This window comes from Zingiber officinale, chromosome 6A (assembly GCF_018446385.1).
Source record: "Zingiber officinale cultivar Zhangliang chromosome 6A, Zo_v1.1, whole genome shotgun sequence".
Taxonomy (NCBI): Eukaryota; Viridiplantae; Streptophyta; class Magnoliopsida; order Zingiberales; family Zingiberaceae; genus Zingiber; species Zingiber officinale.
This window is the reverse complement of record NC_055997.1, coordinates 31,425,345-31,497,433: the sequence shown is the minus strand read 5'-3', so window position 1 is coordinate 31,497,433 and position 72,089 is coordinate 31,425,345. Positions and strand designations below refer to the sequence as shown.

At 37.9% G+C, this 72,089-nt stretch overlaps 2 protein-coding genes and 1 non-coding gene across 3 annotated transcripts; 2 read left to right on the top strand and 1 right to left on the bottom strand.

The window, feature by feature from the left end:
• Positions 1 to 26,769: 26,769 nt before the first annotated feature.
• LOC121994732 (leucine-rich repeat extensin-like protein 3) lies at positions 26,770 to 27,694 on the top strand. The gene is made up of 2 exons (XM_042548670.1): positions 26,770 to 27,162; positions 27,632 to 27,694. The coding sequence occupies exons 1-2, from the start codon at positions 26,770 to 26,772 to the stop codon at positions 27,692 to 27,694; spliced, it is 456 nt and encodes a 151-aa protein (XP_042404604.1).
• An 11,126-nt stretch (positions 27,695 to 38,820) lies between these two features.
• On the top strand, positions 38,821 to 38,926 carry LOC121998830. The gene has a single exon (XR_006116622.1). It is a non-coding gene; the product is annotated as a small nucleolar RNA R71 (small nucleolar RNA).
• A 23,869-nt stretch (positions 38,927 to 62,795) lies between these two features.
• On the bottom strand, positions 62,796 to 65,774 carry LOC121993850 (beta-eudesmol synthase-like). The gene is made up of 7 exons (XM_042548140.1): positions 65,646 to 65,774; positions 65,221 to 65,479; positions 64,379 to 64,751; positions 63,834 to 64,052; positions 63,496 to 63,631; positions 63,167 to 63,415; positions 62,796 to 63,089 (listed from the first exon to the last, which is right to left on the bottom strand). The coding sequence occupies exons 1-7, from the start codon at positions 65,772 to 65,774 to the stop codon at positions 62,796 to 62,798; spliced, it is 1,659 nt and encodes a 552-aa protein (XP_042404074.1).
• Positions 65,775 to 72,089: the final 6,315 nt, after the last annotated feature.

Genomic DNA, 72,089 nt, shown 5'->3' with positions numbered 1-72,089 from the left:
TCCTAAATTTTTTGGAGAGGTCTATTTTGCTCATGTCTATTTGATAAAAATACATTACAAAATGTATCTATTACCAATCCCAAGATTGACACAAAATTCAAAACTAGCTAAATGGTTCAATTGAACCTTGACCTAAAGTCCTAGATTTGACTTCCTCTTGATGTATTTGCCCATACTTACCTACAATGCATCCCTAGCATTAGTTTATATGGAATCTATACATCCAAAACCAATTATAATGCTATATGACCCTAATGTCATATTTTTTGCATGAAACACAAACTAATTGTGCCAAATCCCTAGGTTTGAGACTCAAGTCCATCTCCAAATCACTTGGCACATTCCATGGCTCATACATACTTCCAACTAAAACTCACTTGAGATCCATTTGCCATGGGTCTCAAATTGACTCATTGATCTCCCCCTAGAGATCTTAATATTAGTCACCTCCCTAGGTGACTCATCCACAATTGCTAGGCCACATCGGTGCACCTTCAGTGACACTTGGTCTACAAACCTAACCTTTTAAACCTTGGACACCTTGTCGTTGGTTAATTTCTTCTTACCATTAAATGACTTTCTCTTGCCATTTATTGGCTTCTCCTTACTATAGTCATATGCAACCCTAACATAAAACTTTCCCTTAGTCTTGAAGACATTAGATCGATATCCCAAACCCGATCTATCATTGTTGAGTCTTTGGCTACCCAACACCATACTTAACCCTCTAGATCCAACATTGAATCTATCTAGGGTTTTCTCTAATTGATCAAGCTTTGCCTTCAAAGCTTGATTTTCCCTTTCTAGGTCCCTAACCCTAGAGTTGATTTATCCACATTGGATATTCCTAGACCTACCCTTTCTAGGCATGTGTCCCCCCTTCTTGGGATTAATGCCTTGGTTCTCCTTAGATCTATCGTGTCTAGATTTATCATGAATTTGTCTCCTAGGGTTATGATCCACATTGACCCTACTCCTATCATGATATTTAAATCTAAAATTTTGCATGGACATACATTGATAATCAAAATCATTTCTCCTAGCATGTATGAGAACATAAGAATTTGAATTTGAATTAAGATTCAAATTAAGGTATACCTCCCTTACCCTTAAAGTTCCCCCTTGATTTGAGCTCCTCTTCTTCTTCTCCCATTTCATTAAATGTGCAAGTTTTTTGATTTCCCTCTTCTTGGGGCATTTGGTGTGGTAGTGTCCCTTCTCCCCACACATGAAGCATCTAATGCACATTCTCCTCCTTTGGGCTTATTCTTTCCTACAACTCAAATTAGATTCTAAAGGAATTGAATTGAGTTTAGGAGTTACCTCTTCCTTATCCAATGGACACCTACTCTTGTAGTGTCCCTTCTCATTGCACCCGAAGCAAATGATGTGGTCTTTTGACTTGACTTCGGTGGAGATGCTCACTAAGTTTGACCTCCAAGACCTTTTCTTCATCCATCTTGGATTCTTCTTTAACCCTTGCGGATGTTGATGGTGCTTCCTCATCCTCCTTCTCCTCCTTGGTTGTTGAGCATGACTCAACTTCCTATTGCACCACCTCCTCTCCTTGAGCAATTGAACCCATTTCCTTGGACTCTTCTTCTTCTTGTGTAGGCATAGGTTCTTCCCAAGGAACCTTTTTTATCTTGCTCCACAAATCATGGGTGTTCTCGAATTTACCTACACAACTCATTACGTCTTTAGGCAAAATATCAATTAAAGTAGATATTACCTTATCATTTGCCTTTGATCGTGAGGTTTGTTCCTCCATCTAATGACGTGGTAGGAGTCTCTTTCCTTTCTTGTCTCTTGGGACTTCGAATGGCTCCTTGACCACCATCATGGTGTCTCAATCCATATTGAAGAAGACCTCCATCTTCATCACCCAATACGTGATGTCCCATAAGCCTCCTCCTTCAAACTTTGGAGGTGCTATCAAGTCGGCCATCTTCTTGCTTCCTCGGCGATTAGTCTGAAGGAGAGCGTCCTCGCTGTGATACCAATTGTTAGAAGATCTTGCAGCTGGCTAAAAGGGGGGTTGAATAGATGTTGACCCCAAATTATGGATTCCTACGTACTTGTTAGTGTGCAAGCAGAAATACAATAATATAAATACAAATACGAAAGCTAAAGACAAAGAAGAAATGCAAACCAATACACGTTGATGTAACGTGGTTCAGAGGTTAGAGCTCCTACTCCATGGCTGTCCTTGAGGTCGACGATCTCAATCCTTCGGTGGATTAGCCCCCGACAAACTCCAGCTATCTCAAGTTGCTCCTTGTGGGTGGAGAAACCTCACTAAAAAACTCATCAAGACCTCTTGGATTACACAAGCACTTGAGAACTCTTATGACTACTAATTAGACTTTAACCAAGTTTAATTTTGTCACCTTGGCCAGCCATCCCAAGCTCCTTCTTATAGAGCTTGGAAGAAAACAACCTTGCTATTTTATCGTTACCAGTCGATTGGTGCTAGCCCAATGACTCTCTCAATGGCTCTCTACCAATCGGCTGGTGCCATGTACCAATCGACTGATCCCAGCCATTTCAGGCACAGAAGCTCTCTGTGCCCTCTCCCAGTCGACTAATCCCAGTACTAGTTGACTGGTACAACTCTAAACCTAGGGTTCCCTTTCCCAAGTACATTTCTCTCGCACTCAGACCCTCACGACTCACTTGACTCTTTTTCTTCGCAGCTTTGACCTCTTGCCTTCAAGCTTACTTCCTTTAGCTCTTGTCTCTCGGATGCATCCAAGCCCATGGCTCATCCCAATGCCATCCTTTGCGTATACCTTGAAGTGCGCTTCCCTTAGCTCTTGTCCTTACCGCCTTATCCATGGTCCCTCGGATGCTCCATCCTTCACCGGATCCGAAGCCATTAAGCTGAGTCATATGTGTATCCTGCAAACCTGCACATTTACATACACATATCAAATAACGAGAGTAATCTTAACTTAAACCCTTTGTCCAAACACCAAAACACAAGGTCGTACGGACCATTGGGATTGCTCCAATAAATAATTCTTGAGTATATCCCTACACAAGCTATGTTTGCAGATCCTTTTACTAAGTCATTGACTAAGGAGTTATTTCAAGGACATATCTTTGGGACTTCTAAGAATGTAATATATTGTCAAGACAATAAGATATATGAAATGACATGATCTATTCTGTGTATATGTTGAGGCTCCTCCTCTCTAGAACACATGATCAATTTCCCACCTGACGAGATCCAAGCACCCTGAGATATACATGAATTAGAACTTGGGTTGGCTTGTTGGCATGACCCCTCTGATGCTTAAGTCATCCATCGATCAAAGAAGAAGGATACTTAAGAAGAAGATGAAGAAGAAAGCTAATGGAAAGGAGTCGTCTTGGCTTGCGAGAAGAAGAGAACCAGCTTGCATGTACTTTACCTCTCCTAGTGCTTATATAGCTATCATAAAGGCATCTCCACTTAAGATCCTTCATGTCATTCCCACTTTTGTTGGAATATCCCTGATGCGGTGCGTGCTTAACATGTTTCACAAAACATGCAGCAGAAGTAAAAGTAGGCTAATAAAACTATTTTATTACAATATGCACCACACGCATGTAGGATGCAACTCACGCAAACATAATCTTAAAATAGAAATTTAAGAATAACAATTATTTTCGGCGTACCTTATGGATGATGAGTAGGGAAATGGACATCAACTTTAGTGGCGTCCATGAACCTTGCCTTTATTTGTATCCACGCTGAGATCTTCAAGACAACTCTGGTGAGCAATAAGGTTCACCTCCGATAAGTACTAGCCAAGCATGGAGGTGATGCGATCTAAGAGAAGAAATAAGAATTTCTTCCTCTTGGCTTGAGGTGGGTGACGATAAAGAGAGGAGAGGAGGGAGAGAGGGAGGCTAGGTTTTTCAAAAACCTAAACCAATGAATAATGAATTGGTTAATTATTCTCTCCACCCTATATCATAAATATATATATATATATATATATATATATATATATATATATATATGAGTTAGATTAGAAAGTTCAAATCCAGTCGAAAATTCCTTAATCAAAATTTGTCTCATTAACCTTTTGGTTTGGTTCACAACCAAACCAACTTGGTTTTAAACCAAACTAATTTAGTTCATGATAACCAAATAGGGTCTAACGCTTCCATAAGAGATGTGACCCATCCGCGCTTATGTTTCGACAAAATATCTTCTATATTTGCCCTTTGATTAATCCAACCAGACATCTTATCTCTTGATCTAAAAATTGAATTCTCAAACTTATTTTACGTCTTTTAAATTCTCATAGTGCGTGTGATCCAATAGGTTCTCAGCTTATCTTGGCTATCCATAATTAACTATTTAATTATGGATCGATCATGAGTGACACCTAATAGTACATCATGATCCCCAATTAATTTAAAAATTATAATTGATTCTAGAACTAGTTCTGAACCCTTCAATAGGTACAATGAGTTGTGCCTTATTCCTTTCACTTATTTTATATCCACTTGGTTCAGGACATGATTTATGTGTCTGTCCCCACTGGAATGAGTATGTCACATGTAGCCCATGTAATACTTCCTCGTTCTATGGATTCAAATTACTCCTACACGTGTCTAAGAATCTCACACTCTTAACATGTGATATTTTACATAGACTTTAAGTAATAATCCTGACAAGTGACCTTAGGATATACGTCTTCTCGCAAGGAGTGGTGAATTCTTTGTGGGCTATCCAAATACCTTCAGGCACTTCGACTTATACCCAATCATCTCAGGTTCACATCTCCAAGGAGATGCTTTGCTTAAGATATCAAAGTATAAGCCTCCTTGACCAAGGTAACTTGAATACCTCAACTCGAAGGAAATTTACACTCGAGCTGTAGTAAGTATTGCACAGACATATCTATATATGTAGAGAACCATATGAAATCTTATAGCAGGTCACTCCAATGAACTAGTTATTATAATCAGCATTCACGTTTAACTCTCGATATCTCAATGTCTCTAGCTAGTGAGTAACAGCTGCTTGGTTAGACTAAGGAGTATAACCCGTGCTAGTCTCACAGAATCAATGATGTCTGAATACATCAATTCATTGACTAGGGAATATTTCAATACTTTCATAATTACACATGTAGAGACTCTCACTAGTTGTGATCCAATCACAAGTTCTCTCATACTATGAGTCGTATTGTGGATATTTAGTAAATGAGTTTAAGATCCAATCATACACATAAGTAAAGTGCACTCAAATAATGAATCTATGTTTATCAAAATAAATAATACAAACCATAAAGTGATTGCCTTAGGACACTTCTTAAACATAACATACTCCCACTTGGCATAATGCCAATAGCCACAATGTCTTCAACTGTAAGCTTGGACATGACTCTCAAACTTACTTTGTCGTAAAGCCTTTGTTAGAGGATCTGCTAGGTTTCTTTCAGTAGGAATTTTTTCAAATTATATTTCTTTCCTACTGATGATCTCCATGATTAGATGATAGCGGCGAAGTACATGTTTGGATCGCTAGTGAGACCTAGGTTCCTTTGCTTGTGCAATGGCTCTAGTGTTGTCACAGTAAACTGGTAATGCTTCAACAATTGTCAGAACCACTCCTAGTTAAGTGATAAACTTCTTGATCCAAACCGCTTCCTTTCTTGCTTCCGAAGCTTCAATGTATTCCACCTCATAATTAGAATCTACTACGGTGTCTTGCTTAGAACTCTTCCAGCTAACTGTGCCTCCGTTCAATGTGAATATGTATCTAGACTAGGACTTGGAGTCATCCTTATCTATTTGAAAGCTGACATCCATATACTCGCATATAACTATATCTCCATCTCCATATACTAAGAACATATCCTTAGTTTTTCTTAAGTACTTAAGGATTATCTTGATAGATGCCTAATGATCCATTCCTAGATCTTATTGGTATATGCTTGTGACACTCAAAGCGTATGATATATCGGCCTTGTACATAACATAACATACATGATAGATCCTATCGCAGATGCATAGGGAATCTTATTCATGAAAATTGTCTCATCTTCTATACATGGGCACATAGATTTTGAAAGGTAAATTCCATACCTCATGAGTATGAAATCTTTCTTGGATTTAGACATGCTAAACCGTTTTAGCATTCTGTCTACATATGTAGACTGTGAAAGACCAAGCAACCTTTTTGATCTATCTCTATAGATCTTTATCTCGAGGATATAAGTTGCTTCTCCCATATCTTTTATAACAAATATCTTGGAAAACTAAACTTTAACTGACTATAGAATTGACTCATTATTTTCTATGAGTAATATGTCATCAACATATAATATTATGAATATGACTACACTCCCACTAACTTTTTAGTATACACAAGTTTCGTCAGGATTTTATGAGAAATCAAACTATTTGATTACCTCATCAAAATAGATATTCTAACTCTTGGATGCTTTCTTCAATCCATAAATGAACAATTGAAGCTTGCATATTTTATTTTTATCAACAGATGTGAAATCCTCGGGTTGTATCATATATATGTCCTCGAGTAGGTTTCCATTAAGGAAAGATAATTTCATATTCATTTGTCATATCTCATAATCATAATTAGTTGATATAGTTAGGAGTATCCGAATAGATTTAAGCATAGCTACTGGTGAGAAGGTTTCATCATAGTCAATTCCTTGCCTTTGACGATATCCCTTTGCCACCAATCTTACTTTGTAGGTAATTACATTACCATCCATGTTCATTTTCTTCTTGAAAATCCACTTGCATCGAATAGGATTAATGCCTTCAGGTGCCACCAAGTTCCATACTTGATTTTCATACATGGAATTTATTTTTGACTTTATGGCTGTAAGCCACTTATCCCTTTCTGAACTTTTTAGAACTTCTTCATAATCAATATGTTCCTCATCCTCAATGAGTAAACGTCATTTGATTCACTTATTAGAGATCTATATCTTTTAGGAATATTGCATGTCCTATGAGATCTACGAGAAAGTTGTGTAACCATAGGTTAAACCAAAGGTTCATCATTATGAGTAATCGGTTATGGTTCTTGACTAGATATCCCTTCAGTGTCTATTGGAGTCTCTTGAACTTCATCAAGTTCAACCATTTCTAGTAAGAGAAACTCTTTCTCTAGAAAATCCGCATGCCTTGAAACAAACACTTTTTGTTCCAAGGGATTATAGAATTGATAACCCTTTGTTTCCTTAGGATAACTAACAAATAGATACTTATCAGACTTAGCATCCAACTTATCCAACATAATCCTCTTCACATAAGAGCACGACCTCATATCTTCAAATAAGATAGATGAGGTTTCTTACTAGCCCATATTTCATATGGAGTAGTAGAGATTTCCTTAGTCGGGACTCTGTTTAGCAAGTAAATAATTGTCTCGAGTGCATAACCCCAAAAGGATTTGGGAATACTTGTATGATTCATTATTGACCTAACCATGTCTAACAAAGTTTGGTTTCACCTTTTAGATACACCATTATATTATGGAGTATAAGATGGAGTTCATTGAGACAATATTCCATTGCCCCTTAGATAATCTTGAAACTCTTAGCTTAAGTATTCACCACCTAGATCAGATCGAAGTATCTTAATAATTTTACCAAGTTATTTCTTTACTTTATTTCTGAATTCTTTAAAATTTTCAAAAGCTTCAGATTTGTGTTTCATAAGATATACATAACCAAATCGTGAGTGATCATCGATAAAGGTGATAAAGTAGTTATAACGTTTTAGTGCAGGAGTTAATATTGATCCACATACATCGGTATGTATGAGACCAAGTAACTCTTTGACTAGACCCTTTCTAGTAAAAGGTAACTTTGTCATATTACCTTTTAAACATGAATCACATGTATCAAATGAATCTATATCAAATAATTCTAGAATTACAAGTCTTTGCAATTTAGACATGCGTTTCTTGTTTATATGGCCAAGTTGAAAATGCCATGAGTAGGAGGTTATTTGATCATCTTTTTTAGCACGTTTGTTGCTCGTCTTGATATTGAATATGTCGCCAGATATATCTAATGTGAAAAATCCATTGCATAAAGTTCCCATATAAAGAACATCATTCAAAGTTATATAATAATAATTGTTACTAAAAGTTAAATGGAAATCTTTTTTATTTAAACAAGAAATAGAAATAATGTTCTTTATTAATGCATGAATGAAATAACAATTATCTAATTCTAAAATAAGTCCACTAGGAAGCTTTAACAAATATATTCTATTGGCAATAGTTGCATCCTTTGCTCCATTACCAACTCATAGATTTGTTTCTCCCTTGACGAGTCTTCTGCTATTTCTTAGTCCTATATGTTATTACATATATGTGAGCCACACTCGGTATCTAATATCCAAGTGTCAGAGGAAATAACATGATAATTAATAACGAAAATACTTGAAGCAGATGGGGCATCAGATGCCTTCTTCTTCTCCATGGACTCAAGATAAATTGTACAATTTCTTCACCAGTGTGCCATCTTACCATAATGATGGCATGGGCCCTTTGTTGTCAATTCTACTATCTTAGTCTTTTTCTTCTTCCTAGTAGCCTGATGCTTTGGCTTCCTCTTTGAACCTTTCTTTGAGGAGTCAACTAACATCAATATCTTCTATTCTTTCTTTATAGAAGGGTTTACATCTTTAAGTATGTTGATCAGCTCTAGAATTATGGATTCAAGGTAGTTCATCCGATAGTTCATCATAAACTTGTTGGGATATGCTCGATACAGTGTGCTAAAAAGACATTTCATAAACATACATAGCGGAAGACTTATTGATAAATAAACTAATTTATTACATCACATACGCCACACATATGCAAGATACAATCACGCAGACAATATCATAAAATAAAATGAAATCGAATAATAATTATTCTAGGTATACCTTACGGATGACTTGTAACAAGAAGAACATCAACCTTTTGAGATGTTATCGAACCTCACATCTATTCATATCCACGCCGAACTCTTCAAGACAACTCCAAGATAACAAGCTTCACCTTGGGAAAGTACTAGCCACGAGCGAAGAAAAAGGATCTAGAAGAGGAAGAAGAAGCAAAAGGAATATCTTCTTCCTATGGGTGTCTCACAGCAACAAGAGGAGACCCTCTTGTTGTGGTCGGCGGTGAAAAAATAAAAAAATAGGGTTTAGGTTTCCAAAACCTAACCAAGCCAATAATGAATTATATGTTAATTCTCTCTTAACCATATCAATATATAATTCTCTTTAATGAGTTAGATTAGAAAGTCCAAATCTAACCCATTATGTCTTGACCAAGAATTAGCCTATTAACACCTTAGTTTGGTTCACAACTAAATTAAGTTGGTTCATGGCCAAACCAAATTGGTTCATGACTAAACCAAATAGGGTCCAACTCTTTCATAAGAGATGTGGTTCATCTACACTTCCGTTCCGATAAATATTTCTATATTTATCTTATGTATGATCCAACCAAATATTTATTTCTTGATCTGAGAATCCTATTCTCTAACTTGTTTTACATATTTTAGAGACTCGTAGTGCGTGTGACCCAATAGGTTCCTAATTTATCTTGACCATCCATAATTACTACTTAATTATAGAACGATCATGAGTGGTACTTAGTAGTATATCATGATCCCCAATTAATAAAAAATTCACAGTTGATCTTAAAACTAATTTTGAACCCTTTAGTAGCTATAGTGAGTCATGCCTCATTCCTTTCACTCATCTTATACTCACTTGGTTCAGAACATGGTCTATGTATCTACCCCCACTAGGCTGACTACGTCACACCTAACCCAAGTAATATTTCCTCGTTCTACAAATTTAAATTACTGGTACGTGTACAAGAGTCCCATACTCTTAACATGTGATGCTTTGACAACAAACTTTGAGTAATAATCCTAACGAGTGACCATAGGTACATCACCTCATAAAGAGAAGTGAATTCTCTGTGGGTTATCAAAACACCTTTGGACACTTTGACTTATACCCAATTATCTCGGATCCACACCTCCAAGAAATGTTTGCTTAAGATGTCAAAGTATAAGTCTCCATGACAAAGATGACTTATATACCTCAAGTTGAAAGAAACTTGCACTCGAGCTATAGTAAGAACTTCACAAACATATCCATATATGTAGAGAACCATATGAAGTCTTACAGCAAGTTACTCCAAAGAACTAGCTGCCATAACTAGCATCCATGTTTAACTCTCAACATCCCAATATCTCCAGCTAGTGAGAAATACCTGCTTGGCCGAACTAAGGAGTATAACCCGTGCTAGTTTTATAGAATTGATGAAGTCCGAATGCGCCAATTCGACGACTAGGGAAATTCTAATACATTCATAATAACATATGTAGAGATAATCATAAGTTGTGATCTAATCACAAATTCTCTCATGCTATGAATTGTATTACGAACATTCAGTAAATGAGTGTAAGATAATTTAAATATATAATATGCACTCAAATAGTGAATATATATTTATCAAATAAATAGTAAAACTATAAGGTGATTTCCTTAGGACATACCTCAAAATCTAACAAAACTATGAATAACTAGTTAGTAAACTATGCAGAATTAAATCACTTCTTAATTCATGATCCAATGCAAAACCAAATGATCCAAATGATCCAAATGCTCAATGTAGCCATTCATCTTCAGCACAAATTATACTATAGATAAACCCTCCTGCAACTTGGACCAAAATAGTAGCTTGGTTAGCTTGAACCGTTCAGACTTAGCTTTCTCATCAAATATCTCATACAGATAAAAACAATCGTATAAGCATCCATATGCTCATGTTATTTTTATAGTTCAAGAGATATTGAGGCTAGCATGATGCAACTCGCAAGCTCAGAATCAACTATTTACTTTTTAAAGGCCAATATCTAGTTAGCATTGCATCATCTGCTATATTTGTGGGAAGTACCTTTTCAAGGACATATACTAGTTGTTGGAACCCCAAGGTTGTTTTGGTGTGATCAACAAGTTAAGTTAGGTCCTGTGTGTTTCTAATGGTCCTACACTAGTTTCTCGGCCTTGATAACAATTCTCAAGTTTTGAAACCAGTCCAAGAATTTCTGCCCAATCAATTCTCATGTTTCGCAAGTTCAAAGACGTCATAATTAAATGATTAACCTAAAAATACAAACACGAGAATATATGAGAGAGCCGATTTTAATCATGTAAACTGTTTACATATAAATTTAAAAATTCCCGCTTATTTATCAAATTCAAGAGCCCTTATGAATTTGGGAGATGGTAGACTTTCTTGAAGTGGATTAATATTCACTTTAGATAAGAACAACCTTGGCTTTGGCACAACAAGCCATTCTTAGCTGTAGTGGTAGTATCAAATATACTGATTACATATCATGCAACTATCACATTATACTAACAACTAATTGATATTTGCATAAACATTAGGTTGTTAACACATTATCAAGTATATATCAAATGCATATCATCCAACTTCACCTCTATCCACGTTGACCTTGGTTTTAGCACAACAAATCAACACTTCAAGTTAAAACCAACCCGTTAATCATGAGATTGTATCTCAATGGTTCAAACATGTTTAATTTCAGGTTGAGCTTAGCTTTTGACACAATAACTCAAACAAGTAATTAAACTCTGATTCTTACCATATTGACAGAAGGTGTAGGTTTTAATATTTATAAGAGATTTAGGTCTCATCTTCATCATGCATATGATCTATCTATATAACATCACATGCATGACAAATATGATGACATGACATCACACATGCATAACATAATTATATCCAATCATAGCATAAAATTAAATTAATTAATACATCTATATGACATACATATGACATGACATTAACAAATTTATAGTTATCATAATTTTATTTGGATATAAAATATATTTAAGGATTTGATTTCCATAAACCAAAATTCCTTAATTTAGATTAGGAAACAAATTTCAAATCTAATCACATATTTATCTTACGGAAATAATTTTTAATTAAGTAAATCGAATTAGAAAATAATTTCCTTAATTATAATTTTCTTAATTATTTTAGAATTTATAAAATTAGAATTTTTGGGATCGATCTAAGTTGTGCTAATCGATTGATACAATTAACTGATTGATTGGGAAGTTCCCAATCAATTAAGTGATCAATTACATCTTTTAACTTTTGAATAGAATGACTCTTAATCGATTCAGTAATCGATTCAGGATCTTAATCGATAAGCAATCAATTATGGAGCCTTTCTATTTACGAATACAGAGTTTTCAATTGAGTCAGTAATCGATTGATATGCTTAATTGATTCAGCAATCAATTAAGAACCTCTCTGTATGCAATTTCAGAGCTCTGAATCGATTGGGTAATCGATTCAGATGTTTAATCGATTGGTAATTGATTATGAAATATTCTGTTCATGATTTTTGCCGTTGAATCTGTAAAATATCATAACGAAAATAATAATAAGGTTTAATGGACAAATAACCTTAATGGAATTTTTAGGAGTTTTCTGAGAATTTTTTGGAGCTCGTATGACGTATTTTGAGGGGATAAATTTGTAGGCTTGGAAAAAAGTCTGTTTAGAATACCCAAAAATGAGAGTTGATTGAAAAAATAACCTATGCTTTAATTAAAGGGACCTAAGTACAAATTCCCTTTCCTATTCACTTCACGTCGTGCCCTACCCTCCTTCTTCGCCCGATGCCGCCTCCCCTCTCTCGACGTCGACCCCCTTCCCCTTCCCCGATCTCTTCGTCTCCCCCAACCTGTTGCGACGCCTCTTCTCCCACGCGTACAAAACCCATGGGCCAAGGAAGCTTCGAGCCCTCTCTCTTGCGTCATCTCCCCTCTCTGCGCCGACACCCCGACTTCTTCCTCTTCACCCGATCTCTCTTCATCGTCGACGCAAATCCATCGCCGCTCTCCTGATCCCGATGTTGCTGTCATGCCAGCACAGATTCACCATCATCGTGCCCTAGTGCCGCTCCACCGTCTCCTCTGCCCGAGTCGCCCTACACTGGGTTAGATTCGATTGAGAACAAGGGGCGCAGTTGAGGTCGTGGCTCTTTGTCTCAACCGCGTCAGCTGTTTCCCTCACACATCTTCACCAGATCTCCTCGCTGACACCACTAATGTGGTGATGATTCCTTCGCATTGATCTTCACTGGAGTAGGCCATGGTCCCGACCAGGTGCCACCACTGATCCTTCCTCTTCTCTCAATTTCCTTTGAGTTGGTGCCCTAGTGTTGTTGCTGCCCTTCTCTGCCATGGAACACCACCACAGTGACATTTGGATTTCATTCGAGAGTAATCTGTAGATTTAGATTAAGGTAAGATTAGATGGGTATTTGTATGATACACTATTGATTCACTCTTCTATTTGATCTACTAGCTAAGATGTTGTGGTTGATTACTAATTGGATCAGTTGGGGATTGGATTTAGCTAATTATTTAATTTGAATTAGCTAAATATGTTGATGCAGGACTCTGTTGAGACGGACGTGAGATTTATCTGATACGATCCTCTTTTTGAGGCGGGTACCTTTGGCATATCTCTTTTGATATTGTCATTCTGATATGCGTAATATGTTATAGCTAGTAGTAATGGTTATGTTTATATTTGCTTGGTATGTCACTACTTGATACCCGTAGTATGCCCATATTGTTATCTATTATATATTTTTGTTTATACCTCTTGATTCTTGCCATATGTACTTATGTTCATAGAAGTAGTGAGATACAATGTATTACCGAGTATAGGCTAGCTACTAGATATATGTGGCATATGTACCTAGATTTATTATTTGGCATATGTATCTAGTTTTATTATCTGGCATGTGTATCAAGATTTATTACCTGGCATGTATACCTAGATCCTTGTTATGGGCTCATTTTTTTCTTTTAGTACATATTATATGGAGGTTGATATTTTCAGGAGTTACATGCTTTAGTGTCATGCACCATTTTGCATGATTGCATGCTGAGCGATTGTCGGCTCCTTTATAGTTGAGCACATCTCTAGTTACATGATTTTCACATATAACCACTCATGGGTTAGTGGTACATCAGGCAGGGTGTGTGCAGTTTGCTTTGTCAGGGCTCCGCTGGTCCGCTCATGGGTAGTGTGACTGCAGCGTGGTAGCGGACAGCGATCCCTCCTCTTGACTATGACACAGGGAGATAAAAGCTTAGGCTCCCCCACTATGTTTGGAGTAGGAGGATAGGTGTACTCCGATAGCATCCTGTCCACTCGGTCACTCAGGAGTAGTGATGGCAGAGTGCATAGTTGTCATAGCCCTACCCACTCGACCTGACCATCGCGTGTGAGGTGGCTGACTGACGTCAGGGGTGACCATGTCATTTGCATCATATGCATGGATTTCATTTATTGCTTGTGCTTACTACATTTTGGATGCTGTATTTTGGTGGTTGCATATGATTAACATGCATACAGGAGACATGAGGTATTTGGTCTGATGACCCTTGTATCTGGATAGGAGGTTCTGGTGAGTATAACTTCTTCTGTTGTTCAGTTTTACATTTCTTGTTATTATTCAGAAGACTATACTGCATGATTATTGCTGATAGTTATATCTTACTATGTATGTCTGATCGATACCTGCTGAGTTCTTGAACTCACTTTATTGATTATTTTCTATTTTAGGTTGAAGCCATTAGGAGGTTCCAGTTGCTAGTCCCCACTCTATGTCGATATGGTTTTCTATTTCCGGACTTTGGTTCCTTGTTATGTGAACTAGACTTGTGATGTGTGTTTCTTGCACTCGTGGATCTTATATCAAGATTTTTTTGTATGCTGCCCATGTTTTTCACTGCAATAGTTTTTCGTTGTAGGTTGTGTTTTCCTCACTGTAGTGGAGTAGGTTATATATATATATAATTGTGTGGAATGTTTATTTAAATTATTGCTTATGCTTCGGCCGTGTTGGCTGAGGATTGAGAGGCCTTGAGGGCTATGTATTTATGGATTTAGATTATTGCCGGTACAGGGGAGATGCTGCTGGATTTTTCTCTGGCAGGGACTCCTTTGGGGCGTGATAGAATCGATCAACCAATCGATCTAGAGGTTAATTTTTGTGTTTTTTTGACTCCTTAATTGATTGAGAATAAATTCCAATTGATTACAAGAAGGTTTTTGTCATGAATTGATTAAGCAATCAATTAAATTAGTCGCTTAATTGATTGACATTAGTCGCTTAATTGATTTACAAGTATGTCAATCGATTGGCGGATCGATTAAAACTGATTCTGTGCGATTCTAATCTTGGATCTGGAAACAATTTTCCTTCATCATAATTTCCTTAATATCCAAAACAATACAACTATGATTACTACAATTTGTAAAACTAATTTTACGATTATGTCGAAGTATGATTGAGCTTTGATACCACTGTTGGGATATATCCCATGCGGTGTGTACTTAACACGTTTCGCAAAACATGCAGCAGAAGTAAAAATATGATAATAAAACTATTTTATTACAAAACACATGCCAAACACATGCATGATATAACTCACATAGACATAATTGTAGGTGCACGTTACAGGATGTGTAGGGAAAAGGCCATTAACTTTAACGACATTCACGAACCTCGCTTCTATTCATATCCATGCTAAGATCTTCAAGACAACTCTGGTGAGCAACAAGGTTCGCCTTTGATTAGTATTAACCAAGAGTGGAGGCGATGCGATCCAAGAGAAGGAAGAAGAAACGAAAGCTTAAGGAAGAAGAATTTCTTCCTCTTGGCTTGAGGTGGGCAGCGGTAGAGAGAGGAGAGAGGGAGGATATATATATATATATATATATAATCTTAGATGAGTTGGATTAGAAATTCCAAACCCAACCCAAAATTTGACCCATTAACCTCTTGGTTTGGTTCACAACCAAATCAACTTAGTTTTAAACCAAATTAATTTAGTTTATAACTAAACCAAATAAGGTCTAATTCTTCTATAAGAGATGTGACCCATCCATGCTACTATTCCGACAAAATATCTTCCATATTTGTCATTTGATTAATCCAACCAAACATCTTATTTCTTGATATGAAAATTGAATTCTCAAACTTATTTTACCTCTTTTAGATATTCATAGTGCATGTGACCTAATAAATTCTCAGTTTATCTTTGCTGCTCATAATTAACTATTTAATTATGGATCGATCATGAGTGACACCTAGTAGTACACCATGATCCCTAATTAATCAAAAAATTATAATAGATTCTAGAACTAGTTCTAAACCCTTCAATAGTTACAGTGAGTCGTGCTTTATTTCTTTCACTCATTTTATATCCACTTGGTTTAGGACATGGTTTATGTGTCTGTTCCCACTGGACTGAGTATGTCACACTTAGACTAAGTAATACTTCCTCGTCCTATAGATTCAAATTACTCCTACATATGTCTAAGAGTCTTATACTCTTAACATGTGATGCTTTATATAAACTTTGAGTAATAATTCTGACAAGTGGCTATAGGATATATGTCTCATCGCAAGGAGCGATGAATTCTCTATAAGCTATCTAAATACCTTCAGACACTTAGACTTATACCCAATTATCTTGGGTTTACATCTCCAAGGAGATTCTTTACTTAAGATATCAAAGTATAAGTCTCCATGACCAAGGTGACTTGAATACCTCAAGTCAAAGAAAACTTGCACTCGAGCTACAGTAAATACTTCACAGACATATCTATATATGTAGATATGTAGTTACAGTGAGTCGTGACTTATTTCTTTCACTCATTTTATATCCACTTGGTTTAGGACATGGTTTATGTGTCTGTTCCCACTGGACTGAGTATGTCACACTTAGGCTAAGTAATACTTCCTTGTCCTATAGATTCAAATTACTCCTACATATGTCTAAGAGTCTCATACTCTTAACATGTGATGCTTTATATAAACTTTGAGTAATAATCCTGACAAGTGGCTATAGGATATATGTCTCATCGTAAGGAGCGGTGAATTCTCTATAAGCTATCTAAATACCTTCAGACACTTAGACTTATACCCAATTATCTTGGGTTTACATCTCCAAGGAGATTCTTTACTTAAGATATCAAAGTATAAGTTTCCATGACCAAGGTGACTTGAATACCTCAAGTCAAAGAAAACTTGCACTCGAGCTACGGTAAATACTTCACAGACATATCTATATATGTAGAGAATGATATGAAGACTTACAGTAGGTCACTCCAATGAGCTAGTTATCATAACTAGCATCCACATTTAACTCTCGATATCTCAATATCTCCAACTAGTGAGTAACAACTGCTTGGTTAGACCAAGGAGTATAACTCGTGCTAGTCTCACAGAATCGATGATATTCAAATACATCAATTATTGACTAGGGAATGTTTCAATACTTTCATAATTACATATGTAGAGACTCTCACTAGTTGTGATCCAATTACATGTTCTCTCATGCTATGAGTCATATTGCAGACATAAGATTCAATCATACACATAAGTAAAGTGCACTCAAATAGTAAATCTATATTTATCAAAATAAATAGTACAAACTATAAGGTGATTGGCTTAGGACATCTCTCAAACATAACAACTTTCCCCTATATGAGTGAAGGCACAACTTCAGACAATTCGTTACTCACTTGTCCATTCATCGATTGCCACATGCCGAGAGGAACGAATCAAGGAAACCATATATGACATCCACTACTTTCCTATCCACTTAAATTGCCACGTATTCACAACTAGATGCTTTGAAGACTTCGCTGCTCAGTAAAACTTGACTAATTGCTTAATGAGATTTATTTATATTACTCAGGAGAACTTGAGTATATTGCTCGAAGATATTTGGTGATGTCGCTCGATAAAACATAAATATATTGCTCGGTCGAACTTTGCTCATATTATTTGGGATAATAGATTGATTTTGAGAATATTATATCTTCGTATGTACAGATTACTGTAGCATCCGAAATTATGATTGCTTGGGGAGATGAGGTTGATTTTCTGGAGTATTGTAGTGGTAACATTATAGCAGTTACTATAACAACACTGTTGTTGCATCAGTTATTGTAGCAGAGCAACTAAGCTACTGTAACAGTCAAGCAATATATTGTCTAGAAGAATAATATGATGGTTCTAGAATACTATAGAAGCATACTGTAGCAATGTTACTATAGCAGCCAAGAAATGGATTGCTTGGGGAGAACAATCTGACTTATGTAGTAAGGTATTGTAGCAGCTGAACAATATATTGCCCTGAAGAATAATCTGATGGTTTTGAAATATTGTAGTAGCATACTATAGCAGGAGGTATTGTAGCAGAGTTATTGTAGCAGCTGAGTAATGGATTGCTTGTGAGAATAATCTAGCTTGTGAAGTAAGGTACTATAGCAACTGAGCAATATATTGCCTGGAAGAATAATATGATGGTTTGGAATACTATAGTAGCACACTGTAGAAAGGGGCACTGTAGTAGAGTTATTGTAGCAGTCGAGCAATATGCTGTCTTGAAGAATAGTTTGATGGTTTTGGAATACTATAGCAACATTACTATAGTAGTCGAGCAATGGATTCTTATGGAGTAAGGCACTGTAGCATGGGTACTATAGCGGTGTTACTGTAGCACCTGAGAATGGATTGCTTGGGAGAAGATTCTAGCACTTGGATGCTTGGAGAAAAATGCGAATATCATCAGAAGTCCCTCCATCAAGTCGAACAGAAGAGCGAAGTCGAATGAAGTTTGATTAAGTGTGTAACCAAAGAGAACTATCTTGAGGATAAATCCAAATACCAACAATTATTATATTTTTGGATAAAGTCTCGGTGAGCATATTGACAGATTGAGATTGGTCTACTCACATGAACAATCATCTCTATTTTGTTAAATATAAATAGAGGTAAGACTATTACTTATGTAACATCTAATGAAGCTACACACATAGACATACATGTAAATTGGGGTTGCCTTGATTATTGTATCAAGATGAGATCATTTGTGAATTCATAATGATCATAGTAAATGCACCCACCATTTACTAAACTTGCTGGAGGTCAAATTTGAGTTCATGAGTTGAATTTAGGATTAGACATTGGGAATATCTAGATTAAAAATCTGTATGATGTTAAAATTTAGAAAGACATGCACTCTTTATTATTAAAGAGAAAAATATCATAGCATGTGATTCATACCACGTACTATAGCGACGATGAGAGTAGTAGAAGAATGGATCCCTATTTCCCTATTATGTAAGACCCTTGAGATCATAAGTTAATATCAATTTTATCCTAAGTGACTATTTAGCTATTTACTTGAAGTTCTAATTAGTGTATGCTATTTTAGCATGTATCTCATTGGCAATGGATGATTCAGTCTATAGAGCATAACTAGAAAGGCGACTGATTAAAATAAATAAATTCTAACTAAAAAGGAAGATTAAAATAGATTTACATATTTGACATTTATTCATTAGTCAACCAATTATATTTTTTGAGTACTTAAAATGTAATTATGAATAGTTATATTGATTAGAGATATTGAGCATGATCTCAACATATTTGTCATTATGAGGGATTAGAGATATTCATATTGATGTACATAATTTAATCTGGGGTAAATGTAAGATATTAATGTCTTTGATTCATTCTATAGAGCAGCTAAGTTAAGTGTAACTTTCTTAACATTAATTGCTCAGAGTGCTTACTATCACATGAACTATTTTTCCTTAAATATGGATTGGATGTACTGGTATGGTCTTTATGACTTGATTCTTACATAATCTTTGTGACTAGATGACCTTTATGAATTGACTTGGATGAGCAGAAGATGTTGGATGTGTACAGTTACTGCACACGTTATCGAGGAGTCAACAAGTAATGCCCACTCCTTTTCTTACATAGTCATCCAAGGAATCTACAAAAAGTGGTTCGTTTATTTGGGATTTGGTTCGTTCAAGTGCAAGAGGAAACAAAGGGATAAGAGGTGAAGGCTTTGTGTGATCTCTCTGAGGAAGAACATCCATGTAGAAAAGGGGTTTGATTTGTGAACCTCTGAAGGGCTCTTTGATCTTGTTGTGATTGCTCTTTCAACAACAAGCACAAAGGTCACGAGTTGCCATTTCCAATTGCACACAAAGGACAAAATCTTTGGCAGGTCACTGTAAGTGTTTATAGTTTACATATTTCATTTTTGTATTTTTATGCTTCAGAATCAACAGCCTCATTACTAAAGCGTCCATTATTTTCTTACAATTGTAAATCTATCGAAGCATAAAAGAGGTCTATTTGATAATGATGCTTAATGGTGAAATTGTCTTGACGAGGACAGACTGGACCTTGTCTATGAATATACATAACATTGAAATCAGGAATGCCAATATTTCAAAGTTCACAAAACAATTTCACTTTTATAAGAAAATTATCTCACTTGCTATCACTCATATGTTGAAGTAGATTCTTAGTAGATAATACAAGCTCTATTACATTTATAATATGACATACTTTGTAAAGCCTGATAAAGGATATTTGTGATCCCTATAATCTCTTTCATAATATATAAATGAATGTAAAATCAAAAGAAGTCATTTCATCATAAACAAATGTTGCATCTGCTCATTGAGAAGGAAGCTCATCTTCCATAACCTTGAGTAATACTATACACAATGCACTAAACATCTTAATTAGGTCCGCCATTGATCTCAAATGAGAACTCCAGCGCGTATCAATCGTTCATTGTAAAGTACATATCTAATTAAGTCCATGTCATGTCTAAATGTGCAATGTCATCCGCATGAGTATTCTTCAATTCATCATTATGCTTACATAAAGTACATATCTAATTAAGTCCATGTCATGTCTAAATGTGCAATGTCATCCGCATGAGTATTCTTCAATTCATCATTATGCTTACATAAAGAACCAATAATATTAACTATAAAAGTTCATCTATAAAAAATTAATAAATAAGTGTCACATTTTTTTTGATGCTACAACTAAAGCCAATTACAACCGATGAGCAAAGCAATGAATATAATAAACATTTATACAAACTTCTGTAATCAAAGCTTGCAATCCATTAAACTCGTCCCTCATATTACTAGCACCATCGTACCTTTGACCTCTAATATTTTGAACATCCAAATTGTACTGAGCCAAAGCAGAATATATAATATTTTTAAGGTCGAAGTTGCAGGATCATATACATGAACAAGCCAAAAAAAAAAGTTTTTGAATGAATCCATTAGTATTCATCAACCTCAATAGTATGAACATTTGCTCTTTTTTTTTTTTTAACTCATCTCAAGCTTCATCAACAATTATGCAATACTTGACAACTCCAATTTCTTTATGAATTATATTTTTCACTCTCACTTAAAGCACATGAAGTATTTGTTTCTGAATATCGTGACTTGTATACTTGATTTTTTTTGGAGTTTTCCCAATTGCCTTTGAAAGTTTGTCTTTGTACATGATTAGCACATCTAAAAATTTAAGAAAATTATTACCATTAGATGAACTAGATTTCCTATCATGGCCTCTAAATGGAATTCCTTGAGTGCAAGCAACAACATCACATATATGTGAACTTTTAATTGAAGATGATTAATTGTGATTGGTTCAACATTAGAATTGTTGAATTTTCTTGATATATTGTGGTTGGTTCGTCAAATCCTCACATGTCTTTTCAATAATACAATAGGGGTGAAGGTACATTATCTTTCCCTATATAGCCTAGGAAAGCACAAGTTTTTTATTGCAAACTTTTTTCCCATTATCAAATCCATTAACAATAAATGTAGTTTGATTATAGTATCCTGATGGTTTGTTGAAGATAAAACATAGAAAGCAATATTCTTTATCTTTAGCTGGTGAATACTCCAATCGAGAAAATTATTCATACCAAATAGATTGAAATCTTTGAGAGTGCTTAGTATGTTTATTTAATGGATATTCTCAAAGAATAGGTTGATATGTCTTTAGATTCAAATAGATCAATTTCTTCCGTTTTCATATTTTTGAATATTTAAGGAGGAATTTTAGATGGAAGAAAATTATTATTTGATTTTGTGATGGGGTTATAAAAGTTGCTAGATCTAGTTTTTGCTCTCTTCATTTGAAAAAAATTTATCAATCGTAACAAATTTTTTCATTTGAAATATATGAAACTTATTATAATGAAAAACAAGATCAAATTAGTTTAAATAAGTAAATAATAACAACATTAAACCAAACATTAAGATAAGTTTAAAAAGTGAATAATACAACATCCGCCTAGTTTTTTTTAATTATTTCATTAAATATTAAACCAATAATTCCACTTCCACTATTTACGCACTTTAATTTCTAAAATCACAAGATTAAATTAAAATATCCAAAATAATCATTTCTAATTTAAATCGTCATATATTTTCTATTTTAGCTTTAAATAATTCTAAACTAATATTCATGCTACTATTTTACTTAATTCCACGGAAATAATTTCAAAACTTGAACTAAAATTTTCAAACTTGTATTTACAATTGTAATTCATGAAACATTCAAATATCGAATTATATGACACAAGAAATTCAAAAAACTACAATTTGACAAGCTGAAAATTTTGTAAAATGCCCAAACAAATTTGGAAATTCATTAGATACCTCAAATCGATGCAAAGTTCGTACCTACATCTAAAGATGTAACAAATATCAATTATTGATATCAAAATTACATAAATCAATCCGCTCACTGTCAAATAACCTCTGAATTCTCAATTAATGGTTGGAGTCGTGCTCAAAACTTCTTAAAAATCATCGGCCCAAGTTGCACGATGGTCGACAACAACGATCAAATTCATGTGCATCGCCAACACGAAATAGGGCAGACGACTATTCTCAAGGTCACGATATTACTTCAAAAATTTAGTACCAAACTACTAATAGAAAATTTAGGTACATACTATTTGAATTTATAATTAATTTTGAATTTTGATGATTGAGGACGACACGATCGACAGTAAAAATAACAGCAAGGGTTTTAAAATAAGTTGGGGAGGGTGAGGGAGAAGGGCCACGATGTGCGCCGGCGGCGACAGTGATTGTGTTTATAGATGGAAAGAGATCGTTGGACTTCCATTTTATATTATCGACGTGGGAAAACAACATCATGTTGTCTGCAATTACTCAATGTAATACTTATTGGTTGTCCCGTGAAGATCCACCATGACGTTTGGTGGTCAGGTCACCGTCAGATATAAGAGAAGAAAAAAAAAAAAAAAATGGAATTGGGTTCTCTTATAATCGATTTGTTGGCTAGGGCGGTAAATGAACCAAGCGTTCATGAATAAGTTTGGTATTCAGTTTAGTAAGAGTTTATTTATGTTCGTTCAATATACATAAGATTAATTTAATAAAAAAGTTTGAACAACCCAACTCGTTAAACTAAACAAACAAGCTTGAATACATGTGTGTTCAGCTCGTTAATGTTTGTAAACAATATTTATGAACAATCTTCACGAATCAGATTCATTAATAAAACTCTTTTCAATACGCTAAATAAATAATAAAATAAAATAAAATAAACAAATAAATTTAAATTATCAAACTCAATAACCAATCAAATAGTTAAAAATTTTAAACAATTAAACAAGCTTGAATTGAGGGCTCGATTGTAAAATACCTGAAAAGGGTGAGTAACTATAAGGGAATTTTTTTTTAGAATTTTTAGAAATTTTCTAAAAAATTTTCGGAGACCGTATGGCATAGGTTACGGGGATAAATATTGGGCCCCCGGAAAGCCTGTTTAGGCTACCCCATTGAACGAGGAAAAGTTTTATTTTTCCTTTTCCTTTTATTTTTCTTTTTCTTCTCCCCTCACGCCGTGCCCGACACCTCTTCGTTTCTCGATCTCCTCTTCTTCCCCTCCTCTTCATCTCCGCCGAACCCGAGCCCTAGATCTTCCCCATCTCTTTCCGTTTCTGCCCTAGCCTCTGCCCTGATTCCCTTTCTCCGCGTCTTCATCGCCACCAATGAGCAGGGAGCAAAACCAAGCGAAGGTTTCCTTTCATGCCCTAGATTTGATTCCTCGCCGCCGCGTCTCTGCTCGGGTTGGTGTCAGACAAGAGCAAGGAGCCGAGCCCTCTTCCCATCGGCTGATCGTCGACGTCATGCCCTATCCGCTGCCGTCGAACGGAGCAACACCATTTCTACCCATGCCCTAGCCTTCCCTCCAGTCGACCGCCGCAGAGTTTTGGAGGGATTGGGAGGGTATCATCGGCCAACCACCACCTGTTTTTCTTCTCCGGCGAGTCTTCTACCCTAAGATCTAGTGCCGGACCTCTTCCTCTGTTTCGGCCAGAATCTTCCTGCCCACCTTGTACCATCCAAAAAAGATTGTTTCGGCTAGGAAAAAAGGGTCGATTGGGGGTAAGTAGTTGGTTTAGTGGTTATGCATTAGTAATTGGATCTAATGCTTAGCTGTGGATGTATTGATGTTCTTTAGGGTAAATTGTTTTGGAAATCCATAACTCCAACCTCACTCTAGTCAGGTCTACTGGAAGCAAGTTGTCTCCGACTGTGGATCACCGGCAGATCATCCGGATTTGGGTGAGTCTTGATGTTGTTGTATTTCTATAAAGGATGATAATAGTGTGATGTGGATTAGGGTTCTTGGTTTAATAGGAATTTGATTTAGCTACTGGATACATATCAGAATTAGCTAAAATTAAATGTTTGATACAGGGCTTTGATTTGAGATGACATCTCGATGTGGGGTCTATTTTGGATACGATCTCCACTTTTTGAGGCGGGTACCTTGACTTATCTTTTAGATAATGTCTTGTTGATATGCTTAGTAAATTTTAACAAGTAGTAATAATTATGTTTATATTTGCATCGGTATGCCACTATTTATTTTCGAGCATATTTTTTTTGTTACCTATTTAGCATTCATGCCCTTGGTTATTATTTATGTTATAGAGGTAGTGACATACCATGCCATGTGATATACCGGACTAGTCATTTACCATATCTGACCTGTGTACCTAGATCTGTTTATTTGATCCATTTATTTTTGGTACATGTTTTATGGAGGTAGATATGATTAGGATTTGTATGCTTAGTGTCATACACCATCTCGCATGATTGCATGCTGTGTGATAGTTTGCTCCATTATTGTTGAGCACATCGCCAGTTACATGGATCTGCACACACAACCACTCATAGGTTAGTGGTTTTTTATTCAGGCAAGGTGTGTTGCAGTAGGTTGCTCTGTTTGGCTTCGTTGGTCCGCTCATGGGTAGTGTGACACAGCATGGTAACCGGCAGGGATCCCTCCTCTGGATTGTCTCAAGGAGATGAGAGCATTGCACTTCCCCACTTATGATTTGGGGTAGGAGGATAGGTGTACTCCGACAACATCCCGTCCACTCGGTCACTCATCAAGAGCAGTGACGACAGAGTGCACGGTTGTCACAGCCCTACCCACTCGGTCTCACCATCATGTGTGAGATGGTTAACTGGCGTTAGGGGTGACCAGGACATGTCATTGGCATCATATGCATGATGCATTTATTGCTTGTGTTTGCTGCACTTTGTTTGCTACATATTGAATGGATGCATAAGATTGACATGCATACAGGGACATGTATTTTCGGTCTGACGACCTTGTTATCCTGATAGGAGGTCCTGGTGAGTTCAGCTTCTCCTTTATGTTCAGTTTTGCATTGTTTGATTACTTCTGGAGACTGTACGCATATTTATTACTGCTGGTTATTATTTACTATGCATGTCAAGTAGGTATCCGATGAGTGTTGAACTCATCCCCCGTTATTACCATTTCAGGTTGAGGCTGTCCGGAGGAGTTCCAGTCGCTAGTTTCTCCTTCAGGTTGCGAGGATTTCTGTTTTGGATCTTCTTTTTAGTTTCTTATTATGTTATCATATACATTTTCAGACTTGTATCTTTTGGCACTTGGATCTTGTAGGATCCCTTATTGTCAATGAGTTTTCATTTGGATGTATGCTGGTGATTTGAGTTTTATGGGTGTAGTTGAGTAGGTTATAAGATTTGAGTTTTATGAGTGTAGTTGAGTTGGATTTTGAGATGATTTCCTTATCGTTGTTTTAGTTTAGTTATTATTATTAAACTGCGTGGGTGCTTGCTTATTTTCTTTATTGTTATTGTTCCGGCCGTGTTGGCCGAGGTATATGTGGCCCTGAGGGCATTGTAGGAAGTTTCATATTGTCACCTGTACAGGGGAGATGTTGTCGAAATGTCTTCTGGCAGGGACTACCTGGGGCGTTACAATATTTTTGGTATCAGAGCAGGTTTACGATACCTATTTTTCGTGTTTCGGATATTTGTGTTCTAGATTTTTGAGTTAATCTTATACCAATATTTTTGGTATTAGAGCCAGGTTTCGGATTCTAGGTTTTCGTATTTTGGTTTTGCGTGTTAATCTGATACTAATTTATTTGGTATCAGAGCTAGGTTTGCAAGTCAAACTGGCCATTTTCAGATTTGTATGGATTTCTGTTATGTTCATGTTTTGGAATTCCATTTTCGATTTGTATGAATTTCCGTCGATTTTTCTCGTTTTAAAATTTCCGAGGTCATAAAGGGGTCTGGATAGCGACGGAACATCTCTAGACAGTAATTTGGTAAAATGTTGACTTTTATAATTTTGATACAGGAAGTAATATCTGCGTCATAATTTAACAGATATGAGGCGAGGTGCACGTGCTCCCGTGCCGAGACGTGGTGCAGGACGACCACGTAAGAGGATGTTGGAGTCCCTGGCAACAGAGTCGCCAGAGACATTTACTAGGGTTGAGCCTGCTGGTCAGGGACAGACTTTGCATGGTACTGCAGACGCGTCGGGTTCTCAGACTCTGATGGTTTCAGAGGTACCTACCTCGATCGTACCTATTGTACCCACTCCTACGGTATTCACAGTGCCACCAGCGGTGCCCCCTGTGGCATACCAGGCACCACCGCCATTGGTGCCTACTGCACACTCGGCACCCGCACCAGCAGCAGCAGTTGCTCCACCTCCGGTACCACCCCCCACCGTACCTCCAACCGCGCCCACCTATGCTGACCCTGTAGTGCCACTAGTGGCACCTACCCCAGCCTATGCAGCAGCACCGGGGATTCCTCCCATGGCCTATCCAACGGTACCACTTGTAGTACCAGCTCTAGTGGTTCCGTCAGTTCCCGCAGCAGTTCCTACTCACCTGATTGATATAGTTGCGGCACGAGCTCGGATCCCAGCTTTGGCACAGTCGATGAAAAGTCAATTCACCCTTTTCCGCGAAGAGACCAATCCAAGTGTGGCCCAGTCCTGGATAGAGACCGTAGAGCGGACCTTCTTCTACATGACTTGCTCCAAGTGGGAGAAAGCAGAGCTGGCTGCTTTCCATTTACGGGATGAGGCCGATATCTGGTGGGATACGCAACGCTCCATCCTAGGCGAGCAGAACATCACCTGGGCAAGATTCAGAGAGGCTTTTGAGAGCCGGTACTCGTCTCTGGCATATCAGACGACTCGTTGGTAGGATTTTCTGAACCTTCGGCAGAACCATCGTACCGTGACAGAGTACAATGCTGAGTTTAACTGATTGACCAGGTTTTGTCCGGAATTAGTTGCTGAGGACAGATCCCGCATGCTTCAGTTTATCCAGGGACTGGATGGACATTTACATGTAAAGCTTGCCGATTTTGGGAGTTCATCCTATTTAGAGACATTGGACAGAGCCCTCATGATTGAGTTAGCTCAGCAGAGAGCGTTTCCGGACAGGAAAAGGAAGCAGACGGGTCAGACATCAGGACAGATCCAGCATGCACAGGCAACCGAACAACAGCAGAGTGGTCGCAGTCGGCCAGGTCTGGGTACTTCTGGGGCTTCGGGGCAGCCTCAGAAGTCAGGGCGATCTTCATCAGGACGTTCCCAGTCTTCTCAGCAGAACCGGAAATAGCCCGCCAGCGACACTCACTGCACCAAATGTGGGTCCAGAGATCACCTCACCATAGTTTGCTCCCTGGGACAGTCGATTTTCTATTATTGCAAACTGCCCGGGCACCTGAGCCGAGATTGTTTGCTGAAGGCTCAGCATATGACTTCCGGAGTGTCTGGTCATGGAGGACAACCCAGTTAGACAGGGACTTATCGAGGAGGGTGGAGAGTCCAATCTTCGCATAGCCAGCAGAGGATAGCTCTCCCGGCAGCAACTGCTTATGGCATGTATGGATAGGAGCACCCCAGTGCCCTTATAGTACCATAGAGTTCTGTTGTGGGATCTCCATATCAGTTGCAACCTTAGCCCCTAGTCTAGTATCTGCAGCCCCAGCCGCTGGTTCAGTGATAGATGTAGTCCCAGCTACCAGTACAGTATCAGTCGCAGTCCTCTCTTCCACCTCTGGCCCCATATCCAGCACCGCCTCAGTGGCCGGCTCCTGCCTAGATGCAGCAGCCGTTGGCAGCGTTACCATCTCCACCTCCGCCAGAGACTAGACGGATACACGCGATTACCAGAGAGGATGCACAGCGGGCCGACGGATCCGTTTTCCATGGCACGATTTTCATTTATGCATTATCTACTGATATGCTGATAGATACTGGTAGCTCACATTCTTTTATATCCCATACCTTTATGAGAGAGATTGGTAGATTACCCACTTTCAGACCACAACGACTGACTGTTGTTAGAGTGTATACTAAAAGTATAGTTTTTTGTATAAACATTTAAGAATCACATTGGTCAAATGTCTACATTTATGCCAAGTGTAGTTGTCCATTGAATTTATATTGAAGATAACATGGTATGAGGAGACACACAGAAGTTCATGTTATCAGTTCCTTATAAATTATAAACAGTTGCTCACAACCAAGATGAAATGAGACAAACCATTGGAGTGGTTGTAGTGTAATTAGGTATTAGTTTATCTTGACTTATAAATTACACTAGTACACTATGAGTGTATTGAGCTGGACCAATTGAGGTAGTATCTTTTTATACTGACTATATAAAAGAACAATACCTCTGTTATTATGGAAGTGTGTACTCTTAATCATGATAAAATAACAAGCACATATACTTAGTATTTATTTCTTTGATTTATCAAAGGGTGCGATTTAGCTCGTTAAATCAATAGGCTCGATAAATTGGGAAATAATATTATTTATATGGTATGCTGTTGATTATAGAATGAAACTGTGTCCTAGTAATCTAGGTTGATGATGTCCCCTTGAGGAGCTTATAAAGATTGTTATGTAAACCCTACAGGTGGACTTAGTCTGACATGATGATAAGGTTGAGTGGTACTACTCTTGGAGCTAGATATTAATTAAGTGAGTTGTCAGTAACTCATTTAATTAGTGGACATTCAATATCTTAAACACAGGGAGACTAACACACTCATCATAAGAAGGAGCCCATATAGTAATATGGGATTGGTGCGGTAGTGCAATAATAACTCTTTAGTGGAATGAGATATTATTGATGAACTTGAGTTGGGTGTTCGGGGAGAACACGGGAAGCTCAAGCTCATCGAGAGACCAAAACCAATTCCTCCTCTCGGTCCCTATTGTAGCCTCTTATTGATAAGGTCTTATATCCACCCAAACCTAACTTCTTACCCACCTAAGGTGGCCGGCCAAGCCAAGCTTGGAGCCCAAGCTAGGGCCGACCAAACCAAGGTTAGATGGGTTCAAGTTGTGGCTGGGCCTAGCTTGGAGCCCAAGCAAGGGTGGCTGACCACATTGAATTCAAAAGGAAGTTTTATTTTGTAAAATCTTTCCTTTTATAGAGATCTATTAAAAGGATTTAAAAGGATGATTTTAATATAAAACTTTCATTTTTTAGATCGGTCATAAGAGGAAATAAAGGAAGTTTTTATTTTGTTGAAAACTTTCCTTTTATGTTGGTTTTAAAAGAGAGGTTTAAATTTTTAAAATCTTTCCTTTTATAACTTTCTACAAAGAAATAAAAGAGAGATTTGAAATCTTTCCTTATTTGTAGTTATCTATAATATGAAAGAAAGATTTTAATTTTTGATAAAACTTTTCTTTCTTGAAACCATGTTTTATTTTAAATCTTATCTTTTATAGATATCCATAAAAGGATTTAAAAGAGAGAGATTTTAATTTATAAAACATTCCTTTTAGAACTATCCACAAAAGGGATTTTTAAAAGAGAGATTTTAATTTTTGTTTAAAATCTTTCCTTGCTTGGAGAATAAGCATGTGGCCGACTATGACAAGAAGAAAAGGAAGTTTTAATTTTTTATTTTAAAACTTTCCTTTTTAGTCATTGGCAAGGAATATAAGGAAATTTTAATTATGTTTAAAACTTTCCTTATTTTTCAAGACCAAGGAATATAAAAGAGAGGATAGAGGTGTCTCACCTCACAACAATACATCTTCTATTCCTCTCCTCTCTTCCTTGGTGGTGGCCGACCCTTACTCTTTCTCTCTTCTCCTTTGTTTTCCCTCTTGGTGGCTGGCGACATAATTGGTGCGGAGATCCATTGATGGCCGGTTGCTTGAAGGAGAAGAAGAGAAGGAGGTTCTCTTGTCTAGCATCTATTGGAGGAAAGTTGGTGGTCGAACTTCATCATCTCTTAGAGAAAGTTGGTGGCCAAAACATGAAAGGAAGAAGAAGGCTTGGGTGGATTCTCGTCTTGGTAGATCGTCGCCCACATGATATCCGAGATAAGAAGAGGAATACAATAAAAGATCAAGAGGTCTATAAGTTACAAGAGGTATAAATAGTTATAAGTTTCCGCATCATAACTAGTGCATCCTTTTGTATAGATCTTGTAAAACCAAATACAAGAGGTTATCGATTTTAATTATCATTTTTGTTATTGATTTTCATTTCAATTTCATGTTTCGATAATGTGTTTCTATTGAGGTCTCTATTGTTAAACCTTGTTTACTGTGAGAAGTTTAAATATCCGATTTCTTTGAAAGGCTTTATCTAGGCAATGGTGGATGATCCCATACCCAAGAAGGCCTAGTGCCTCATCATGTTTGACCTGAAAGTCGATCCTTGAAATAGATATTTGATCAACTTCTGTAATATGGTTTAACTTAGGAAGATCACATCGGTTGAACTTGAAATAAGAATGTTAAATTTCGTTCCCAATTCAAGTTTAACTCCTAAAGGAAAATTTTGGATTAATAATGTTAAGTATCGTTTGCAATCCAAATTTAACTTTAGTAGAACACATGGGTAGCTAGGATAGTTCTATGCTTGTATAAATTTTTGTACAAGGGAACTAGGGCAGTATTCCGAGTAGCAACCAACAACCGTCTCTCTACCATCCGGTGATACTTTGGACGTCACCCAGGAGGTCAGAGGTTGCCCGTTAGATTTTGGCAACATGATACTTATGGTAGATCTTTTAGTACTGGAAATGGTCGAATTTGATATTATTCCTGACATGAATTGGCTGTCAACATATCATGCCACTGTTGATTGCTAGATGAGGGTGGTCACATTCCGGCCTCCGAACCAACCCTCGTGGGATTTCACTAGCATCAGAGACGATGACATATCGACTATTTCGGCGATTCAGGCTCAGAAGCTGCTGTCACATGGTTGTCAAAGTTTTCTGTTATCTTTGATTCGTACTGAAGATGGTAGTAGTTCTCAACTTTTCGACATTCCAGTAGTCCGAGAGTATCTGGATGTATTTCTGGAGGAGCTACCAGGTTTGCCTCCTAGAAGGTAAGTGGAGTTTACTATTGAGCTGATTCCGAGGACCGCACCAGCATCGAAAGCTCCATACCGTATGACACCAAAAGAGTTGAATGAGCTGAAGGTTCAACTCTAGGAGCTTTTAGACAGGGGATTTATACGCCCTAGTACTTCTCCGTGGGGTTCTTCGGTAATTGTTCGTCAAGAAAAAGGATGATACTCTGAGGTTGTGCATCGATTACAGACAGCTGAATGCAGTGACCGTCAGGAATAAGTACCCCTTACCACGGATTGAGGATTTGTTTGATCAACTCAGAGGTACATCAGTGTATTCTAAAATTGATCTGTGGTCCGGATATCATTAGCTGAGAGTCAAAGAATCTGATATTCAAAAGACAACATTCCGTACCAGATACGACCATTATGAGTTTTTGGTAATATCATTTGGGCTTACCAATGCTCCAGCGGTATTTATGGATCTGATGAACCGCGTCTTCCTGGAGTATCTTGATCAGTTTGTTATCGTTTTCAACAATGACATATTCGTCTACTCACGTTCCGAGGAACATGCGAAGCATCTTCGCACAGTCTTGGAGACTCTTCGACGACATCAGCTATACGCGAAGTTCAGCAAGTGTGCCTTCTGGCCATCTTTAGTCAATTTTCTGGGACACGTGATCTTTACCAGAGGTATTTCAATAGACCCTCAGAAGATCGAGGCTATCACCAGCTGGGAACAGCCGAAATCGGTATAGGAGATTCACAGTTTCTTGGGACTGGTAGGATATTACAAACGTTTTGTCGAGGGTTTCTCCCATATTGCTATGCCACTGACATGCCTGACCAGGAAAGGCATGAAGTTCACGTGGTCCGAGGCCTGCGAGACTATCTTCCAGGAGCTGAAGTGAAGATTAGTGTCGGCTCCAGTTTTGATTTTACCGCAGGGGTTTGGGCGCTGTTCTGATGCAACACGGCAGGATAGTCTCCTATGCTTCTCGATAGTTGAAGGAGAATGAGAATAACTACCCAGTTCATGATCTGGAGCTGGCCGCCATTATATTTGCTTTGAAGATTTGGTGGCATCATCTGTACGACATTACCTTTGAGATTCTTACAGATCATAAGAGTCTCAAATATATTTTCACTCAGAAGGAACTCAATCTCCGATAGAGGAGATGGATGGAGTTCCTGAAGGATTATGATTGTACCATTAGCTACCACCCGGGGTGAGCTAATGTGGTTGCTAATGTACTCAGTAGGAAGTCCAGAGGGACTTTAGCTTGCCACCATGCTTCAGTCACGGACTTGATTCAGGGTTTCTCCGAGTTGGACCTTCTGGAGTAGGGACGGACAGAGCAGGGTATATTGGTTACCATGGTTGCTTAGTCATCGATCAAGACAAGGATCCGAGAGGTCAGGCCAATGATCAATACTTATAGTCCATTGGCAGCCAGTTAGCTTCCGGGCAGCAGACCGAGTTCACACGAGATGAGGAGGGTATTATATATTTTCGAGATAGATTATGCGTACCTTAGTCTCATTCGGTCTTGTAGGAGCTACTTCAGGAGGTTCATCATTCTCAATTTACGATCCATCCAGACGGGACCCGCATGTATTGAGATTTGAGGCGTTCTTATTGGTGGAACGACATGAAGAAAGACATCATGGAATTTGTAGCTAGATGTCTAGTCTAACATCAGGTGAAGGCTGAGCACCAAAAACCTATTGGATTACTTCAGCGGATTCCTATTCCTGAGTGAAAATGGGAACACATTACCATGGATTTTGTGGTGGGTTTGCCTAGGACACGACGAGGCCATGACATGATTTGGGTAATCGTTGATCGATTAACCAAATCGGCGCACTTCTTAGCGATCTGGAAGGCTGATTCCCTGGATCGATTGGCAGATCTGAATTGCCGAGAGATCATCAGATTACATGGAGTTCTTTTGAGTATTATTTCAGATAGAGACCCACTGTTCATGTCCCGATTCTGGCAGAGTTTGCAGGAGGCCTTGGGCACTCAGCTCTGTTTCAGTACAGCCTTCCATTCGCAGACAGATAGACAATCAGAGCGGACCATTCAAACTCTAGAGGGCTTGCTGAGATCTTGTGTATTGGATTTCAGAGGTAGTTGGGAGGACCATTTGCCATTGGTAGAGTTCGCCTATAACAACAGCTTTCATTTGGGTATCCAGATGGCACCGTTTAAAGCGTTGTATGGTAGGTCTTATCGGACACCCACCCTTTGGGAGGAGGTTGGGGAGGCCCAGCTGCTAGGGCCTCATAGAGCTCAGCAGGAGGCAAAGTTGGTCAGTACTATCAGACGGAGGATGTCAGAGGCGCAGGACCGCCAGAAAAGTTATGCTGATCGAAGATGGAGACCCCTGGAGTTTTCTACTGGTGACCATGTATTTCTGCCAGTCTCACCCACGAAATGGGTGAAGAGATTTGGCCTCAGAGGTAAGCTATCTCCACGCTACATTGGACCTTTCTAGATCTTGGAGAGGATTAAACCTAGTATGACATAAGCATAAGTCTCTTGTGCACGGTGCAAATAAGTAACTCAAAACTCTTCAAGTTTCAATCTATGTCCTAGTCAAATCATCATCAAGTTTGAATTCCTAATGTTTCCAGTGATACACAAGTAACCAGTGATAGACACTTACTTGCCACACACTTGGTTCATATTTCTCAATCAATCCAAGGTCTCAAAGGCGTGCTCAATCTCAAGAGAAGCTAAGCAGTCATTTCTCCAGTAACCTAACTCAGTCTCAAAGGGGTGACTTACTAGATTCCACTCACGACAACTGTTTTTTATATCCCTTATTCATTTTTTTTTCCTTTGCCTTTTTTTTTTTTCATAAGTGTTTGCATTGTGCAAATCTTATTCACAAATGTACTTTTAGCACAAATGTTGGGATATTTTATTTTTCCCAAATGAGCTTACATGAGTTGAGCCTCATCTAGTAACCAAAAGGAAGTTTGAGAAATCACCATGGAAACCAAGTACTAAACAAACAAGATGAATTATGACTATTTCAATGATATCAACTATTCAAGCATCAAGTCAAAGTGTAATGAAAGTAAGATCCTTAAGGTTAGGCCATGACTAAAACTTATTTCTAATCGATACTTAGCTCAATTCAAGGTACTCAAGATAGAGAAAAGAAGTACATTAAGCATACTACTAGCATCACTTAAAACATCATGAATCTAGATAATGAGCGTGCTAACATTTTTACTTAAAGACAAGAAAGCATATAAATAAAGTTTGATGTTCTCAAGATGAATGCCACAGGAAATCAAAACAAAATGCAAGACATAAGCAAAAATAAAAAAAAAAACAAACAAAGCAATTCAAATGCATCTAATGCATCCCCCCAGACTTAAACTTTTCATTGTCCCAATGAAAACTAAAAATAATGTGGAGGAGATTTTAAGAGAAGTTACCAAGTGATGAACTCCAAATGGTTGACATTCATGTTTTTAAAGATACTCCTCCATCCAATACTCACATTCCTCCACAACTTTGAATTCTATAGCAATAAGATAGACAAGAAAAATTAAGTAGAGGATACATGTTTATTATAAAGAGAGAACTAAAGACATAAAAGAAAATAAGGAAAATGAACTTAGGTTGCCTCCCAAGAAGCGCTTGTTTAAGGTCATTAGCTCGACCACCTCATTAGATTTATCGAAATCTCGCTCTTGGAGGGGTAAGATATTTCAACACCCTCCTACCAAGGGCTCTTATTATGGAGGGAGCTTTCAACATTAGCATTAAAAAGTGAAGTAACGCTCTCTCCATCTTCGTCTTCTTTGAAGTTCTTTCGGGTGGTCAAAGACGGTTCAGTGTGAGCTTCCAATTAATAGCCCAAGTGAAATCTGCACATGCAAAGAAAATACAAATCTCCCACGAACATATTAGATAAGATAGAGCCATAACCATTTTAAGATAAGCAGAATAAGAAATAAAAATTGAATCACATCCAACAAAGTCAATAATAGGTACCTCAATAAAATTTTCCAAAAGATCACAAGAAATACTAACCTTGCTTTGCTGAGAAATACCTGATATTTCTAAACATGTGGATGTGATTTCCTCTGAATCAAATGATGGTTCTAGCTTTGGCTCAGGTGTTGGCGATATCAAAGATGGTGATTCTTGAGACTCAACCATATCTACATGAGTCCCTACACATTGGTCCACAACATGCTCAATCCTTGCAACTCTTACAACATCTAAGGATTGTGTGGACAAAGGAGGTGATTCTTGAGATGCTGCTTCCACAACACAGCTCCCTACACATTGTTCCATATCAACATCATCAACACAAACATCAAAAAATAAACCAACATCTATGTCCTCAATAGGAGAATCAATAACAAGAGGATCAATAACTTCACTTGCAGTTTTAAGTTGATCTACCACATCACATTTATCATCTGAAAGTTCAATGTCACTATAACACCCTATAAAATTTAGAGGTAGATCCGAAAATTTATTTACCACTGCATTATCTTCACAATCCTCATCTGAAGAGTCCTCATCTTCATATACATTCAAAAATCTGCACTCAACCATATTAGTGTCACAGGATTTACCGAAGTCTTTATTTTCATTGACCCCCACTAACCTTTGTGGAAAAGGAACCTTTAGTGAGAGTCCTGGGAAAGATTGAACTTCCTTTTTCCAAAATTCCCTTTGAGCTTTTGGAGGGGGTCCAACTTGCTTATCTGGTGTTGGTGTGATCAATCGTTGAGGGAAAGATACTTGTGGCCTTTGGGAACTTCCTGGAGAAATGGAACTGAGTTTTTGTGGTCTTCTAATGTTCTTCTCCTCAATTCTAAACATGTCCTTCTTCAGAAGTTCTTCATGATTTTTTTTAATTCTCAACCCAACATCATCACACTTTTCACTAGATCTTGTCTGCGAAGGAGGGGGATCTTCTTTAAACCAATTTGAAACAATACTTTCAATCTTTGCCCCTAAATGTTTGAACTCCCCGTTCTGTGACTTGTGATTTTCAAAACTCATATATGGTTGAGCTACAATTTGTTTGACAGGATCTATGGCATTTATGGCTTGCACTTCTTGCATGTTTGAGGGAGAATTCATCCAACTTATGTTTGACCATTCATGGAGGTTCAATGTCACTTGATCGATTAACATATATGCTTCATCTACACTTTTGTCCATAAAAGAACCTCTAGCTAATGAATCTAATAAACTCTTGTCTGAGAAAGAAATTCCCCCATAGAATCTGTTGAGTTTCTCGGACTGCAAAAATCACTTTTTGCGTGCGGAAACCCCGAAACCCCAGCCACCGGATCCGTGCAAAGATTAAAATTTTGAAAAACATTACGAGTACGAGTTTCTTACACTAGTTCTAAACTAGATCTACAAGGAGAAGGAATTTACCCTTGATGCGAAGCCCTTCGCAATCCCGCTCGTCCTCGGTTCGCCGGATCTCGAAAGTGTCAAAGTAGACACTTCTCTATGTGTATCCACACAAGTAAGAGATGGAGAAGAACCTCTAAGGATGTGCTAGAAACCTTAGAGATCAGTAATGGAGGAGAGGGAGAGCAAGAAGAAAACTAGAGAGGAAGAAGATGATGGAGTTACTCACACTAGCACACAAAATGCACTAACTCCTCATCAAAAGTGGCCGACCACTTTAAGGGGAATTGTAACCTCCATGGGATGCCAAGAGTCACAACTCTTGGTCACTCCCATGAGGTGGCATTCCACTTAAGCAACCATGATGATGTGGAGCATCATCATTTGACCACTTAATGCCAACTCACCAATGAGGTGGCAAATGGTCAAGTCAAAATTGACCCTTCATCTTCCTCTCAAGTCAAGTCAAACTTGACCACTTCTCTCCCTTGGTTGATCTAATCTAACCATTGGTTCAAGTCAATTTTAATTTAATGAATCTCTATTCATTGAATTAAATTGATTAAATGAGTCTAAGTCCAAATTAGACTCACTTAACACATGAACCAAATTGAGTCCAACTCAATTAGCCTACTTTGGATTACTCTTAATCCAATTTAGTTCATCATATGAACCTAATCATTTAGGTTCATCAAATGAACCTAATCTCCATCTAATTGCCCTTTGTGTGTGACCCTATAGGTTCTTATAACGTTGGCAATGCTCCTAAACCAATTTAGAAGCATAAGTAATGAGCGGTATCTAGCAATACATCATTACTACCCAAGTTATAAGAATGTTGAGATCCAACATCACCTTGTGACTACTAATTGTGACTCCTCACAATATATGACATTGTCCTTCTATACTAGACATCTAGATTGATCAATATGAGGCATAGACCGTGTCATCCTCTAATCAATCTAAATCTTGAACTCCAAGTAGACTCACTCGATCAAATGAGCTCAATATCTTATATTGACTCATTTGGGGATGACCATACACTTAGTGGTCTCACTCTATCAAGAATATCGATGTCTCTCCCATCATATAGGAGGGATAGATCCTATCTACATCACTCACATCCCTCCTCATAATTTGTTACATACCTAGTAATCGCCTTTATATTCCACCCAGTTACGGGTGACGTTTGATGAAGCCAAAGTATATAACTCCTTATGTAGGGAACCATGGTGACTTCAGGTCCAAGGACTAGTAGTCATACTAATAGCCACATGAGAAAGTATATGACACTCATATAACGATCCATGATACTTTCTCATGGCGGGTCATTCAGTATACATTCTCCAATGCATACCGATGTGTCAACTTGATATCTCTATATCCATGACTTATGAGATCAAGTCATCTAGTTGACCTACATGCTAGTCTCGTCGCATTAACATTGTCCCTAAATGTTAATACTCGACTAGGAATGATTAAGAGTAGTGTTCCCTATATCATCTCACTATCGGTTCAACTAACCGATTGATATAGGTAAGAACCCTCTACTTAAGGACGCTATTATACTTAGTTATTTGGCACCAATACAAGTAAGTATAATAACCAAAACAAATGTCTTTATTTATATACAAGAATATGATACAATGAGTCCATACAACAATCATCAAATGATTGGCTCTAGGGCACTAACTAACAAGAATATGTGCAAAATCAACCATTTTTCAAAACCATGATGAGGACACTGTCTTTGAAGACTCTTAAATCTATCCCATGCTTCAAATAATGATTCTCCATATGCTTGAGCAAAATTTGTTATGTAATTCCTCATATACACTATTCTGCTTGGAGGGAAAACATAATTCAGAAATTGCTTCTCCAATTGCTCCCAACTTGTGATACTTTGAGGATGGAGAGAATATAACCAAGTTCTTACTTTATCCTTGATACTGAAAGGAAATGCCATCAATCGAACTGCATCTGCTGATACTCCTTCACATTTTACCATATCATAAATCTCTAAAAATGTTTCAAGATGCAGATAAGGACTTTCTGATACTTCTCCTCCAAATTTGTGACCTTGTATCATAAAAATTAACTCTGGGTCTAGTTGGAAACTTTCTGCTTCAATTTGAGGTTACACAATGGGAGATAAAAATCTTGCAGAAAAGAGTGTAGAAAAAATTCTCATAGGCCTGCTTGACATGTTAGTGCTCATGGATATTCAAGAAAAAATTATTAGAAGAAAAAAATTGAAGAATCAAAGACAAGAAATAGAATGCAATATGAGAAGCAAGAAAAACAATGCAGAATTAAAATTGCAAGAAAGAAAGTGCATAATGAAAACAAGAAAGAAAGTGCATAATGAAAACAAGAAAGAAAAGATAAAAGGAAAAAAAAATGTCTAGAATAATTCATATGCTAAAGATTGCAAGATATGTTTACAAAAGAAAAAGAAAGAAAGAAACTAGATCAAAAGAGAAAACAGAGAAAAGTTAGATTAGAGTGCTAGAAATCAAGAATGCAAAGTTAGAATTAGAATTAGAATTGCAACAAAAAAAAATTATCAAGAATTAGAAAGATATGCAAATGATGAAAACAGAATTCTAAAGATTAGTTTCAATTATGCTAATGAAAAGAAAAGTTATGTCTAGTCTAACTCAATTGATAATCCCTAATGTTATAGCGCAGTCTCCGGCAACGGGGCCAAAAACTTGTTGTCTCTCCGTAAGTGTACGGAAATATCGCAAGTAATATAAAAGATTATCGTATCCGCAGGGACTGGAATAAGCACTAAGAATATCTCAAAATGAATTAGCTAGACAACAAATCAATGGATTAACAAAGTCTAGGTGTGACAATGAAAAGTAAACAAAAGAATGAAAGAATAGGCAACAAGAATAAAGGCAATGATAAGGGTTATTCTAGGAGTTTTGGTTTCTTTGTAAGGTTCTTTAATATAAACGATCTACCAAATCCTTTTTCTCAATTATCCATCATTTGTAGAAGGTTATCGGTTCTCTCTTGCAATAGAGAACCGACCTAGGACTGAAATCTATACCTAGATTGATCAATTAGGAATGAATCTATGTAGTCCTTACACGGGCTTGCCTGTCACGAGCGTCCCTCGGAAAATCAACATAAGAATCCATCACTCATCAACCCATCAAGATATAAAGATTAATGCATAAATCTATCCTACCCTCTTGAAATATCTAATTTCCCCTTCAAGATAATCCCTCAAACGTCCTTACACAGGCATGTTCCTGTCACGAAGATCCCTCAGAAAATCGAATGAAGAATTACCTCTACAAGATCCACAAGATATCCAAACATTCAATCAAGCATGATAATTAAGCACAATCACAACATTCCACACAAGATCAAATAGATACAAAACAGGACAAAATCATAGAAATGGAAAATTGGCATATCCACAAGAGTTTTACATCAAGATTTCCTTACAAATACTCCCTCCATCCTAGAACAAGATATCTACTCCATAAATCAAAGAAAGAATCTGAAAGAAACAAAGACGATAAGCATTTCTAAACCCTCAAATCCAAGAAAGGAGAGAAAGAAAACTTATCTACGGAGAAGAATGGTCTTCGGATCCAATCCTTCGATCTTGGAGTCGAATCGGTGAAGATCTTCCCTTAGATCGCCCGAAATCCACCCAAGAATGGAAGGAATCACCCAAATCTTCCTTTCTCCCAAAAGGGAGAAGATCCCTTTTGAAATGAAGAAGAAACCTTTATAGAGGGGGAAAATCGGGCGCCACACGACCCCAGGACCTGGCCGTGTGTGGGACACGGCCTGGCTCACTCCCCTCTCTGCCTATCTCACACAGCCGTGTGTGAGACACAGCCATGTCTGGCTCTGCCACTGTACTCCTTGCACGACCGTGTAAATCCACACGGCCTTGTCATTCTTCTCCTCTGGAAACCTTACACGGCCGTGTGGCTTACACGGCCATGTCATTCTTCTCCTTTGGAAACCTTACATGGCCATGTGGCTCACACGGCCATGTCATTTTTCGCCTCTGGAAACCTTACATGGCCATGTGGAGCTCACACCCCCTTGCATGACATGGCCATGTGGCTCACACACCCCCTTGATTGGCCCTGCATAGCCATGTCTTATTGCAACGTCTTTTACTCCATCAATATGGGATTGTCTCTAGTTTAAGTCTTCATCAAAGTTGTAGATCCTGAAGTTATCTACAAATTGGTTCAAAGAACAGCCCAAAACTCCAATGTATCACAAAGTTATGCCTGTTTTACTCTTGGTGTGCAGTGCAGGGATTCCACACGGCCCTGTACAAAGGCTGTGTCACATAGAAACGCATTTTAGACCTTCAAGACGTGGTTTCTCTGGATGAAGTTTTCATAAGAGTTGTATATCTTGAAGTTATCTACATCTGGATATCTGGAACAGCTCATAACTCCAACCAAGCACAAAGTTATGTTCATTTTGCTTTTGGTCTACAGTGCTGAAAGTTCCACACGACCTTCGCACGGCCGTGTGAGGTTCACACGGCCTTGACACGCCCCCCACACGGCCTTGACACGGCCGTGTGGGTGCCACATGGCCAGAACATGAAGAAAACTTAGTTTTGCATGCTCGTGTCACTCTAGAAGCTCTCGACTTCATTTAAACTCCGTTTTTGCTCCAAATCATGTCCTATCAATCAAAACAAGCAAAGAGTAGATCTCCGAACAAAATATAATGGAAGTATGACATTATAATGAAATAGGGTGCAATAAACATAGATTATGCGCATGAAGTACAAGTAGATGTGCGTCAAAGTATGTATAAAAGTGTATATAATCTATGCACATCAAGTCTCACTCACGAAAGGGGTGAAGAGATTTGGCCTCAGAGGTAAGCTAGCTCCACGCTACATTGGACTTTTCCAGATCTTAGAGAAGATTAGAGCGGTAGCTTATCGTCTGGCACTACCACCGTCCCTGGCAGGCGTTCACGACGTATTCCACGTGTATATGCTGAGGAGATACGTAGCTGACCCAGCACATGTGCTATTTGATATACTAGTTTCCCTTTAGCCTAACGCTACCTATGAGGAGGTTCCAGTACGGATTCTGGACCAGAAAGAGCGTCAGTTGTGGAACAAGATTATCCGACTAGTTAAAGTCAGATGACAACATCATTTAGACGAGGAGGTCACTTGGGAGCTCGAGGATACGATTCGAGCTCGATACTCCCACTGTTTTACTTGAGGTATGTGAGTTATATTTCCATTCAGCATTGATATTTTTTAGCTTTGTTAGTACTTGTTGATGGTAAATAATGAAATTTGGCGATCAAATTTTTATTAGTGGGGGAGAATGTAAAATACCGGAAAAGGATGAATAACCATATAAGAGATTTTTTCGAAATTTTTAGAAATTTTCTGGGAAATTTTCGGAGACCGCATGGCATAGGTTATGGGTATAAATATTGGGCTCCCGGAAAGCCTGTTTGGGCTACCCCATTGAACGACGAAAAGTTTTATTTTTTCTTTTCCTTTTCTTTTTCTTTTTCTTCTCCCCTTACCTGACGCCGTGCCCGACACATCTTCGTTTCCCGATCTCCTCTTCTTCCCCTCCTCTTCATCTCTGCCAAACCTGAGCCCTAGATCTTCCCCATCTCTTCCCGTTTCTGCCCTAGCCTCTACCCTGATTCCCTTTCTCCGTGTCTTCATCGCCACCGATGAGTAGGGAGCAAAACCAAGCGAAGGTTTCCTCTCGTGCCCTAGATTTGGTTCCTCGCCACCGCGTCTCTGCTCGGGTTGGTGTAGGACAGGAGCAAGGAGTCGAGCCCTCTTCCCATCGGCTGATCATTGACGTCGTGCCCTATCCGCCACCGTCGAACAGAGCAGCACTGTTTCTACCTATGCCCTAGCCTTCCCTCCAACCGACTGTCGCAGAGTTTTGGAGGGATTGGGAGGGTATCACCGGCCAGCCACCACCTGTTTTTCTTCTCCGGCAAGTCTTCTACCCTAAGATCTAGTGTCGAACCTCTTCCTCTGTGTCGGCCAGAATCTTCCTGTCCACCTTGTAACAGCCAAAGGAGATTGTTCCGACCAGGAAAAAAGGGTCGATTGGGGGTGAGTAGTTGGTTAATGGTTATGCATTAGTAATTGGATCTAATGCTTAGCTGTGGATGTATTGATGTTCTTTAGGGTAAATTGTTTTGGAAATCCATAGCTCCAACCTCGCTCCAGTCAGGTCTACTGGCAGCAAGTTGTCTCCGATTGTGGATCACCGGTAGATCATTCGGATTTGGGTGAGTCTTGATGTTGTTGTATTTCTATAAAGGATGATAATAGTGTGATGTGGATTAGGGTTCTTGGTTTAATAGGAATTTGATTTAGCTACTGGATACATATCAGAATTAGCTAAAATTATATGTTTGATACAAGGCTTTGATTCGAGACAGCATCTCGACGTGGGGTCTATTTCGGATACGATCTCCACTTTTTGAGGTGGGTACCTTGACTTATCTTTTAGATAATGTCTTGTTGATATGTTTAGTAGATTTTAACAAGTAGTAATAATTATGTTTATATCTGCATCAGTATGCCACTATTTGTTTCCAAGCATGTTTTATTTGTTACCTGTTTAGCATTCATGCCCTTGGTTATTATTTATGTTATAGAGGTAGTGACATACCATGCCATGTGATATACCGGACTAGTCATTTACCATATCTGACCTGTGTACCTAGATCTATTTATTTGATCCATTTATTTTTGGTACATGTTTAATGGAGGTAGATATGGTCAGGATTTGTATGCTTAGTGTCATGCACCATCTCGCATGATTGCATGCTGCGCGATAGTCTGCTTCATTATTGTTGAGCACATCGCTAGTTACATGAATCTGCACACACAACCACTCATGGGTTAGTGGTTTTTTATTCAGGCAAGGTGTGTTGCAGTAAGTTGTTCTGTTTGGCTCCGTTGGTCCGCTCATGGGTAGTGTGACGCAGCGTGGTAGCCGGTAGGGATCCCTCCTCTGGATTGTCTCAGGGAGATGAGAGCATTGCGCTCCCCCACTTATGATTTGGGGTAGGATGATAGGTGTACTCTGACAGCATCCCATCCACTCGGTCACTCATCAGGAGTAGTGACGATAGAGTGCACGGTTGTCACAGCCCTACCCACTCGGTCTCACCATCGTGTGTGAGATGACTGATTGGCGTCAGGGGTGACCAGGACATGTCATTGATATCATATGCATGATGCATTTATTGCTTGTGTTTGCTGCATATTGGATGAATGCATATGATTGACATGCATACAGGGACATGTATTTTCGGTCTGACGACCTTGTTATCCTGATAGGAGGTCCTGGTGAGTACAACTTCTCCTTTATCTTTAGTTTTGCATTATTTCATTACTTCTGAAGACTATACGCATATTTATTACTGTTGGTTATTATTTACTATGCATGTCAACTAGGTATCCGCCGAGTGTTGGACTCACCCCCCGTTATTACCATTTCAGGTTGAGGCTGTCCGGAGGAGTTCCAGTCGCTAGTTTCCCCTTCAGGTTGCGAGGATTTCTATTTTAGATCTTCTTTTTGGTTTCTTATTATGTTATCGTATACACTTTCAGACTTATATCTTTTGGCACTTGGATCTTGTAGGATCCCTTATTGTCGATGAGTTTTCATTTGGATGTATGCTGGTGATTTGAGTTTTATGGGTGTAGTTGGGTAGGATATAAGATTTGAGTTTTATGGGTGTAGTTGAGTAGGATATTTGAGATGATTTCCTTATCGTTGTTTTAGTTTAGTTATTATTATTAAACTGCATGGGTGCTTGCTTATTTTCTTTATTGTTATTGTTCAAGTCATGTTGGCCGAGGTATATGTGGCCCTGAGGGTATTGTAGGAAGTTTCATATTGTCACCCGTACAAGGAAGATGCTGCCAAAATTTCTTCTGGCAGGGACTACCTGGGGCGCGACATCGATAGCATCTAAACAAACCAAGCTCCAAACCAAGCTCAAGCTAAGTTTGAATTAAGAGCTCGATAATATCTAAACAAACTAAGCTCAAGTCAAGCTTCAAACAAGCTCAAGCTCATAAAAAATAAATCAATCTAAGCTTGAACAATCATTTCAAAAGTTTGATTCATTTTTAAGCTCGGCTCGGTTATCTTATCAAACAAGCTTGAAAACCTTAAAATCTTAAACCATATGAATTAAGAAGTAATTGAACCAAACCTAAATTATCTAATGTAACCATAGAAACCCTAAACCATGTGAACCAAGATATAATTGAACAAAGCTCAAATCGTCTAAATTTGATCTGGTCTGTGACTCTTGGATGTCAAAGGTGTCCTTGGAGTGATCTCATAGTTCTTACAGGGTAAAGACGACAAGGTCAATCCATGGATTTTCTTTCCTTTTGCCACATTTCGCTCAAAGGGTTGAAGAGAGATAGTGCATCAAGCTATTCACAAGGGCCACTTGATCCTCTTCCCCGGAGATCCCAAATGAGGGAATCTAGGGGAGTCGTCACCTCTAACTATCGTCCATGTATGATCCATACTAAATCTTACTAATTGCTTATCCTACCTCCTCTAGGTTCTTGATAGCCAATCTTTTTTGTCCTAGTAGAGTCTTTTAGTGGCATATTTCAGTTCTCTTTCCCATTAGTTAGAAAAAGTGAGCCATCGGGTCAGGTACAAGATACTATCATTATCACTTGGACAATTTTACATCCAACCCATAATTACAACAACCCAATTGCAAGAGTGGGGCTCTACCAACTGAGCTATATTCCCCCAACCAAGTGGAGTATGCATGAAAGAATCAAGTGCTTCTTCTATTCTTTTCCCAAGTACATCTAGGCCATACCCTTACTTATCTAAATAATTTAATTTGGTTTAACTCCAACTTATCTAATTTAATTAGATTCAAGCTCATTTTAGTTTTGATACGGTGATAAAGGGGGGCCCACTAAGTGCAGATCAAATGATGAAGGTAGCAGCTAACGTGGAGATCAAAGTCAAGGAGGTCAATGGCAAAGGGCCGGACACTGAGGGGCTAAGTAGATATCTCCAGTAGTGGTCGATCGGGCATATATTACTCGATCGGTAAAGGGCCGGTCCAAGAGAAGCGCCAGTTCAGCTAATATCATCAGACGATCATTACAAAATAGAGGAGCGTGTGTATTACCGGAGTGTTAGTCTGGTCGGGCAGAAACAAACTATCGAGACCTGTCGTCACGCGGAATAGTAGTCGAGTCCGACCGAGAGGAAGAGTACTCAGCTGAGCGGCTATCCGGCTCAGTTAAGCAGATGGATCACTAACATATCCTTCGAGGAGATAGCATCGCTGACACAAGACATGTTCAACGGGCGGATCGTATGACAGAAGCTTCTACTGTCTTGTCAGGGATATGCATGCCCTATTAAGGTATGGTGTCAGAGACACTTTTATGACATGTCCTTTCAGAGGACAAATTGGAGAACATGCCCACGATCAATTGGAGAACGTTCTCACATCTTGAGAGAAGTGTGCACGCACTACAACAAAAATGTTAAACGACAACACCACAAAGACAACGGTTTTAGATAAAACTGTTGTAAATCTAGTAAAAGACAACGGTTTTATCTAAAATCATTGTCTTTGAGCTCCTATAAAATACAAAAGACAACAGTTTTATGAAAATCGTTGTCGTTGAGCAATTTTTTAAATCAACAACGCATTTTACAACAGTTATCTAAAATCGTTGTCTTTAAGCGCTTTTTTAGGGGCTACGATAACGGTTTTGATAAAACCGTTGTCTTTGACTTTATTCGTTTCGTCATTTCCCCTTGCAGTTTTACTTTCCCTCTCTCCACAAATCTTTTTGGCGCCTTGTTTTCCCTTTCGGGCTCCCAAACCTAGCTAAGTAATTTTTCTTTCCCTTTCCTCATACAATCTCTTCACTCCATCCTGCTGGATCTTCCTCCACAACGAAGCGAGCACCTCCCATGGCTCGCTTTCTTGTTCCTGTCGGAATCGAATGGTTGCATCCGACCAAACAAACCACATCCATCGCAAGGTCAAGGTATAGGTTTTTTTACCTCTCTCTTGAAGCAAAAGTCCATTTACGACCAACCCCACCCTCTACCCAGAGGAATCTTCCCTTCTCGTCATGTAAAGCTTGCTCCTTTCTTCGATCTTGTCGCCCTTCTCTCTGCGAGAGCATATTTGAGGAATCTTCCTTGGCATCTCCTATGCCTTTCCGGCCGCGACCTCCTCCCTCGCCGCCGGCCGCAACCCTCGGTCTATCTCTTTCCTCTACGTCGCCCAGGTCACCTCCTCATTCCATGTATACGATTTTTGTCACCGCTTGCTGTTCTCGCTCTGGATTGTAGCTTGGGGATCTCCTGCCCCCTTTTGGAGTATATTTATTTTGCTACACAATCCTCATTCGCGCGGTATAATTGCAACTCCCTCTAGATGTTTTTTTGGCAGTTATGTTAAAATCGTGGTTTGCGCGCTTGCTTGGCTGTGTGCTGCTTCCTAGTGAATGGAAGTTGAGTTACACAAAAATAAGAGCAAGTTACATATTCCAAGCTAATTTTTGAAATAGAACGCATTTTCCACAGAATTTTGCAAATTTTTTTTCCATTATCCTTCCAAGATTTAACAAGGGATCTAAGCAATTCGACCTTTTTTTTTGGTATATTTATCGAACTTACTTCTTTTCCTGCCATTATGCTACTATAAGGATTTGGAAGACACTTAGAAATGATAAATAATCTAAGTTCACCTATATATATATATATATTTGTGCCACAGAAGTTTATTTCTTGTTTAAATTCTTACTGCACTTTAGTTGTTTGTGCACTTTTACCTAATTCCAAATACTGATTATCGTACCATGCCTTTCAGGATTTTGCCCACAGTCGTATGGTTAAATCTCAAAATTTTGATGTCTCTTGCTTTGCAAAGAAAACATGCTCAGGTGTTAGTCTTAGTAGGTGAGGTTACTTGTTGAAAATATCTAATCATTCTATTGTAAGAAATTGAGCATTTATTACACGCTACCTGCAAAATTTTTGAGGATGAACTGTTGGATGAGTCTCCTTGATTACCATGTTTTGGCTACCTTGTTGGCTACATTTGATTCTCGATATTTAGGATGAAGAATTGAAGATTTACTATGCGATGTGTTTCCATTGAGTTTTGAGCTTATCTCCGGCTTTAAATCACGGACATCGTGAGGTAGGTTCGATTCAATGTGCTGCTTTATGCTAATCCAAAGGCTTAGGGAAAATCTAATTGTGTGAGCAATTGTATTGGCTGGAAGGATGATCAAACAGTGATATTTTTTCTACATATCTTGATTCGCAAGAACCTTATCATTTTGTAACTACAAATGTTATAACTTTGTGAGCTCAAGTTCATCGAATTTGTTATTGTTCTATTTTGTGCAATCAAAACGGTCCTTATTTATCAATCATGTTTTAATCACTTTCTACATGCCAGGTAGCATGTGTTCTAATGTTCAAGCTTCAGTGAGATGATTTCCTAGTGGATACTCACGTGTGCCCTTTTATCTAATCTCAAATTCTAGAAAAGTATCAACTAATATATGCAGAACCATGGTGCTTTTGCAGGTTTTTAGGATAATGAGGGACATTGGTTGGATCCCCATTAAAGCAAACAGAGAGCAAGCATATATCCACCTCAATAATAGAATACCTAATCATTTGAAGTTTGACCTGAATTGTCTTCTTGTAACTCATGGAAGACTTTTGTCACAGGTGTTCTGTTAGAAGAGGTAATCAAAACACGGGAGATGGGAGCATGCGGTAATCAGAACACCCTTGTCCTTATCCTAATTTTCTAGAATAATCCTTCTTTATACTTTACAGCCAATGTATTAATCCTTAAAGTATTTAATGTTGTTTTTCTTCTGCTGAAATAGGAATGGGATGCTTTGATGCTATCTAATTTTGCACTTGAGAATCAATTACACACAGCTAGGTAAGAGTTAAGTCATGCTCTATATCAGGTATGAAAACTCTTAGACAAGTGCATGTTTTGTTGACCAGCTGCTTTATGCATTAGAATATGTTATTTTTTCCTTTTGCGCATGTAGCTATAACATATTTTTATCTTTAATTTGGTCATTTACTTTTCTCATTAAAGTTTGTTGTATGGATTAAAGCTTGAGGATATAGAAGTTTTGTCCAACTTAAACATAACGTCATAGATTTTGCCAACACATTAAAATGAGTCCAACTCAAGTACAACTACATCAACAACTTCCCCTTAAGTTTCTAAAAAATGATTGTACCATAACTAGAGATGATACTATAGGAAGGTTCAAGTCTATCTAAGTACTCACTAGAATCCATGGCCTTGCTTGCCTTTCATGTAGTCATGTTGGCTTCTAGGAGATGATACCATAACTAGAGATCTCAGCATCCAAGTTGTTACAAAGAAAATAACCTACAATCCACAAAGTTGTGGCATGTCTTTGAGTTTCTTGAATTCTATTTTCGTATTTTATGTGCTTGAAGGCTATGTTTATTATAAGGTATCTCACATTTTGAACTTTAGAGGTATTCAACCTGAGTCAGAGATTATCACATTTTTCAATTCTTTACCCTTATAAAGACTGGAGTAGCTGGAGATATTACTTCTTCCTTATTGTGCAATGAAGTCAATTCAATAAAAAAAATATTATTGATCAAGATAATTACCTTTTTCTATCATTGCTTTGTTTCCTATAAATCTGGAAGTATAAGTAGCATAGAATTTTACATGGAATAAAGTTAACTTGTGCATAGGTATTATTGTTCATATTTGTTTCTATGTGATTGCTTGGGCTTTGGAATAACAAGTGATGCTCACAAGACTAAGAATTATTCTAAAAAAATAATAAGTACTCGAAGAAATTTGATATGGTGATGATATTAAATTCATGACCAACATTGTTTTCTCTATGCATTCTAGTTTTGGAATATAATTGGTCTTCCTGACTCATATTGGTTGTCCTTGTTATATTTTTTAGTCTTAGATTATATAAATGTGGGAGACAGTAATATTTGAATATGTTCATTCCAAATACTAATTTTAATTTGGTTAAATTGGCTGCCTAGAAGATGATCAAGAATTATTGCAGTGAAATATATTAGGTATTCACTGTTTATCATTGTCCATTTTACTATAATGTATTGTAAGTTCTGTGATTGAGTCAATGTTGGACCATGTTACCTAACTAAAACCTTTTAGTTTCAACTTTTACTTTTATTCATTTATATGAATTATGTCGCTAACCTCAATATTACTATTGCTTTTCCAATTGCTTCTCAAGGTTGAAATAGACAAATAACTCATTTGCTTTTGTGGATTGCTTACTGTTAAAGAACTATTCACTTTCAAACATTTGGAAATGTTTTTTTATTCTTCATATTTACTTCCTTTGTACAAGATATATGGTTTTAAGGGAGTCTTGAATTTTTTTCTATAAAATAGATATCTATATTTCCATATTTTTGTTGCCTTTTGGATATGCTTTTGCAGTAATATAATTTTTTTACTTGTTAAATTAAGTAATTGTGATGAATGGTCTTCATTTTCTTTTTTTATTTTGGTTAACATGGAAGAGCATTCTATTAAACCATTTATTTGACACCAACTTCCGAGAGATGGATGCTTTCGGGGGAAGACAAGTTCTTGAATTCTTGTATATATATATTATCAATTTTAGTGCTATTGATATATGAGTTATTTTAGATCACAAACCACAAAAGGCATTTGGTTAACAAATTGTGTTGGGATTGAACCATGTACAATTGTTATGGGCTTAGAAGATACTGATGGACGAGAATTAGGAGAGGTATTATTCTCAACCAAACTATTGAACTCACAATAGGTCTCTTTTGGCACAGGATTAAGAATTTTATCTTGTGAAGTTCTAGATATGCCTAAGAGGTGCCCCTATCTTAGAATGATTTTTAGGCATATAAAGTAAAATTCTCATTATTTACAAACCTCTAACATTTAACAAAATTAGTCAATGTGATGAGAAATTCAACTTGTTCAAGACTTTCTTTTAGAAAGCTCGCTGTCACGATTACAACCATTTGATACTTTATGAAGTTGGTTAAGAATCATGTAGTTTTCATTAACAAGTTAATTAAGAAGCTCTATTTGCAATGCTGAGGATTTGAAATTTAGAGCAGCCACCTTGAAAACATCTTAGTATAAGCTTGTTGAATCTAGTTCACAATTGTAGTGTTTACCTTTTCTCTCCTTTGTTTACCTTAATTGGCTTTTTTACTCCATTTTTCAGTCCGTCAATAACACAACTTTGAGTTGTATTTCTACTTTGTTCAGGATGATACTGCCTTTGAGAAGGAGTGTTCTCTTTTTGCTTTAGCAGTTTCTAATATAGTCCTAATAAACATGTAAGTTCATTTTCATTATGCGTCAAATGCTACCTTTGTCTAAAACAAGGGTGAGCATTTGCCTCTATGATATAGGTGGTGCCATGATATTGGTCGAGAACAAGTGGCAAACAAGCCTCTTTTAAAGACAGTCTTCCAGATTATCTTTCATTATCTTAATCTTATTCTCATCTTACAACAACTTTTTTACATATACTTTTAATTTGAGTTTTGCTTAGTTGCTTTCGTTTACCTCATGACAGGTGATGCTAAGACTGTTTAGTCCTCATAAGACCACTCTACTGTTTGTTATATGAGATAAAATAAGGGTGAGCATTTTCATATGTGCATTTTTCAGCTTTCGTATTGGAGACTCCTAATCCAATGAAAATGAGTATTCATGTGCATTTTTTATATGTCGAGATCTCTTGGTGCCTTATCAAAGGGGTGGAAAGATTGGAATTTTTGATGGAGCTGATGTGGGAAGGTTGGATTTATTATGGAATTGATGATCAACAATGTTGGAAAAGGTTGACATGGAAGAATCAACAAGTGAGAAAGAGGAGTCCAATAAAATTCTACAAGTTGAAGATTATGATGGGGCTTGGGTTGACAATAATTACTTGCAATCCGACATGGCATGAACCACCATCACAAGTTTTTAGTCTTTTGACTATTGTTCATTAGTTGTAAATGAAGTTTATTTGTTTATTTGTATTGGGATAAATTTTATTTGAATATTATATATGTTTCTTCTTTTGTGATTGTAATTCTTGTATAAGTAACATTTTAAATGACATTGATGTGGAAAATATTCTTTCTTTTGTGATTATGATTCTTTTTATTTATTTATATTGAAATATGATATATTGGTATTAAAAGATAATAATTTAAAAGACAACGATTTAAAACTATTGTTGTTATCTATCACCTTCAAAGACAACGGTTAAAAACTATTGTCGTAGCCCCAAAAACAGTTGTAAACTGACAGTGTTAATAAAAATACTCTAAACAACAACGGTTTTAAACCGTTGTCTTTCATTCAAAGACAACGGTTTAAAACCGTTACAAAACTGTTGTCTTTTCATTCAAAGACAACGGTTTTAAACCGTTGTCGTAGCCCCCCACTTTTAACAACACTGCCAATTACAACAGTTTTAAAGGGCCTACGACAACGGTTTTTAACCGTTGTCTTTTAATGTTTTTGTTGTAGTGACGTCACACACCAGGGCACTATATAGAAGGGGTCCATACACTGACAGAGGTACAAATTATTCAGTATTCACACCTGTGTCTACTGTTGTTCTATCTTTTTTCTCTTTTCGATGACTGACTTGAGTGTCGAGGGGCCAACGCTGGGGACCCCTTCCTTGGCTTGGCACTGACGTTTCTTGTGTTGTAGAGCAGATAAGAGTTTACATCTAGTCAGCGTGGCAGCCACATCCCCAGCTTGCCATCTCCATGATTTTCTGACAGAATCATATTGGTGTCATCTGTGGGAACGCAACTTGCATCTGAAATGCGAAGATGGAGGATGATAGACGACTCGCCATGGTTACTTTAACAAAAGAGGAACTAGATATGCTAATACAAGTCCGAGTGATAAAAATAGTGGAGCAACAACAGTAATAGGCACTGGCCGATCGTTAGGTATAGGAGCCCGCAGCCTCAGCAGTGGGTCATCAAGCCGAATATGGAGACCGAGTGGAGCATGTATCCATTCAAGGATAGAGTAAGAAGCCGATCGGCACATACGGAGACGCGCCCCACGCGTCGATCCCCTTCCATCGAGTACTGTTCCACGCTCTAGTAGAAGAGCTAGGCCGAGCGGATAAGGAATAAGGATCCTCCTCAGACGACGCACCCATTCAGGACGCGCATAAAGGTAAAGCACCAAGGAATGATGATTCGTCCAAGCGGATCAATCAATAGTTTTCTCAAGGAATCTTGGATGACCCTTTGCCAAAACACTACACCCCGTTGACGATAGGTGAGTATAATGGAATGTCCGATCTGGATGACCACCAGGCCTAGTTTGATAACGCGGCCAGACTTCATCAGTACACCGACGACGTAAAGTGTCAGGCCTTCATCACTACCCTTTTCGGGTCAGTATAGCGTTGGTTCAGACTAATGTCGATCGACTCGATTCATAGCTTCAAAGACTTCCAAGCGGCATTCTTGCACCACTTTACCAGTAGCTGCCGCTACCAGAAGATGAACATTAACCTATTTTTCTTAAAAACAAGGGCCCAAGGAGGCACTGAGGGCTTACATCAAGCGCTTCAACCAGGCGACCACGGATATTTTATCGGTCTGCCTAGAAATATTGGTGAATGCCTTCACCCAGGGGCTCACCAAAGGAAAATTCTTCTGCTCACTCATCTGGAGGCTATCGAAGGACTTTGACCACCTGCTCAGGAGGGCCACGGAGTACATAAACGTGGAAGAGACCCAAGCAGCCAGAAGAAAGGAGGCATTGACTGAGCCCGCAGGAGCACCTGAGTGGTGACCACCAAGCATCCATCAACCACCCAAGGGGCCATGATCGGGAGGAGTGCAGCAACACCAGGAGCCCTGAACACAGGGCGTGCAGCATGTATCAGCTAGTAGCCCAAAGGCGGCTAAGGGAAAGGTATGGACACCAATATTTTGCCCGTTCAGTCAGTCAGCAAAGCACAACATGCATGATTGCTACGATCTGACGCCAATTGTGAGCTGACCAACTCCTCAAGGATATCGACGTTGGTCACCATCACTCGATCGACATAAGAGGTGTCGATCAGCTGGGCGGTGAGATGACGATCGAGTGGCGTCTGAGTGGTTTCAGCATCAGCCTCAAAGGAGAAATAATACAAGTCTCAGCAGAGCTTTTGCTGAGCGGACAAGGAACTCAACTCGGGAGGAGGAGAACCGAAACAACATTGCTCGGGGAGAGATTGGAATGATCACTGGAGGGCCAACCGGCCGTGATTCGAACCGAGCGAGGAAGTCGCACGCCCGACACCTAGAAAGACATACTGTCGGATGTAGCATGGAGAAGGCCGAGGGGCCTGAGATCAGTTTCGACCCCCGAGACCTGAAGGGAGTGGAGATACATCACGACGACACCCAGATCATCTGAGCGGTAATAGCTAATTATACTATTCACTGAACCTTTATTGATACAAGAAGCTCAATGAATATTATATTCCAGAAGGTGTTCGACTAGCTACAAATTAACTGAAGAAAATTGCAACCAACGGCGACCCCACTCTACGTGATCATAGGTAATGAAGTATTGCCAATCGACCAATCTTGATTAGCTATATCGCTCGGATAGGAGCCACTCAAGAGGACAAGGACCACAAACTTCATTGTGGTAGATGCACCGTCCGCCTATAATGTTATATTGGGCTGACCAACCCTTAACTAGTTCCGAGCGATGGTGTCCACTTTCTGCGAAAAGATCAAGTTTCTGGTGGACAACAAGGTGGGCAAAGTTAAAGGCAATCAGTTGGTCGCTCAGTGATGCTACGTTGAGATAATCAAGTATGAAGTAAGAGCCGCATGGAAGGCCCCGTGCTTAGAAGTGAACTCCATCAGGGAAGAACCTCTCGCGCTGGTCTGCGAGGAAAAGAAGGGATGAACAAGAAATCGAAGGCTTGCACTAAACTGGTCCTTAAAGAAAGTCAAGAAGACGGCTGGCGGTTCATGTGGCTGGTCATAAGCAGAGGGAATGACAATTTGATAATCAGATGGGAAATGGTATGAGGATTTAAGCTAGTCTATCTCCTCTCCGTTAAACCTAGACTCGGTTGAAGTGTACCAGAGCCCGGGGATGGCCATGAGCGGTTGCGAAAAATCAGCCATAGAAAATAAAGGAATTGAGAAGAAGTAACGCACATATTCAACGAAGGAAAAGGAGAAGAATCTTACTGAGAAAGGTCGCCGGAGAAGAAGAGGAGAAGAAACGTCATAGAGATTGCTCGAAGATGAAAGCGTCAGGCAAGTGGAGATGATGCTGAGAAGATAAGGGTTTATAAATCTCGTGGCTAATCACTTAGAGCCATCCGATCGAGGGCTGCAAAAAACAAGGACGAAATCTAGCTATGAAATTTGAAAAGGTACTTGTCACATCAATAACAGATATTCACTTGTCACGTCAAACGTGCGGCGATAGAAGATAGGACATATGACAATCACTATGAGAGAGTATTAATGAGACTTAATTAAAAGGCATGGTCGAGTACTCGGCCATAATGATTGAGGATTTATATAAATTTTCAGAAATTTGGATGTCGTTAGCCACTATGTAAGGACGCTCATCCGAGAAAGTGCAGAGAAAGGGAAAAATTCACTAAGTGTTGTCGTCAACCATCCCGATCGGCACAGATATCTGGCTATGATGTAGCCGATCGGCAGATCCATCACAGGCTTTGAAGATTATGTGATTTGTTTAGGAGCTCGAGTTCAAAGAAAGCATTGGTTGGTCGGTGAATTAAATCTCCGATTGAGCTATAAAACTTCGACGTTTATCCGAAAGATGATTAGAAGATATGGGTCGACCAACCTCCAGACCATAGAGAGTGTCCGATCGGTGGGGTTCACCCGAGGCACTACTCATCTAGTCAGTCGGGTTTGCAGCCTCCTTCGACTAGACTGAGGGGAAGACTTGTGATATGGTGATAAAGGGGGTCTGTTGGAGCAATCCCAATGGTCCATGCGACCATAAGTTTTGGTGTTTGGGAACAGGGTTTAAGTTAGGTTCACCCTTGAAATGTATATACGAGTGTCCAGATTTTCAGGATATACATATGACTCAGCTTGATGGCTCTGGGTCCGGTGAAGGATGGAGCATCCGAGGGACTATGGACAAGGCAGCAAGGATAAGGATTGAGGGAAGCGACTTTGAGGCATACATGAAGGATGACATTGGGGATAAGACGCATGCTTGAATGCATTCGAGGGACGAGAGTCAAATGAAGTAGGCTTGAAGGAGATGTCAAAGCTGCGAAGAAGAGTCAAGTGAGTCGTGAGGGTCTGAGTGCAGGAGAAATGTACTTGGGAAGGGAAACCCTAGGTTTAGGGTTGTGTCAATCGACTGGTACTGGGACCAGTCGACTGGGGCAGAGCACAGAGAGTTTTTGTGTCCGAATGGTAGGGACCAGTCGATTGATGTAAGGATCATTCGACTGGTAAAGAGCCATTTAGAGAGCCGTTGGCTAGGCACCAATCGATTGATGCAAGGACCAGTCGACTGGTAACGATAAATAGCAAGGCTGTTTCTCCCCAAGCTCTACAAGATGGAGCTTGGGATGGCTGGCCAAGGTGATGAAATTAAACTTGGTTAAAGCCTAATTAGTAGTCAACTAGTTCTCAAGTGCTTGTGTAATCCAAGAGGTCTTGGTGAGTATTATGGTGAGATTTCTCCACCCACAAGGAGACTTGAGATAGCCGGAATTTATTGTGGGCTAATACACCGAAGGATTGAGGGATCGTCTACCTTACGGGCAACCATGGAGTAGGAGCCCTAATCTTCGAATCACGTTAAAGGCAACGTTTTAGCGATTTTCTTTCTCTTATTGTCTTTAGCTTTCTTGTTTATATTAGTTTGTATTTCCGCTATGCAAGCTAACCATTGTAGGAAGCGATAAATTGGGGGCAACATCTATTCAACCCCCTTCTAGCCAGCCACAAGATTCCCAATAAGTGGTATCAGAGCCGAGGATGCTCTCTGTTGTACTAACCGCCAAGGAAGCGAAAGATGGCCGACTTGATAGCACCTCCAAAGTTTGAAGGAGGAAGCCTAGGGGACGTCACATTTTGGATGATGAATATGGAGGTCTTCTTCGACACCGATTAGGACACCATGATGATGATCAAGGAGCTATTCAAAGTCCCAAAAGATAAGAAAGGGAAGAGACTCCGACCACGACATTGGACAGAAGAGCAAACCTCATGATCGGAGGCAAACTCAAAGGTAATATCAATATTAATTGATATTTTGCCATCTAACGTGATGAGTCGTGTAGGTGAATGCGAGAACGGCCACGATTTGTAGGGAAAGGTAAAGATGGTTCTAGGAGAAGAACCTAAACCTATACAATAAGAAGAAGAATCCAAGAAGATGGGTTTAATTGCTCAAGTTGAGGAGGAGAAAGCGAAAGTTGAGCCATGCTCAACATCCAAAGAGGAGAAGGATGAAGAAATGTGTGGATGAGGAAACATCCTCAAAGGTTGAAGAAGAATCCAAGACAAGTGAAGAAGAAGTCTTGGAAGTAAACCTAGTGAGCACCTCCACCGAAGTGAAGTCAAAGGACCACATCACTTGCTTCGGGTGCAATGAGAAGGGACACTACAAAAATAGGTGTCCATTAGGTAAGAAGAAGGTAACTCCTAAACCCATTCAAGTTAATTTAAATACTAACGAGGGTTGTAGGAATGAAGAAACCCAAGGAAGGAGATTGCGCATTATATACTTCACGTGTGGGGAGAAGGGCCACTACCACACAAAATTCCCCAAGAAGAGAGAGATCAAGAAGCTTGCACAATTGAAGAAATGGGAGAAGAAGAAGAGGAGCTCGAGTCAAGGGGGAGCTTCAAGGTAAGGGAGGTATACCCTAACTTGAATTATAATTCAAATTCTTATGTTCCCATGCATGCTAGGAAAAATAATGATTATCATTATATAGCAATGAAAAATTTTGGTTTTAGATATCATCATAGAAATAGGGTTAATGTAGACCATAACTCTAGGAGACCAATTCATGATAAACCTAGACATGTTAAATTCTCATTACCTAAGGAGAAGAAGGTAATGGAGAACCTAGACAAAAATCCCAAGAAGGGGAGACATATGCCTTGAAAAATGGGTAGGTCTAGGAATGTCCAAGGTGGACATGTTGACTCTCGGTTTAGGAGCCTAGAAAGAAAAAATCAAGCTTTGAAGGTAAATCTTGAAAATTTAGAGAAATACCTTAAGTGATTCAATGTTGGATCTAAGGGACTAGGCATGGTGTTGGGTAGCCAAAGACCTAACAATGATAGATCAGGTTTTGGATACTGATCTAGTCCCTCCAAGGCCAAGGAGAGATTATATGCTCGGGTGGTAAATGATCATGGCAAGGGAGAGTCATCCAAGGCCAACAAGAAGAAATATGCTAGGGTTGTATATAATTATGGCAAGGATGAAGTGTCCAAGGTCAAGAAGATAAGGAAATCTTCTAAGGGACATCATTGTGGTTTAACCACAATGGATGAGTCACCTAGGGAGGTGGCTAATGTTAAGAGCTCTAGGGAGAGCTTAAAGAGTCAATTTGGGACTCATGGCCAATAGATCTCAAGTGGGTATTACTTGGGATTCTAGATAGGTCATGGAATGTGCCAAGGGATTTTGGAGATGGACTTGAGTCTCAAATCTAGGGATTTGGCTCAATTGGGTTGTGTTTCATACTTAGAAATATGACATTGGGGTCATATTGCATGATAATTGATTTTGGATGTATAGATGCGATATAAACCAATGCTAGGGATGCATTTGTGTGTTAGTATGAGCAAATACATCAAGAGGAAGCCAACACTAGGACTTTAGGTCAAGGTTCAATTGAACCATTTAGCTAGTTTTAGATTTTATGTCAATTTTAGGATCTGTGATAAATATATTTTTAAATATATTTTTTTCAAGTAGACAATGGTAAAATATATCTCTTCACAAAATTTGAGAATTTTTAGAGGTTTGTTGAATTTCTGATGTATTTCTAAAGTTACGTTTGAAATGTTGATTTTTTTACATAAATAGGGTACCAGTTGACTGGTAACAATGTTTTTTAGCACAGAATGTCTCTGTAAGCTCGTTTTGATGAGGGCAATCGACTCGATTTTATAGCAGTCGACTGATACCAGCTTGAAACTATTTTTTAGCGCTAATTTTGACCAGGTCAACTCGTATAGGTGTATGAGATCCAGGGAGATAAATATACGAGTTTAGGGTTAGTTTGATGATCAAGTTTCCGACAATTGGGATATTGTTGGAAGCTTTTTAATGTTAGGCAAAGGGGGAGAAGTAAGGTTTAGTTGGGAAAACCTTAGGTGCCTTTGAATCGGGAGAGCCTTGTGATATGTTCTTAAATATCCCTGTGGTAAAATTCCTAGCTCAATGGGGAGCTTAGGTGTATGGGGAGACTTGTGATAGGTTCCAATGCATGTTTTGATTTTCTATTCGGCGATGTAAGTCCAAGTGTGTAGCCTTGGCAACGTAAGTCCATTCGGAGGTATAAGTCCATGTGTGTAGCCTTGGCAACGTAAGTCCATTCGGAGGTGTAAGTCCAAGTGTGTAGCCTTGGCAACATAAGTCCAAGTTTGTAGCCTTGGCAACATAAGTCCATTCGGCGATGTAAGTCCAAGTGTGTAGCCTTGGCAATGTAAGTCCATTCGGCTGTGTAAGTCTAAGTGTGTAGCCTTGGCAACGTAAGTTCATTCGGTGGCGTAAGTCCAAGTGTGTAACCTTGGCAATGTAAGTCCATTCGACTGTATAAGTTCAAGTGCGTAGCCTTGGCAACATAAGTCTATTTGACGGTGTAAGTCCAAGTGTGTAGCATTGGCAACATAAGTTCATTTATTTTAGCAGTTTATTTGCTATTATGTTTTCCTTAACTTAAACGTATTGCCAAACATCAAAAAGGGGAAGATTTTTGGAGCAATCCCAATAGTCCATGCGACCATGTATTTTGGTGTTTAGGCAAAGGGTTTAAGTTAGGTTCACCCTTGTATTTGATATGTGTATGTGAGTGTGCAGGTTTGTAGGATACACATATGACTCAGCTTGATGACTTTGGGGTCTGGTGAAGGATAGAGCATCCGATGGACCGTGGACAAGGTAACAAGGACAAGGACCGAGAAAAGCGATTTTGAGGTATACGCGAAGGATGACATTGGGGATGAGCCATGGGTTTGAATGCATCCGAGGGATGAGAGCCAAAGGAAGTAGACTTGAATGCAAGAGGTCAAAGCTGCGAAGAAGAGCCAAGTGAGTCATGAGGGTCCGAGTGAAAGAGAAATGTACTCGGGAAGGGAAACCCTAGGTATGAGGGTACTGGTCCCAGTCAACTGGGATAGAGCACAGAGAGTTTCTATGCCCGAATGGCAAGGACCAGTCAATTGATGCAAGGATTAGTCGACTGGTAAAGAGTCGTTGAGAGAGTCGTGGGCTAGACACCAGTTGATTGGTGCAAGGACCAGTCGACTGGTAACGGTAAACAGGAAGGCTATTTCTCCTCAAGCTCTATAAGATGGAGCTTGGGATGGTTGACCAAGGTGATGAAATTAGATTTGGTTAAAGCCTAATTAGTAGTTAACTAGTTCTCAAGTGCTTGTGTAATCCAAGAGGTCTTGGTAAGTGTTGTGGTGAGTTTCTCCACCCACAAGGAGACTTGAGATAGCCGGAGTTTGCCGGGGGCTAATCCATTGAAGGATTGAGGGATTGCCCACCTTACGAACAGTCGTGGAGTAGGACCCCTAATCTCCGAACCACGTTAAAGGAAACGTCTTAGCGGTTTGCTTTCTCTTATTGTTTTTAGCTTTCTTATTTATTTTAGCTTGTATTTCTACTGTGCAAGCTAACCATTGTAGGAAGCAATAAATTGAGGGCAACGTCTATTCAACTCCCTTCTAGTCGGCCACAAGATCCCCAACAGGGCCCACTAAGTGCGGATCAAACGATGAAGGTAGCAGCTAATGTGGAGGTCAAAGTTAAGGAGGTCAACGACAAAGGGCCGGACGCTAAGGGGCCAAGAAGATCTCTCCAACAATGGCCGATCAGGCATGTATTGCCTGATCGACAAAGGGTCGGTCCAAGTGAAGCGCCCATTCAGCCAATATCTTCAGACGGTCGTCACAAAGAAGAGGAGTGTGCGTATGACTGGAGCATTAGTCCGGTCGAGCGGAAACAAACTATCGAGACCTGTCGTCACGTGGAATAGTAACTGAGTCCGACCGAGGGGAGGAGTACTCAGCTGAGAGGCTATCCCACTCGGTTGAGCAGATGGATCATTGACGTATCCTTCAGAGAGATAGTGTCGCTGACACAAGATATGGTTAACGGGTGGATCGTACGACGGAAGTTTCTACTGTCTTGTCAGGGATATGCATACCATGTTAAGGTATGATGTCAATGACACTTTCCTGACATGTCCTTTCATAGGACAAATTAGAGAACATGCGCATGATCAATTGGAGAACGTGCTCACATCTCGAGAGAAGTGCGCACGTCACACACCAAGGCACTATATAAAAGGGGTCCATACACCGACAGAGGTACACATTATTCACTATTTACGCTTGTGTCTTCTGTTGCTCCATCTTTTTCCTCTATCCGGTGACTGACTTGAGTGTCAGAGGGTCAGTGCCGGAGACCACTTCCCTGGTTCGGCACTGACGTTTCTTGTATTGCAGAGCAGAGAGGAGTCTATATTCAGTCAATGCGGCAACGACATCCCCAACTTACCATCTTCATGATTTTCGGACAGGATCAAGTTCCAAAAAAAGAGTTAATATCTTTGTAATATATGATTTATTTAAGATATTACAAAGCGTATTAGAAGCTAAGGAAGTACTTCAAATTTCTCTACACAGGATGTTTTCTTTGTTGTATTTTTACTACAAGAATTGAATTAAGGGCCTTTGTTAACAAAACCTGATTCATAGATGAGATTGAGTGTTTAGCTTCTCCTACTCCTACCAAATACTAATGTCTCAAAGATGTGATCATTTAAGTTGTTGAACGATTAGCTTGTGCCAAAGTCTTTCTTAGTTGGCATGGGTGATCATTTCCTTGGTATTTCTAACGAAAAAGGCTTTATAATGATTGATTAAATGAAATTTCTAAAGTGATCAAAACTACAAATATCTTAAGGATTGACCATTACAACATTCTATCCCAAATGCCGTATGCTAAAATGTTCATGGTAAAGAAATTAATAAGTTAAGAAAGACATAACATGAATCAATTTTGTAATCAATAGGATAAGAATGACATAGCATAGTTTAGTTCATATTAATAATTCTTTTAACTGCTCTGCAAAACTTATTGTTTAAGAAAAAAAATATTGACCGAGGTTAATTAGAAATTTTGTTAACATCTCCAAACGAAAAGTGCATATTTTATTAAGAAAATCACATACATAAGATATCAATACATATCAATAACTTTTTCATAAAACATGCAACTATGAGTTTACTTTATTCATACAATGATTGAGTATTGAGCATCCTCACACTACAATGGTTGCCTATTATGATTTATTGAAGAAGCACCACTCTTATATGGGAAGAGGTTCAATCAACAGCAAAGACACATTATCTTTCATCGCAGTGTCAGAATTGGTGTACATATCAATGTACCTATATATTTCTTCCATTGATCTTGAGAAGTTGAGTACTCTTTCAAAAATAGGCCGAGGTACTTTTGTTAGATTGAGACTTTCGTTGTTTAGATCCTTCCATGCTTTCTCCACTATCTCTCGCAGTTTGTTGCATGCAACTTTGGCATTTGTGTCATGCTCTTTCATGTAACTTTCCACTGTAGAGGCTGCATGATCTCTCCCTTGCTCCAGCTAAAATTTTTTTAAGCACGGAATTGTCAAAATTTGTTGCTAAACTATTCTAAAAAAGAAGTGTCTAAAATGAATACCTCATGTGATCTTATATCATTCAAGAGTCTACCAATTACACAGCAAGCTTCTATGGCCTTGGGAAAACTAGAATGCCACTCGAATACTTCTTTTATTGCCATTTCTCCCATACCAACAAAAGAGGCACAAGAGATTATAGAACACCCAGAGGAGATTAACGAATTATGCAAGTGCTCATCAAGTGATGGTACATGTCGCTCGATACCCCACTTAGCTTCTTCAAGATAAGATATCACTTGGGCCTTCATCTATGTAAACCATGGGAAAACAAACTTAGTACATAAGTTTAAAGATCACATAAGACATTATAGCTTTCCTATCAACTTACTTCATATTGAAGATATAGCACACGGTACTTCTCATTGAGTTCCAACTCTTCTTCAAATTCTTCAAAAGTCTTTAATAGCTTGAGATAATAATCTTTCAAGTATTCTGGTAAACAATCAACAGCTTGATGATTCCACCTAATGTAAGGAAATATGAGCAAACACGTGATCATGGTATTCACAAAAGAATCAATATGGTAAATTATCATTTTACACTATTTTTTACATTTTAAGTAGGATTAGTTTTACAACATTTCAGTCCTTCAGGTGTACAAACAATACAACAACATTATAAAAGGAAACAAGAAACTATTAGAATTTTGATATATGAGAAACTAACCTTTTGATTGCCTCAGTTAACAGTGTACACTCTTCCAATGTGCCATAGTTATCATAGATATCATCCATAATTGAGAGAAGAGAAATCACTTTGGAACAAATCACTCGTGCACGAGAATATTGAGGCTCAAAATACATAGCAAGAATCCAATAATAACATTCCACAACTCGATCACGAGTAAAATTTAGAGATTTAGCAAGTGCTAAATCATTCCACCATCTTGAAATATGCCATAATAGGAAGAAAAAAAAAGTATACACAAAGAAGTAAAATAATTAGTTTAAGTCACAAATACAAATAAAATGCAAAATACTTATAATTAGAAAATAGAAGTAACCAATTAACATAATCTATGAAAATTAAAATTTATGTAAATAATAAGTACTCAAAAATTTCTATTAACTACAAATTACTTATTTTTAAATTCCTTCCAAATGCCTAACTATATTTACAAATAGATATTTAAGCAAATATAATGATTATAATGTTGGTGTGTATTCAAACACTAGATTTTTTTCTTCTAAAAATCATTTAAATTTACTTACATTGAAATTTTCTTCAGTTCATCTTGATGAAGAGATTGAAGTAAATTGAAATTCAACTTTGCAAGTTCTAATATGACATCATCTCGCATTGCATCTTCTTGATACATAAGAATATATTTTCTTGCTAAGAGAAATTTAATTCTTCGATATTGTGGTATCTCAAGGAAAAGAGTGACCTGTGTTGCTAAAGATTGTTCAAGTTCACTCAATAAGGATATAAGTTGAGATTTTGTAAAAGACATGGCTTCATCAAGTATGATCTCTCCATGTGTTCCAAGGTAAGACGCATTATATAAGCTTAGTAGTCCTTTGACATCCCCATTCAACGCAGATATAAAGTTTCCATTCTCATCTTTGAACTTGTTAAAAGTATCTACAAGAGTGGATAAGCCATCAATAATATGTATTCATAAAAGTAATTATAATAGTAATATAGTATAGCAAACTATTTAACTAGTTTTATCCTCTTTCGTTTTGTAATAATACATATATGAAAGCAGATTTTCATCTTAATAATTAAAACAAATTTTAAACCTAAAGGTTGGTAACAATTTAGTCTTTACCAAAAGGAATACATTGACACCTCTTGTTTCATCATTCTTTTATTAGGATAAATATGTAAACTTAATTAATTAGAATTCAATATCAAAATATATTGCAATAATAAAAATCAATCAACTTCTTAAGATATAGTAGAAATATTTATTGTTTATCACGAAATGTGTAAAAAAAATACATTTATATATAATTTAAATTTTAAATTTATATTTTCCCTCCATTTTACAAATAACAATATAAGTATATAGTATAGTCTAATAATTTTAACTTATTTTTAGCATTACCTGCATTTACATAATATCCATGTTGCCTAAGCAATCGAAATCTTAGAGAAGTTTCGTAAATCCCGTAGCTCTTGCCATCAACTTGATAGATCAATCTTATTGCTTCATTTATTTCATTCTCAAAATGGTAATCTAGTCCAAGAATCTCAACTGAATCAATCAAATTCATAAGCTGCACTACATCATCAGTCTCCTTGAACATGCTCTTTGTTTGCGCTTTCAATTCTTCCACTCTCTTTATCATCCTTTGAGTGGACTCCTACATAATCAAAATTATTAGATATACATTCAAAAACATCCATTTAATCAGAAGCTATTTGAACCTAGCAAACTAATATATGTCTCTACTAATAATAAGACCTTAAATTGTAAAGACTTAGTGAGGAATACTTCATATATATAAATGCAAGAAGTTGATAAAATACCTCTAATAGATTGAGAGACGAGTTTTGGATGAAATAATCACCCCAAACGCTTGGATGATATTTTGTTGACTTACGAACAATCCCTTGATCATCACTGATCAGTACATGAGTCACTGATTGCTTCTCCATCTTAATTATAAGTTGTTCTCTTTAGCTTCCTTTCTCTTGCTATTTATAATTTCAGATGAACATATATGGTTAAAATTATATATTGTATTTGATATGGTATAGTATAAGCGGGGTCAGAGGTGATGTAACGGTTAAAGTCAAGGTCATGAGGTGATATGGCAGTCATAGTTAAGATGAAGCAGTGATTAAAGTCAGGGTGCCGTTGGAGTTAGAGTCAGAATAGATGTATCTGAACGGATTATTCTGATCAAGACTCAACTCCTCACTCAGCGCTATGGCTCTCAGGATAAAGTCGACCAACCTAGTAGTTGGTCATACTTAAGGGACTCAGTTCTCCATTCTTCAAGTATAAATCTTTCTATATATGGTCATCTAACCCTAATAGCTGGCCGGACTAGGAGGACTTATCGCTCCACTTGATGCTAAGATATACAAGATAAACCTGAGTGACCCTAATTTCGACCAGGCAAACGAGCTTAGCTCCCCATCCTCCGGAAGTATTCACTTAGCACACAACAAAGACAATATCTCCTAACATACAACCGGCCAAGATGAGATCCGGACGGACTTCCAGATCCTAGCATAACAAGTCAGGGGCAAGTTTTGTTACATATGATTGCTCGGTCTAAAGTGTCGGATAGACCTAGGGCTGGGCTCCCCACTTCATTGCAAAAGCACTCTCAGTATACAATTGGTTGGACTCAGTGCCATTCGGATTCAGAGAACAGCTCATTTCTTACTATTATGATATAGCTCAACATATAGCCCAATCAACCTAATAGCCGATCGGACTGGAGGGACTTAGTTCCCCATTTTTATTACAATCTTCTATTACATATAGCCGACCAGATATGGGTTCAGTCGGACTTCCTCCGGACGACAACATTGTTAGGGAATCACAATAATCCATCAGAGAATATCAGCTATTTACCAAGGAATATTTTGATTTCTGACATATATATGCAACGAAACCTTCTTATAAGAATGACTACTCAACTTCTATCATTATTGCGTGGGTCATAAAAAATTATTCATACACGTGTAACGGAAGATTCTTCAAAGGAAGACTGTATGTCTTCCATTATCCGATATCTTTTAGTACCAAATATTCCTTATCACCTTATTATTGTGGAGGTTATGAGAGACGATAGAAAAAGAAGTTCTCTCCTTTGACGAGATAGGCTGTATGCTTGATACTTTATGATTTACATTTGAATACTCAAATTACTGTTCATTTTCTTCATTTTTCGCTCGGCCACAATAACTTGAGAGTTGGAGGACCCACGCTAGGGACCCTCCCTGATTTTCATCCTAACATTCTGTTTACTCTTTCAAATGAGCACAAAAAGAAAGAGCACAACAAGAAATCGAAAGGAATGCCAAACATCATCTATTCTTCCTAACAAAGTCTTCTCCCCATCAACAACAATACTATTTATCTAGTGCACCATCTCCATCACTTTGATTGCTAGCTTCCCCATCTTACGTGTTAAATTTATATGGCATGCAAGGCAGTATCATAATTAAACGTGTTATATATATATATATATATATAACGATGTTAAATTTAAGTAGCATGCAAGGCAGTATCATAATTAAACGTGTTATATATCTATATATATATATATATATATATATATATATTATTATTATTATTATTATTGATTGCTTCCCCATCATATTAAACGTGTTAAATTTAAGTAGCATGCAACACAGTGTCATGGTTAAGATCTTGTTAAACACACATTATTGTACTGATTGCCTCCGCATCTTACGTTTTAAACGTGTAAAATTGGTTAAGCGCGTGTTAAACACACATAATTGTATTTAAGTTGCGATGCAGTATCGATCATGCTTAAGCGCGCGTTATCCACAGGGTGTGCATGATAAACTGTGTAGAATAACATTTATATTTATAGGCTAGCATTACAAAAATAAACAGGATTACTGACGGAAAATTTCGTTGTAGTTCCATCGGTGTAGACATTTAGTGATGAAATTATGACAGAAAATGACTTGTCGAGAGATAATTCATTGAAAAAGAGTTTGTCGATGAAATTATAATTTTCGTCGATGATTTTCAACGGAAAAAGAATTTTCATAGCAAATAACATCAGTAATCCATTTTGATATTTATCGACAGAATAACTGATTCTGTCGATATTTTTAAAAAATAATTTATATTTAGATTATTTAGGCTCCAACCTGTTTATAAGTTTTACATAAAAAAAAAATCATCATAAACGATGACATTTTATACATAAAAATAATTTAAAGTATTTCACAATCTACACAATGATATTTCATATTCATTCATACATCTATACGATCACATTTCATAATTCACACATACCAATATTCATACAGCTTAACATTTACATTTTATACATTTCATACAATTCATAATATCACTAACACAAATAAACTAACATCCATACAACCGCACATCCATACAAACAAACTAATAGAAAGTATTTAAATCCATAATCTAAACATCTAGATACTACATCTATAATCACAATCATCTAAAATAAATAAAATCTAAACATTCATACAAACAAACATCCATACAAACGAACTAATAGAAAAAAAAAACTACACTATCCATCCATATTTATAATCTAAATAGTAGATTCATATATAAAAGAGTAATAAAAAATCTTGCATAAAGTCAAATATGATAGATTTATATCATATTTATATATAAATAAAAATGTTACATATATGTATAACTAATTTTAATACCTGGACAAAAAAAATGAGTAAATGATGATCATCAATGCCAAAAGGCGCCCTGGACTCCTGAAACATATAGTAATACAATATTTAGAAATTAGTATATTAGATTATAAAAATAGAATAAATATATTTTGCATGATTTATATATGATAAAAAATAATTAAGTTTTAGTTGAACAAACCTAAGAAAAACCTAATCATTAGGATCTAATGGAATTGGTGGCGGAGGCAAATTAGCTATGGACACTCACATATGTGCCATAAGAGCATCATGATCCTCGGCTCGCTTTTGATCCTCATCAATTCACCTTCAATCCTCCTCGACTCACCTTTGCTCCTCAACAGTCATCCACTGATTCATCCTTTGACCCATTGAGGCAATTTGAGTGCGCAATTTTGATTTTCCCATCTTAAAGACTGTACCTCTGTAGAAAAAGAGGAAGGGGAACCATCACGACCCCTAGTAGTTCTCAAACGATCAAATGCGACTTTGGCCTGAGAGCTAAGGTTGTAGAGGGTAGAGTTTTTTGTCCGTCCGCTAATAATATCATAATATATCTCATTTAGTGCATCAATGAATAGAGGTTGTGACTCCCCCCTCTGCTGGTGGCTGAGACGCCTAAGCCACTTTATATGTCATTTGATCCCGTGTGGAAAAATATAATATGAATATTATTCAATTTGATCACAATTACTAAAGTTAATCAATATATAAATGATTAAATATAATAAAGTAAATAATCTTATGTGTATGACCTTCGATCTAGTATCAATAACTGTGTTATCCTTCTTCTTGTAGGTATTAAGAAAGACCTCCATACATAATTTGGGACAAAATTATAAAAATTTAATAATAAATAGAAAATTTACTTATTTAACTTTAAATTAAACTCACCAGATCCATGACATGCTCAACAATAGATTTGGATTCTAACGTATGCTGAGTTGTTCCGGTGCGCGGGTCACCTACCTCTATATTTCTATTTGCTCTAGCCTTTTCAACATTTACTTGATACCTTTTTGCTGCCTAAGTGGTCATCCATGCACTCCATATCTCGATTAACACATATGTCAGCTTGATGCCCTTCTTTCTCATATAATAGATAAGGTCTCTGTAAAGTTTAAAACAATAATTATTCCAAGTATTTTAAAATTATTGCTCGTGACCTTCCTCCCATGATTTTTTTATGTAATTATAAGTTGAATCAAACCTTTAGTATATTAAAGGATAAATATATTATAGAGTACAAAATATATTATCCAAGGCCCACGCTCGTTGAGCCTTTACTTTGGGCAATTACTATATGTTCGCAAGAGTACAATTTTAGAGTACAACAATTAAGTACAGTAAAAAAATATACCAACAACTTTTAAGAATAGGAAATTTGAGGCTTCAGGTTGTCGGTGTCTTGCTACAGTTTTATCGAATGGTTCTTTGAGCAATGCATGGAAGATGAATCGCGTTTTCGTTGTTATTCCTTGCTACTGCTCGAGACTACCTTTTATAGCCTATGGAGGGCGCCTCTAACACCATGGAGGACGCCCTCAACCCCGCCAAAAACGCAGTGTCGATAAGCCTTGACTTCTTCGAGGCTTATCCTCCTGAGGGCGCCTCCAACTGCATGGAGGGCGCCCTCCACCTGCATCCAAGGCACCCTCAAGCTCCATAAGGGCACTCTCTGCTCAGCGTCCAGGGCACCCTGAAGCTCCATGAGGGCACCCTCTGCCCTGCTACGCGGAGGTCTTCAACCAGTGACCTAAGACGCCTCCAAGCTCCATGGAGGGTGCCTCAGGACTGTTCATCCGATCAGGCTTTTGCTTCTTTTTCACCCCCTGCAAAATAGGTTAGTCCAAAATATAAAACACATCCTGCAAGATAGAGTTTAGCACAACAAAACAAATTAAACATAAGAATTTGACAGTCACCGGATTGTCCGATTCTGAATTCGGATTTTCGACCAGAAATCCTAGGTCGAACTGACGTCTACTATTCCCTCACCGGGGAATGCATCCTCACCTACTCCACTCAGGAGAGTTTACCTGTTTCCAGTTGATCCTCCAGACCAACTGGACTTTTGCTCAGCGCTCGAGGCTCCAGGACTTTTCGTTGGACGTTCGCTCCACGACCCGCCCAGTCTTTCACCTTGTTCGCGACACCAGGACTTTCCACCTGGAGTCCTCGACTCTGGGACTTTTGCCGAAGCCCTTGACCCGCCAAGATTTTCCGCCTAGGGTTACCACCTCCTAAGACCTAGGGTTACCATCCCCTAGGGTTCCACCTGCCTAACCGCAACTAGGACTTTTGCCTAAGTACACTTAGGACTTTCCTGCAAGCTCATTCAAATCCATTAGATCACAAATAACCTTAACTTTGAATCCTTTGCCATTATCAAAACTTATGTTCGATTGTCGGATGCTTCTCATACCAACAATGTCCCCCTTTTTTATTATGATAACCAAATTCAAAGTTAAGTAAAACAAGAGTACACAAAACATATTAAGAATCAAGTAAACTAGAATACTTTAAGTGATTGTAGCAAATTGAACAAAATGAAATTGAGCATAATGTTCTAGTTTTATTCATTCTTTTTATTCATTTTCACTTTATCTTCATTCTTTTTAATTTTCACTTTCCTCTCCCCCTTTTCCATATATCAAAAATATATAAAGTATAGAAAGGAAATAAATGATAGTTTGCTCCCCCTGAAAGGAAGCTTTGTTACTTGAAACTAGTAGTTGTAACCAAGCTAAGTTAAAGTATAGAAAATTTAAGACTTAAAGTAACAACTTAGCAAATATTATCTAGGCAAAATAATAGGTTTGCAAGTTAAGTTAATAAATTAAATTTAGGTTTTAAAACCAAGCAAATTTAACTTGAAGTGAGTACTTACAAACTTTTAATTTTAATTGAAATTTTGAGAATTGAACACAGTTAAAAACTTTGAAAAATACTAGGCTCAGACTTTTAATTTTAATTTAGACTCCAATTTAATCCAACCTTAATCATAAATAAGTCAAAAATATTTTTCATTTCAAAGCCAAGTTAAAAAATTTTATTTTACACCCAATCAAAAAAATGAAAAATAATTTTTCATTTAAGTCAAAAATAATTTTTCATTTAAATCCAAGTAAAAAAAATAAATTTTCATCTAAGTCAAAAATAATTTTTATTTTAAATCCAAGTCAAAAATAATTTTCATCTAAGTCAAAAATAATTTTTATTTTAAATCTAAATAAAACAACTTAGTTAAAAGAACTTTTTCCACTCCCCCTTGATTCATGCCAGCCAATTTATTAAAAATTTAAATTCCTAAAGTCCAAGGATGAGTAACTAAATTATTTACTAACAACCAACTATCTAACTTTAAGTTACTAGTTGTTTGCCAAGAGGTAGTAACTTTCACTTGGTTAGTCAAATTAAGTAAATGTTCCAGTTAGTTTTAACTAAGCATGGATCACTTAACTTGATTAATATGATTTTGGTATTTTTTTCCCAGACTTATGTCGATACACAAACATAAACATTCTTAAATTCAGGCAGTACCCTATGCATCTCACACTATTCTAAGTATTTTTC

What these genes read in the sequence shown, in the direction of transcription:
- LOC121994732 (XM_042548670.1), top strand. Translation starts at nt 26,770, where the DNA reads ATGTTGGAGTCCCTGGCAACAGAGTCGCCAGAGACATTTACTAGGGTT. An exon ending in CTCCCATGGCCTATCCAACG is followed by an intron (nt 27,163 to 27,631) that starts GTACCACTTGTA and finishes GTCCGGAATTAG; the next exon opens with TTGCTGAGGACAGATCCCGC.
- LOC121993850 (XM_042548140.1), bottom strand. Translation starts at nt 65,774, where the DNA reads ATGGAGAAGCAATCAGTGACTCATGTACTGATCAGTGATGATCAAGGG. An exon ending in CGTCTCTCAATCTATTAGAG is followed by an intron (nt 65,480 to 65,645) that starts GTATTTTATCAA and finishes TTGATTATGTAG; the next exon opens with GAGTCCACTCAAAGGATGAT. An exon ending in TTAACTGAGGCAATCAAAAG is followed by an intron (nt 63,632 to 63,833) that starts GTTAGTTTCTCA and finishes TCCTTACATTAG; the next exon opens with GTGGAATCATCAAGCTGTTG.